This window comes from Lottia gigantea, assembly GCF_000327385.1.
Source record: "Lottia gigantea unplaced genomic scaffold LOTGIsca_13, whole genome shotgun sequence".
NCBI classification, from domain to species: domain Eukaryota; kingdom Metazoa; phylum Mollusca; class Gastropoda; family Lottiidae; genus Lottia; species Lottia gigantea.
In genome coordinates, this window is record NW_008707425.1 from 758,741 (window position 1) to 830,829 (window position 72,089).

Consider the following 72,089-nt stretch of genomic DNA (forward strand, 5'->3'; position numbering starts at 1 on the left):
CAAACCCATGAGAAACAACAACAAAGCAATGCTAATAAACCCATAGACACACAATAACAAGGCATTACATACATGAGACTCAATAATAAACTCAAATAAACCAATAGACACAACAGCAAAAAATTCTTAATAAGTAATTTTATGAAAGATATTTAAACAAAGGTCTTTTTGTTAGGCATCGGTCCCAAGAGATCGGTGATGGCTCTCACAAGTTCTTAATCTCAGATATGCTATAGTGATTTTGAAAAGGCGTATGATTTATCGGATGGGTAAACGAAAATATTAGCATAAATTGACACTAAGTTTATTAAAAATTAATAATTATCCGCGTTTGAGTACAGTGGCGTTTCTAATAATATTTGAAAAAAGACGGAGAAGGGGCAACAAAATTTTCCGGGAGGCATGATCCTTCCTGTCACCCGTAATAAACGCCACTGAATATTATAATGACGACTTCACTTGACACTCCAACTCACTATGGAAGAGACATAAAATTGAAAATGAAAGTGAAGTTTATAGTTTGTTAGGATTATACCATGCGATTTTTGTGCAGTTCTGGTCTTTCATATTTTCAAGACCAAAATCAACCCACGAAAATGGCAAACTGTGGCCTTTTACGTAGCGAATAAAAAAAGATAAATGTGACAGTTCAAAATCGATGTTCTATTATGGATGCTCCGAATTCCTCTAAGTCTAAAAACTCTTACTTATAAATATTATTAATACGCCACTATCATAGTACATGTATTAAAAGAATGTTATTTGTTCAAGGGGTTCCTTGTCTTTTAATGCGTAACAACACTAAAGACACGATTAGAATAGGAATAGGGAGTTGTGATTTAAATACGGGGACAAAATGTTTTGTGTTGCTAGTTTTGGAATGAAATTAAAGGTTTACGTTTTAGTTCCATACCCCGGTTGACTTATGAACGCTGACATCGTCGGCAATGAGGGCAATTATGTCAAGACAGCGACCTTGATTTCCAAATGTCAAGGTATCGTCAAAGGTTTTTGGTGGTTAATTTAGGCCTTGAATATGTAAACTGACCGTAGACGATTAAGAGGGTAAGTGGTCATCGCTGAAGCCTTAGACGCGAGTCTCTGTGTTACTGTTAGGGCCGCGGGTGCCGATCTTGGTGGTTGTAGCAAATATTCGGTATACATGCTTAACATATTGACGGTAAACTGTGAACAAATTACTGATAAACCTTGCTGAACAAGGTACCAAGGTGCAACTCAAACGGCCTACATAGATAATTCCTCTAGCGCTTTGCAACATATCACGGTGATGAATGGGAGCCATAGTTTGCCGGAACCATGCCAATATTGCCACGTGATAATAACTATTATCTCCCAAAGCTATAATATTATGGACTATATTCTGATTCTTATCACTGCAAATTGCCTGAAGAAGAGTTTCGCCCAAGAAAACACAATGAAATAACCAAACATTACGGGGACAGAATCAGCTGCCGAGGATTGCCGAATGGGTACGATTAACTATTTTCACGTCCACAGTTTGTAGTACAAAAGGCCATAGGTTAATGTCTCACTCAAAGAACTTTCAACATTAAATGGACATGTAAAATATCGTGTTCAACTACTAGCTCTGTGCGAGACCCCATGGCTTTATATTATCAACGGCCATATACCACCATCATGATCTGCGAAAATTCTTGATGTTTCTTTAGTGTTTATGAATAATAAAACACAACACAAAGCAACCTAACCAGAACGGAATGGCATTCCATCTGTATAAAATTTGTAATAATTAAAAACTTTATGTAACTTGATCGATAAAATGAAAACAGCCCTGTTATCTTTAATATAATAGCTTGTCTATACGAGTAGTTAATGTTCAAATAGTTGCCTGTGACGTTAGTTACCGGTAGCGGACGTTAACTTGGCATCTACCAACCAACCAGTGTTACAGACAGCCTGTGATACTAGTTAACTGGAATCAGACGTTAACTTGTCATCTACCAACTAACGGAAGTTTTTTGACAGGTTACCAAACATGTGGCAGTATTTTTTATTTCTAGGTAAGACATTTGGTATTTATTGAATACTTGTAGTTGTAGATTCATTTTAGACTTTTACTTATTCGTTGTGAACTATGAATTTCATAGTGTTAAAAGGTGATATGTCATAGAGCGAGAAAGGGTTGTTTAACTCTCCAAATGCCAAATTGATTGAATTTATCATACATGTCAAAACGACCAAGCATTTCCAGCAGAATCCAAACATAGAAGATTTCAGACACTAATAATGACATTGGTTCAGTACATTCAAGATTGGTACTGCATTACCAACAAATGCTAAAACACATTCACAGAGACACGGACAAACGGCACTTTAGTTTAAAATATGATTAAAGATTAAATGAAGCGATTGGTTGCCGTATTTTTACAGTGGCCAATATTCGTTGCGAGGAATTCGTCATTTGTGACTGTAAAGGCCATGGTTGATCATTTTCGGAGGTTGATTTGACCTTGAATATATGTTATCAGTCTTCAGAAGTTCTGGACGATAATCGTATAATTCCTTCAACTTAATTCAATACCAAATTAAGAATTTCACTTTTCTATCAATACTTTATACTCTGGGTACTCGGGTACTCGAAAGTTGTCTGTCTTGTTGATAAGGTCCAATAGGTAATACGGCAAGTAATTTTGATACGCTGACATGGGGGAGGGTGCATACATTGACGTCACCCATGTCGATCCGTCCGTCCGACCGTTTAGAATTGCTCGTAAAGTCACCGTAAACACTCTAGGGTGCACAATTCCTGATGGTTTTTGACGAAACTTGGTGTGAGTGTTTGTTATCAACCAGAAAAATCGAAAAATATTTATTTTGAGTTATTGCCCTCGTTCTTGAAAATGCGTTTAATATTTAGCTCGTAAACACTCTAGAAGGCACAATTCTTGACGGATTTTGTCGAAAGATTTGGTGTGAGTGTTTGTAGGTAATTACTCAAGGATAAACCCTATTGAAAATCAGAAGAATCCAAGAATATTTAGCATGGGTTATTGCCCTTATTCTTGAAAACGCGTTCAATTTAACTCACAAACACTCCAGAAGACACAATTCGTTACAGATTTTGACGACACTGTGAGTGTTTATCACCCAAGGCTGAAACCTATTAAAAATCAGAAAAATCGAAAAATATTTAATATATATTGGATTTGTTTTTGAAAACGCGTTAATATTAGCCCGTAAACACTATTGTAGGAACAATTCTTGACAGACTTGGTGTGAGTTGATCACCCAAGGATGAACCTCATTGAACATAGGAGAATTTAAAGATATTCAGTATGAGTTATTGCCCTTGTGTTTGAAAACGCTACCCTGTGAACCCTGAGTTTAAATGAATTATAATGTCATATACCCTGAACTCCAAGTAATAAAAGTAAAAGTGTATGACCTTAAAGTTGTATGACGTCGCTTAGGAACGGTCAGTATACCGGCTGCTCGGGTACATATTGCGTTAATGTTTTGCAGGTAAACCGGTCCATAGGGTTGAAAGGGTTAAATTTTTAGCTCGTAAACACTAAAAAGCATGATTCTTGTCTGATTTCTACAAAACTTGGTAATGTTATTTAGTATCAATTCATACTGGTGATTGTTACTGTACTATCAAATATTTTAATTCAAAATCAGCTGCCAGTGGGCGTATATTACCTTTCTAGGCAGTCTATCTTTAGAATATTGATAAAAACTAGGATGCAAATGGCAAAAATACAAAATACTATAACTGATGATTGGCGATCGCAATTGATACAAAATGTGATTCTTTTCTTCAATTTTCAGTTATTGGTTGTAAGATGACTGATGCAATGAATAAACCAAAATATTTGTGGCCATTGAGCGGATTGTCGAACGATTTAGAGGTCATGACCGATCAAAATAATAGTTCACTATCTGACTGTTTTCCCACTGGACCAGGACATCCGGATTTGAACTATACCTCATTATATTTTGATGGAACTCAATATCTTGATGTCAGGATACCGTCCGACCCAAATATTACAGACTCAGATATAGCTTTTACCCTCTTCTTCAAAACAGAAACTAATAAGGGTGTATTATTTCATTATGAAGCAGATTACCAAACCACTGTCCAAGGTATATTGACTATGCACGCAGAAGTAATAGCGGGGAATGTAACGGCAACTATGAAAGTAACCGAAAATTGTTCGTTGACGTCCATTTGCGGTTCCCCGAACTCTGTATTAAACGTTACACTAAACTCATGGACGATGGTAGTGTTAGTATATAATTTCAATGACAGCAGGTTATCGCTCTATGTGAACAACAAGACACAAATAATTTCCATAAACCACTTAAAGAGTTGTTCTTTAATTACCCCTGGAAGACTCACATTTGGTGGGAGTAAATACATAGGATCAATGACAGGCGCTGCCTTGTATAATTCAGACTCGGGATTTGATGAACAGGATCTTCTCAAAAATGCTTTAAAGAGTAACTGGTCATGGAATCCACCAGGTTAGTTATAGTTATTAGAAAAAACACTCAGTAAGTAATAGTATTGTATTTAAGGAATTATCATTGTTTTGTATTTACAATCATTGGAGTAATTGTAACCATTATTGCCACTGTATAATCATAACCATCAATGTATAATCATTATCATTAGAAATGTATAATCATTATCATCAATGTATAATCATAACAAATGTGCAATCATTGTTATCAATGTATACTCATTGCCATCAACATAATCATTGTAATCAATGTAAAATCATGGAATCGATGTTAAAATCATTACAAATGAATTTAATTTTCTTTACTCCAGATCCACCATGCTTTTTATCATCACATGTTTGGACAATGGATAACAAAGGATTTACAAAGGATATGAAAACCTTCAAAAAAAATGAGCACAAATGCCTACGATTTGGAGACGAGCATCCAAATTTACCAAATAATGCCATACTCATGGATGGTTCGTCTTTATCTGTATTGCGCCTAGAGATTAATGGTGAGGAGTTGGATTCCAACTTTACTTTGGTTATAAATATCTATGTACAGAAACCAACTTCAGGTTCTCTTCTAAATATTACCGATAGATATGAGCAGAAACTCTTTGATTTAAGCATAGGCGAAAATTTTATAGTTCTGCGGGCATTTCTTATAAACGGTACTGAATGTGGATTCATTTCGACAGCAAATATGTTTAATACCAGTACATGGTACTTGGTTGGAATAAGGAGAGATATTTCCAATGGTACGATGGCAATTGTTATCAATAATGACATCATTAACAGTGCATTCGATTCGTGTGGCATGTTTAATCAAAGTGGAATGTCATTTGTGGAGATTGGCAGTTGGGACACAAATACTCCTGGATACAGAGGTTTTATCAGATGTTTGGTCATGTTCAGTATTGTTGATTCTAATATCATCTTCTCTAACCACGATACCTGTCTCAACGAAGCTGATAATGTCTCATCGGGTGAGTATTTCATCGACATTTTTATGACGTGCATCAGAACCACAGTTAAGAATATTAATTGTTTAATAAATGTTTAATTTACGAGCACCCTGCGTCGGACTTTATCTCTGAAAAGTGCTCTGTTCATCTAAAATATAGTATTACTATCAGATAACTATTTAGACGACTATATCTAGGTAACTCTGTAGGAAATATTGCCGTTAATAATATGAATAAAAACCTTAATGCAATATTCGTACGAAGTGATGTCAATTAAGTCGGAGCTTATTAACAGTATAAAACATCCTATCATACTGATCTGGACCATCGACATCCAATTGAAATGTAACAACAGGGCCTGTTACCGAAATGATTGTGGTATTGTACTTCATTATTACCTCAATGCGGGTTGTTACCATACCACGGTCCTTGTCTTGGGCTTCTTTCCACATTTAACACGTTAAGGGATGTCGTGGATGTTTCAATTAAAGGAGCTGTGAGCTACTACCACATATACAATAAGAATGGGGAATTTCTTTTTGTCCGAAACACAGTAACAATCTGATAATTAGTGGGACACGATAGCTTGGTGTTCGAAAGGATTGTGGTCCTATTTCCCATACCGTATCCATTGAATTCATGGATCTATATAAATAGCAAAGATCAGTGATAAAATCTAATTACTTTCTTCACATTACAGATTTAAAGAACAAATGCACCATGCAATTGCCAAGAAGAAGAAAGTACGATTTATTAAAATCGGACATGATCATCTCAAGCAGTTTGGCACCATTGGCTGTTTATGATTCTACACCTCAAGTAAAATGTGCTTATTATTGTTTCCGACACCGGTATTGCCGATCTTTCACTTTTTTTAACAATAGATGTTCGATGTACGATCTAGTGACATTGGCTGGTTTAGCAGAGGCTCCTGGAGCCACTTATTACGCAATCTAATTAAAGTTAGATTATAATTTAATTTCTTAATTATTTTATTTTTTTTTTTGTCTCTATTATAATCTAACGAGATTGATACCATGGTCGCGTACTGGTAACACTACAAGCTAATTATAGCAGCCAATCACGCGAAACACTCCCGCCAATCAAAATCACTTTTACAAGCGAGTAGTCTCGTACCTCATTTGTCATATCTCTGTACTTTCGGTTATGCTATCTCATAATTCATATAACCTTGGTTTAAATCCTTTTAGATTGTAGTGGAAACCGAAAACAAAAAATAACAAACAATCAGTAACATTAACAGGTACTATACTGCTTGTCATTAGATCAGAAGAAAACCCAGAATTCAGGCCCTTTGTCCCAATTTCTCTATTAAGTTTCACCCCTAGACCTGTACATTTTTGTTTTACTTGTTATAATTTTTCACATCATTGTTAGTGTTATTTATCACCTAAATATATTTTTTTTGCATTTTTCATCATAACTTTCATCTTACTTTATATATCCCCAAACCCAGTTGTTATTTGCATAATTTGATCCCCACATTTTCACGCTAGCATATACAGTTTCCTCCTGTTACATCCGCTGTACATTCCCTTCTAACCCCAAGTTATTTTCATTATGCTCCCCAACTACAACAACCACTGGCAAGAAGCCAGACATAGAAACACTAATCGTCAACCAAACCAACATCACGTACCCTACAATGGCCGTGTCTTCCATCGCCCTCTACCACCTACCAATTGCCGACCACCAACCAACCCATCCAGCTATATCCCACCCCATCGCCGACCTACCTACAACACCTACCAATCAAGAGGTAACCACCGACCTGACCAACAACAGAAACGAATACCAGCCCACCGACGCTTTGCCTTCTTTGCCATAGTAGATATTGGTATAGAGAAATTAGTGACAACTGGCTTTCAGCTTTATAACATTCAAGTATCTTACATATTAAAAACTTGGTATAACCTATCAGTTTCATTACAAAAGTTTTGTGACTTTACCAAGCTGAATTGGTGGCATCAACTTTTTGCAATCGTGTTTCATTATGCCAAGAGACAGAATTCACAACGTTTTGACAATTTTTGATATCCTATTGACATCACGATCTGAACACAATCTGCACCCACTATCTCGTGAATTGTGAATGTTGTATATATACAGTCCTACATCTTGTCCAATTGTATTTGAGTGTAACTTGTACAAACCAACACATTTGAGATTTGAAAAAAAAAATTTCAGATGATTCTTACATTATAATTCATAATCATATCCAAAATATTTCTGTACACATTTATAATTGTTAATAAAATGACAAAAAAGCACGATAGCTACATGCTGATATAAAACAATGGAAGAAAGAGCAGATATATGCTCGATCCTAAAAATTCAAAGAAAATATGTTCTGGAGTTAAAGTCCAATATTTATAGTCAATGAATTTTTTTTTAAAAAATTGACTGTATAAAGAAGAGAAAAAGGTGGCTGTACTAAAACTGATAATTCACAAATATTGAAATGTAAACAGCTTAGCATGGGGAGGACTCATATTCCTCATATTCCGACACTTACTCTTATACAGTTAGCAATTTCACAAACTTACTTATTTTTAAGAACGATCGCCGGAGACAATTTTGTAAGGTAGGTAAGCAGAAAAAATGAAGATATTACTGACACTGGCATGTTGATCCTGAAATGCCAGCCAAACAATTTGTAGTATTCCTACAAATACATGATGATTATGGGGGAATTTTCTTATGATAAATACCGATATTGTCTTCAAAGCTATGTTTTACCAATATTTACAAGCATACCTTCAAACGCATTAGATTTTCTGGCTTCTATATCATTATCGCTAAGCTGTTTGCTTTTTTCTATTCCAATAGGTCATCCTTGTATGTGAAAACACAGTGCAAAATACACCTCGAATTCATCGACTTAGTCTGGCCACCCATTCACAAAAAGTTTACCGAAAACACTAGAATAATCCTTCGTTACAAAATACTTCGCTGATAGCTCCAATCCATGCTTTAAGTTGTCTTTTCCCGAGAGGAAATCGGAAAAAAACTTGATACTACCACCTTTTTGAAACTGATATATTTGTTGCCTAACTTCACTTTAAGAGATATATATATTGCATGATCTTGGCCAGCGATAATATAACAAAGATGGTTCTGGATGAGTTTATTTGATGCTCTGGTGTCATTGATAAGAGACTAACTTTATGAAATAATTGTGGGTTATAAGTACTTTAATATGTAATATTATTCATGGTCAAACGTTGATATAAGAAGTTTTAACCCTTTGACCTGAAAGATAGGTAAAATGTAGAATGCATTTTAGCAGACACATAATGATTGTGAACAGACGTCTGTTGCCGTTAAAGGCCTATTATTTCTTTAATTATGGAGGTAATGTGATATTTACTTATATATTTACAATGACTTAATCCATAGCTGAATCTTAATAGGGTAATTGTCAGACAAATTCTGAGACTTTCAGGGATTGAAACTTACAAATTGTTATATTTACACCTTACAGACTACTAGTACCATTTTAAGTCATTATTTTATGATCGGCAAAATTCGATTAGTGCTGCGAAAGTAAGAGATCAGTAACTCAGGAAAGAGTAAGCAATTATTTTAATTTCATCGTCATTGTACACCATCTTACACTTATTCTGAATTTCAGCTGCCGGTTCCCTTCTTCCCTTGATTATGGTTCATTTAAAGTATCTTGGAATGACAACTCTTGAAGCCGGATTTATAAATGGTGTAACACAAATCTGTAGTTTCCTATTCAGGCCTTTTGTGGGGGCATTAGCAGATAAATATAGTAGATATAAAACGTTATTGTTACTAACCCTTCTTCTTTTCGGCTGTGGATATTTTTCATTTATGTTCATACCTGCGAGAAGTCAGTCAAAACATAATCACCACGTATCTGCGTGTGATGTAAATTTGTCACAAAAATTTAATTCCACAAACTATGAATTGAATAAAACTACAAAAGTGATTCTTCAAAAGAATATCACCAACTGTGACTATACATTGATCAACGTCAACAATGGAACCACCCCTGATCTAGTTACTTCGTGGACCGTTGATTGGACTGCTGGGATTACTTTTTGTATGTTCTTTATTGCTAAAGTTTCGTATTCCTGCCACCAGACAATTTTAGACACCATAACATACTTTATAATTCATCCTAAGCGACATTTATACAGTAAGCAACGACTATGGGGCACTGTTGGAACTCTTATTTCAGTGAGTAGTATTGTATACGTAGTGGATATTTACTATAATGGTATATTTTATGTGTTTCTTGGATTTACTCTTCTGACATTCCTAGTAGGACTTCCTATTGAGGTAAATGTGGCCAATGAATCAAATGTTCGATTCTATTCAACTCTTAAAAATCAAATGTGCAGTGTACATCTTATGTTTTTCTACTTAAAAATCCTTTACTTCGGGATGTGTCTTGGATCGATGATGAATTTTTTGTTCTGGTATTTGAAAGATATTGGAATTCATGAATCTTTCTTGGCCATAATAATTCTTATAAATTGTGTCTCGTCAGTCTGTGTTCATCAGTTTACACCAAAGCTATTAAAACTATGCGGACCCGACGTATGCATTAACTTCGGCCTCGGAGCCTATGTTTTACGTTTTGTCGGCCATTCGTTTATAAACTCAAAGTGGTATATTATACCATTAGAACTGTTGCATGGAGTGACTTATTCATTACTGTGGTCATCTATCTCTTCTAAAGTGAATTTAATATCACCAACTGGAAGTCATGGTACCTTTCAAGGTATTACTGGGGCTATTTACAACGATTTGGGTAAGCTTATTATTGAACTTGTCCTGATCTTTTCGATTGATGAAACACTGAAATTACCGGAATACTTGATACTCGAAGCTCCATACCAAAATTCGGAATAAATACAAAGCAGCCTACGTTCAGGGTTTGTTTTTATATCACTGGTAAAAAACTTATTTACGGAAATAGAAAGTAACTGTTTTTGCATTCTTGCTGAACAAAGCCCAATAACATAGAAATTGTTCTGGATAGTAGGACGGAAGAAAGGGTTGGATGTTCTTCTATGACTATTTTATCCTGACATTGCAAAATACAGACGATGTAGGTGGATTCAAATTACATTTTCAGATCAAGGCTGTCGATCGTCCTCGATGGTTGTTACATTCTGTCACGTCATCATTAGGCGAGTAAACGGGATAGCCCGAGAGGACAGAAATCATAAAGGAACTGGAGTACCAACTTTAAAAAAAACTTAATTTTTGTAGGTCGCGGATTTGGTGCTATATTAACTGGAAGTCTATTCCAGATATATGATGCCAGATGGGTATGGAGGTCATATTCTGCATCCTGTTTAATTTTACTGATAATATTCAATATAACTGATCGAGTTTGGCCTATGCAAGAAAGTTATAGTACGAAAGGTATGCCTATTTTAAACATATTTGAAGTAATTCAACCTACCCAACATAATATTTTCACCACTACAACCGTCACAATCAACATAAAATAGCTAGTACGCTCCTTTAATCTTACATGATAGAAGAATACCCACGGAACGACGATATTGAAATCAAACGATAGGAACTTCCTTGTTAATAATCTTCAATTGTGTCACAGACACAGAAAATTTACATGGATTTCGTCGAATATAAATCCAATGTTTCACTGATTTCTAGATTACATATTAGATTTTCAACTTCTTAATGAAGTATCAGGTCGGTTTAAGCCTGTTTATGTGGGAGACAACGAATTCGTCCTTTAACTGGCTTTTGTGCATACAAAATATAGATTATGAAGGAGGGCAACCGTCGTTCACTGTATGATCAAAATCTTGATAATTTTAAGTGTTTGGCACCCGTTCTTCAACTGTTCTGTGGCACTGACATCCTGATATAAAAACAACTATCATTGTTAGCTATCAAATCCTATATGAATTGCACAGTTATTTCAGTTTACTCTTCATAGACCAAGCTGAATTTTTAATGAAATCTCGAACTTTTATTTCAGAGGAAGTGGTGAAAGATTCGGAGGCAACAGAAAATATGCTTGAAAGACCTACAGTCGTCAAACATGGAGAATTAACAACCAACAGCGAAACTTTGTAATCTGTAAATAATTTTTAGCATTGTTCGTGATTAAATCAGATGGAGAAAATCTTTTGGTACCGACAAAATCACTAAGCTAGACGCTTCCGATAATACGACAAACCATGAATTGAATTGTCAAGTCAATTGTCCGCGAAAGCAAAACGGAGACGAACTTCCTGTCTATTACTTAGAAGTATATTGCAATACAGATATCTATGGTAGTGGTAACGTATCAAAATAAAACAAATTCTACCTATATAATAATTACTTTAATAATTACTTTATTCGCACACTCAGTGCACATACAAAACAAATTATACAAAAAAACAAATTATACAAAAATTCAATTTAAACTATTAAACATGCAATGATACACATAAAAAATTCATAATTTCATCAATATCTTCAATATCGCAACTATTTTGCGAGAATAACAAAGATTCTTTGTACAATAAAAAATATTTAATAGTACTTGCCGTCATTTTATCATTGGTATTGGTGTATATATTAAAATCCATTTCATCAACCATGCCTGATAATTGTCCACATGATAATTTACAAATATTATATTTACAAATGTTGTACCTATGGCATATATAATTCAAACTATCGCAGATAGGAGATTGACTGCCATGTCAGGCTAATTTTGAACAAATATTAGTGCATACATTTTTGCTAGTTATTATTCCATGTGTAAATTTTAAAAAACGTTTATGTAATTGGGCTTCAATTGAAAAGTCATTACAGATTAGATTTAAAAAAACACAATGGGTTCGATTGGGAAGTTGCCATATCCTAACAGCTTTGCGCCAAGAGCAGAAAAATTGTTGAATATTTTTGCTGGAATAATCCCACAGCTGACACTCGTAGAGTGGCATACAATATGTCTTAAAGAGTTTATATTCTATTAATGAATGTACAAATTTAAAATTCCTAAGTGTAATATTTACTTGTGTATTAAAATTATTTAAACACTGTTCCATCATCTCTTTCTTAAAATCGTTGGAGAGTGGATTTCCTTGGTGACATTCTGATTGAACCTGTTCTATAATATGTACACCGACTCAACGTCCAATAAATTTTTCAGTAGAATTACAAATTAAGTAGAAGGCCAAATCTAATCAAGAGAGAGATTACATTGTTGGCATGAATGAGTAGATTGTGTGTAGGTTGTTCATGAAATGTGAAAAAAATCTGTAACTCTTTCTGTAGGGGATTGTTAGGAAGAAGTGGCGATGAAGCCCCAAAATTGTTAAATCTATAATCTTTCTTCTACATTAAATGACAAACAGGGTAATTATTTACTTAACCAATTTCCAGATGCCATTATTTATGATATTTGACCGATTTCACGACATAAATAGTAATAAATATCGGACCAGACAGTAAGTTGCATAGCTGAAGTCTTACTGGTCTAGTAAATATACCTTTGAGACGATCATACTTTAACAGTAAAACTGCTTTATTTAGTTACTATCAGTTGTGGGATGTGTTATTACAAATGAAGAACAATCTCTAAACTTGATAAAATGCATCGTCACACGTCACACAAGAGCATGAATACAAATTATATTTACCCTACAGATAACATTTTAACTGACAAAAATCATTACCAAGTAGAATCTAGGGCACACTAACTAATGCATGTCGAATTTCCGTTTTAGACATTATAAACACATATCACCTATGTAAAATGCAATATGAACTATTTTGTTGGATGGTGTCCAGACTCCGTCATAGTTACAGCGCACTTTATACATGCTTTACAAGACATGATTCGCTTGAACAAGAGTCCACTACTATTAGTAAAACATGACAATTGGCTATTAGAAGTCACTTTAGTGTACATGGATATCATTATTTTAAGGTGTAAAGCTACAAGAACTTATTCCATAATTGATCTAAATTCCATGTAAAAGTTAACTATACCGATGTAACCACAATACTGCTTTGTTTAATGGAATGGAATGACTTAAAAATGATGATAATATTGATCGCTAATGTCAGCCATACTCCACGAGTTTAATGCTGATTTTGAGAAATGACAGTGATGAACAACCATGTAACGGTAAGGTGATGGTTCTAACACCTCTATGAAGTATCGGGACTATGTTGCAATTATCATCAGAAATACTCTAGACCTTCACGACGTGTTTACCTTGTGTCTCTCAACCAGGTCCATGGTCCACTGATGTAAACGCAATGAAATGAATTGGAAATGATTATCATATTGATCACATTATAAAATATGCCGAGCAAATGTTAAATGGAAAGTGAACAAGATTAAGTGATCTTTCATGAGTATTACTACCCAGTTATATATGGGACAGATAATCTGGGAAAATTCAATGCCAAAAGATTTTGCCCGGGACCAACTGGTAGAAAGGATCTTTGTGCATCTAAGTTACCTTTGCCAAAAATGGTTGTTTCCTTCTTTTCCAGCTGGTTAGAGTCAAAGGAGAATACGTAATAAACGTTCAATAGTGTTTATCCAGTGAACTAGTTCTAATACAGATGTTATTTATGACTTACATACCTCCGTAATAATTCATATAAAATCACTTGAATCTTTCGTATATTTATTATTGCTAGATCAAAGTATTATAGTTAACAGAGTATATATTAGTGGTTCGAATTAGTTATATATAGGAAAACAATTCAACAAAATTATTTAGCAAAAATAAACTGAAGTAAATGAGAGTTTTACCTTTTTAGCAGGGTTACAAGTTTCTCGAAGCAAATTTTGGCAATAATCTAAAACATAAAGTTGCAGTAACAACATCCCTCTGACACCCACAAGCCCCCCTCCCCACACAATGAAGTCGTGAAAGTTTTAATCTGTCAAGTCACTCATAATTTTTAATAAGTGTGTTTTAAGAATACACCATTAGCAATACTTTTCAAAGGGATTTCTTTTACCTTGTCTTGAAGAACGAAAATATCATCGTCGAAAAAGTTATATATTGTTAGTAATGTAATAACATTGTGTTTAGTTATTAATTCCTCAATGCTTTATTTTCAGTTATACATTTTAACTAGGCCTAATGAATCTACAGAAATCTCATTTAACAAAAAAGTATATATAGTCTATATTACAGAAAATGTTGACTTTTGGAGAATATTGACCCAGTAAAGACAAACACAAAAGTGTAACTATATCACATTTGGATGGTAAGTTTCATCAGACTTTTATAAATTCTATTTTCAGGTTAGATTCCGCCTTGAAAATCATGACGCCCTGATCTATGTTCGCTTTGGGTCCGTTTGCTATACAATAGTTTTTGACAAAAGGTTTAAATATGTGTTTAACTGTAAAACTTAATCACTTAAAAATCTAAAAAAAGAACTGTCTGCACTTATGGGAATCGAATTTTTTTGTCTTGTTACCATTACCATTATGAGAAACTTGACAAGAACAAGTAAATTGTTAACAAGAAATCTTTGAATACATTTCTCGTTATATAACATACTTGGTACATCATGGGTAATGAAATTTAAAATGAAGTAATCGATTGTTTTAGTCAAATTAACATTTACTGTTTTTATGATGAGTAATCTAATCATGGTTATGCACGATAAGGAACAACAATGAGTGGTTAGAAATTTCTTAAATTCATTGTTTAGATATAATTATATTGTAACATAATCAAATTTTAATCCGTTATGTGACCAGAGAAAACTGTATCAATCATGTATGATTGTCGACATATCAGATTTTTTTTAGAAATATATAGTTCAGAAGTGAAACACTTTGAATAAACTTTTTGGAAACCGACTTTAAATACTGGGGGCCTTTGCATTAGAAACATATCACAATAATAAATACAGTTGAATTCCTTCTACGATTTATTTTTACCAATCGTACTTAAGTCTCAGAAATGGGAATTTTTTAAGTAAGCCAATCAGTAATAGGGTTCACAGCTCATCGTCGAAATTTAAGCCTTCAAACCCATATGTCCAGAATTATCCGCTTTTGAATGTTAAAATGATAAGATACTCTGTGATATATACAAAAGAAATTTTTATAAATAGTGTTACATTTCTAATACTTGTGAATACTATTTACATATATTCAAGACCCAAATCAACCCCCCAAAATGGCGCAACTGTCCCTTTAATTTGAGCATCTAAATTTTCTGACTTACTGACAAAAAATCGCTGTCCCGTTAAAAAATAAGACAAATGATACAATATCTGAAGTCGAATTGGTAAATCAAGTCAGTACACTTCAATCATAAGAGTGTTGTACATCACTTTGAAAGTAATAAATTTCACTGACATAACACCAAAAGAGGCACTTTTATTTGAAGTAATTTATTGATATTGTAAATAATATTAAAACAGTACCCTATATAAAAGAGTACCAAGAGTTTTCAATTAAGGAGAGAATAAAGATACTTCACAGTAAGATGCTTGCAAGGTGTGTTACAATCTTCGCTGTCGTTGGATTCGCATTCGGTAAGTATGGTTCTCGATATTTGTGTTAACAACCCAAGGATATCACCGACACTTAACGCAGTTTAAAACACAGTTCGAAAAACTTTGAGATAAGACGCGAGCAATATTTATTTAGAGCTTATTTGAGGTCAAAAGAGATCCATTATTCCAGCTGACCAAGCAGTTGACCCTTTTCCATGTTGACGGCACTTTTAAGCAGTATGAAACTCAATTTGAAAAGGAAATGATTAAGAGAGACGGAATCGTGGTGAATAATTTTATTGTTAATTATTGTTTTGGTCGGAAGAGGTCTTCCTGGTCTGAAGAGAACTATTATTCCAGCTGACCTTTCTAGAAAATACGGGAACAGCATCTCCCAAGAGACCAGTTGATACACGCTACATTCTGTTCCCTTCGAATAAATGTTGATGTTCTAATACTTTATTTTAATTTGTAGGATCTACCTCTTGTGTTGGCCGATGCAACGATCCAGTCGACCAGTCTCTGCCATGTCAATGTAATTCTGCTTGTACAAATTTTGGAGATTGCTGTTCCGATTATGACGCTGTATGCCGTAAGTATTCTACTAGTTTACGAAAAGGGATCCAAGTTTAACTGGAAAATTGGTCAATTTGGACACATCTCAACAATTGCAAGTATTGGGTGTTCTATTTTGGAAAATGTAGCATCTTAATCTCCATGCTCTTTAAATTCAACGCAAATCATACAATCACCACGTTAAAATATTGTTCAATCATTGATTATTTATATTTTAGTTGGACAATCAGATAGTTCCTGTGCTGGACGATGTGGAAGTAATTTAGATAGTAGTAAACCATGTCAATGTAACTCACAATGTAAACAGTTCAATGATTGCTGTAACGATTACGATTCTCTATGTGGTGGTGGTAAGAAATTTACTTTACAAAATGGATTGTTCTCGACGGTCTCATTAGGTGAAAGAAGGTAGCATTTTGTCAGTCTAATTAAAATTTCCTGATCATTTTTTTTATTAGCTTTAATTTTAATATATAGGGACTTCAGTTTTGGTGTAAAACGGGCCTTTTGAACATTTTACATAACCCTGCTTAACCAATCAATTTCTGCCCTCACCAGCGCTGGTATTTTGTAGGAGAGTAAAGGAATTTGATTGGTTAAATAGGGGTAATTTAATTTTGATTAGAGTGGCATTTTTAAACCATCGTGGATTACGAACAGTTTCGCTCTTCTATTGCATCTTGGCGTCACATCAGAACCAAATTGTTGAAGTTGTTTAAGTATTTTTTTTTTACATTTTCTTGGGAATTCTTCGTCATATCACTGCTTTACAACTCGTTTGGTATCTTACCTGCTAACCCGAGTGTCTGGAGCTTTTGAATAAGATCATGTTATCTCTGCAGGTACGGGATCTGGAGATCTAACGACTTTAATGGAAGATTTGTGGGCCAGTGACGTCAATAGATACCCTGAAAGTGAATACACCCTCAATATCCAAACCAAAGTGACGGACTCTAACAGAGTAGATCAAGCAAGCCAAAGGTATATTCTTATTTAACTCAGGCTTGTCAAATGATTTTTGACTTTTTTAGGTTTTACTTTAAATGACCGTTTGAAAAGGCCAATCCTGACAAATTACCCTAAATGCACACGATATGACATAAAAATGAAAGATCAAATTAAAGAAAGAATGAAAGCTCCATTGACAAGTCGAGCTGATTAAAGATTCTTTTCATGACAGTTACTTTTGGAACTGTTGATCAACTTTCCAATACTATACATGTGTACCTAGGACTTCAAGTGTTAGAGCAAGGCATTTCAAACTTTTTGGGGGGTAATAAGGCGCTGAATTGTAGATATTTTTTGGGCAATTATAATTGAAGTCGTTCTATTCAGTTAGTCTATATATTCTCCGACATAAAAAGGTTTCAAGATAAACCTAAGAGAAAATCACAAAATTGTAAGAATTTATTGGCAGAACGGGGGTATTACAATCGATCAAGGATAAAGAAAGGGGTAATATGAAGAAAAAAAGGATGAAAACCCCTGCGTTACTGCTAAGTAGGGGAATGCACTGCAGGGAATTATTGGAAAATATTTTTTTTAAATTATTTTCTTTACAGATTATTTCAAAGTGTTAATGAAGCTATGTTTGCTCTGCCAACTTACGCCACGTTTATTACATTACTGGACAACTATAATATTAATGTAGGACAGCAAGACAGTATCCTCCAAACAGAATGGCAAGAGATAAACGCTTTCTTGGATGCCATACTGGAAACATCAGTGATGCAAAAAGCTTACAACTTTTTACATACAAATGGCAAGTATTCACTTTGGAATTCTGGTGAAATTGACTGTGTGTCAGTTGTGACTAAATTGTTTCGGAAATGGTCGTTTATTGCTATTCTTATGAATGGGGGGGAGGGTATGGAAACAGGAATTGTAATGGTATCAGCATGTTCAATTTCAGTTGGTGTTCAATTTATTTATTAGGTTATGTTCCTCATAACGATGCTCAATGGAGAGAAACACTAACAGAAATGTGGTTCAATCTGTATCCAAGATCCAGCAAAAACCAACATATTCTAGATAGTTCTGGTTTTGAGCATATTTTGGTTGGAGAATTGAAGTCATCGTCTGTTGGCGGTTTCCACAACTGGATTCAGTTCTATCTTGAAGAGAAACCAGGTCGATTAGATTATACAGGTTGGGTATCACAAGGAGAGGTCAGTAAATTATATTTTCAATATTTCCATTTTGTTTCAAAAAGCTGTCAATACCTACACAGGTTTACGATAGTCATTCGTGGATACAATCACATTCAAATTGGAAAACAACAATTTGGTATTTCAACAAATACGCCAATAGTTATAAATAATAGGTTCTGAGTTAAACGGTTGGAGTTTTTCAAATTTTGTGATTTTGATTTGGTCTATTCTCGTGAATCTGGGCAACTGAAAATTAGGATTTAAATTAGTGCTTCTCGACCTTTAGGATCCAATTTCCCCTCGAGAAATATTTTCCGCCATTCACCCGTAGCGCTCTAAAACTAAAAACTGTACTATGCTAATCCTCAATTCACTCCTCATTCAAAAGTTCAACCTCAGAATTTTGAATTTAACCCTGCGGGTGCATATGGACTCTGTTTGAGAATCACTGATTGAAATAATCATACATACATACTTATATAAAATAATAAAAAAAATTGAATCTATTTTTCAGCCGAGAACATTCGGTAGTCAGTTTAGATGGAATGCTATATGGAAAGGCCTTGGTTCGTTCTTCGTTGGTGTATCACCAGAATTCGACATAGCTGTATATTCTGTTTGTGCACTGGTACATACAGGAAAGAGATGTTCATTTACATTAAACGGTTCAGCTGTTTCAATTCAGACGTATGATATAGGACACAAGGCAGGCTTACAACTTGCAACTGCTTACCCTATTGCTTAAAATCTTGATATTTTTTTTACCTCAAATACCAAAATGACTGTCAATGATTGTTATTATTATGTCATTAAATGGATACTAGTAGTTTTTTACTTATTTATAAATATATTTTATTACCGTGAAATCCAAAATGGCATCTGTCCTCCATTACAGAATAATGTTTTTTGTAAAATGACCTCCAATAAATTAATTTATGATTTGGGATTAGGCAATTTTTTCTCTTAAAATCATCCTTGTAGTGTGATTTACTTAACTAATATTTTCTTCATCACATATATTTTGCTAGCTAGTGCGAAACATCTGCCTCTATTTCCAGTCTCTGGTATCTATTTTGAAAGTTGTCTGGTGGTGGACTCCAGTCGATAACTGTCAAAATAGCCATTAGAGGCTGGAGTAGAGCTTCTTCAGATAAATATATCTGCTCTGTACCAATTTCTGATAGATATTTTGACAGTGATCCTCTGGAGTACATTAGATTTTTTATGACAATAAAACCCTTTCCCTCAGAAAATTCCTTGGGATACAGGTTTCAAATATCATCTTTATATTAACCATGTTTTATCTCATAGAAGTATAGAAAAACAAATATATTTCTTGATGTAATATCATTTATTAATGACACTATTATTAACTTCATTCCATTTTTAACTTTTTAAAATTCATAAAAAATTGTGATCAGTCAGATCTGAGCAATAAGTATATATACACATACTGGTTACATTGGGCTATATATTATCATTATCATTCTAGTCAAGTCATTAGCATAATTAATTAACTTGAAACATTATCTACAGATTACTCTTAGCTTTAAAACAACTTAAGTCAATACTAAATTAAATGTGACAATTAATAATAATCAAGACAATATATATATATATATATATATAGTATGTATCCATTGCCATTCTTTCTATGTTTAGTTCTAGATATAGTTTTAACAAAGATATGGTTTATCCACTATAGGTAGGGCAATATATAATAACAAGAGAATAATAGTTAAAGGATTGTAAAGAGGTTTTCTAAACTTTTTATGTGTATCAGGGACACCTATAGCATCAATTTGCACCATTCAAATTTTCAATCAGATGTCTCTGGTTACTGCAATTCCACTAAAACTAAGTGTTTGGTGATTGAGAAGTCCTCATTTTATACGTCATAAAACACTTAGTTTTAGTTGAATTGCAGGAACCACACATGTCTGATTCAAAATTGGAATGGTGCAAATTGATGCTATCAGTGTCAACAATACAAATGAAAAATTTAGAAAACCTCTTTAAAATCCCTTTAAGGTTTCAAAGAAGGAATGCAATCAAATCAAAATAACAAATATAAAACAAACATATACATGTAATTTAAATGCAGACTAATTTTGCAATTTTAACCAAGGTGCCATTTTCTAATTATCATAATATGATATAAAACAAAATATCTACAAATACATTTCAATCCGATATGAATTCCTTCAAAATTGATGACCTTGAGACAGCAAGAATATTCCGGTACATTTAGTTGAAATAAAAAGTTCACATTAGTGAAGTCTTTACTAAATCCATTTTATATATAGGCCACTTCATAATCATTTTCACAATGCCAAGCTACTACGAACTTAAACCTTGACTGCAATAGACACCTTTCATGTGTATCAAAGAAGTTGAATGCAGTGATTTGGTTGGATTGTATGCTAGCAAATAGAGCCAATCAGAGGCCTCAATAAGCAAGAAGCCTAATGTTGACAGTTTGTCTAGGGATCTGATTGGCTGAATTCGCTTGTGTACCATCAAATCAAATCGCAACATTCCGTGATATAAGAAAAATGGCTAATAAAGTCAAGATAGTTTGTAATGCCTTGACATTATGAAGACGCTGATAATAAGATTCTAGCTCAATATGAGACAATGACCAATATGAAACTCTTATACAATACCTTACCTAGTTAAATAGTAAATACTGTTATACCCATATAACAAAACACCTGATAAATTAAGATGTGAGACAATATAAAGTATAATCTATTTAATAATACTGTTAGACACCATCCTTTTATAAATTAATAGTACCCTTAAATAAAAATATATATTGTCTTTCTGAAATCTAAAAAATCTCTTGATATGACAATATTGAATTGATATGAGATTTCATATTTCCAAATAAACAGATAATCACCAGACATTTACTTTCATCAGTTGAATATAAACTACTACAAATAACTCAAATTCATCTTATAGAAATAATAAAACTTTTATTATTATTAATGATTTTGACACATTGACCATGTGCACTAAAAACTGGTAAAAACTTGGTTAAAGCTACCCTCAACACCAAGAATAGAAAAACACATGATTTAAGGGACAGGTAGCCATTTTTTGAACCAATTGTACCTTAGTCTCAGGAACGGTATTATTTTTAGCTCAGCCAATCAGTAATAGTGTTCACAACTCACCGTTGAAATTTGACCTTCACATGTTAGTCCAGAATTATCCAAATTTGAATATTAAAATGATGACTCGTCAATTTAAGATACTCTGTGATATATAGAAAAGACATACATAGAAATAGTGAGTAAAGGAATTTTGTGATTTTCTAACATTTCTAGTGCTTGTGAAGACTAATATTTACATAATATTCAACACCCAAATCAACCCCCCAAAATGGTGCACCTGTCCCTTTAAAGTTTAAACAAGATTAGATTCAGAAATAAGTTATTAGACAATAATTTTAATTTAATCTGAATTTCTCAGATTTATTATCAATTACTTACTTACAATGTTAAATTATTAGGTTTTATAAATCTCAACCAACCCTTTCTACAGACCAGCCACACAATAATTTTCATTCTGTAAAATCAATACAGATAGCTAATATTACAAAATTCATTACTGATTACATGAACATTTTGAGAGTTATGCCCCTTATATTTTGTGACCTTGTCAATTAAAGATGAAGTCTAGACAACAAGAAATGAAACATTATTATCAGTCCATGTTAGTTGAAGTTCATGATAGGACAGGGAGTGATTTAAACCATGTAGCTTTAACCATCACTAAGCTACTTCTTAAACTGTTATTTTTCAAAACAAATTATCCTTTTTTTGAAATTTCAAAAATTTAAGATATATTGCAACTATCAATTTTCAATTTGACACCAAATAATGGGTTCCGCAAAATAACCTTCCATATACTTTTTGAGTGGCACAAATAATATTCTTTCATTCACATCAACTTCAGGATTAGAGATCAACGTATTGAGAATATAATAGTTTGGTTGTTTCCGTTCAAATGACGCTATTTTTAGTATCAGATCTACAACAACAAAGTATGTCATCCAGTTTATGAATCTATAATCTGCATTATTTATAATTATAGAGTACATTGACTGTGTCAAAATCACTACTATATTACAGTAACCAAACATAATCAATCTACAGACAGAGTTGTCTGCCCTTGCCAATTTACCAGACAAGATGTCAGCCTTTAATGTTTAACACACGGAAACTAACGAACATTGGTTGAGCCAATGATCTTCTTGGAGTTGAGTCAAGATATTTTTGTAAATCTCGTTATCAAAAAAAAAAGAACATATTTGGTTTGTACAGAGCTTATTACCACTTAATTTACCCAAAAACAAAATTGCTTATGTTTTGAATTGGACTTGGGTGTGTTTAAATATCAACCCAAAACATTTAATCATGTTAAATATGATTTAGTAATATCAATACTCAATTGTCTACAGTAGGCATTGGTTGAAATTGATTTTGCTCAGTAACTTTTTGACTTAAAGAATGTACAAAAGCTACAAAAAGATTTTGAAAATTATTGGCATGAGAACGTAATTGATGTTTAGTAGGTAAAGCAGATCTTATAGTTTGATATTTTCTCAATAGAATATTCAAAGCCTCTTCTCGTTGATTGAGATCTACTAGAAAGAGATATGACATACCAACTAAAATACATACAATACCTAGTCTTAATAAGGCTATCACAGTTTCAACAAAATAATAACATATATTAGTAAACCAATTAAATATAGCACAACATATGGCATATGGTATAAGTAAAATTGTCCATACGGCATAAAATATAGCATAAAATAAACTATAGACTATTTCAAAAACAGCTATGAGCAATTCACTCAAAATATTCCATAAACATAATAAAGGACGGATAAAAATAAACAAAATGGTTGAGATTAAACTTGTAAAAAAATTGACTACAATATCTAAAATTGGTAAAATTAGGCCATGTAGAAACCCCGTGGAACTTTGAGAATCTTGAATAATTAGTGAAGATAGCAAAAAAACACCAAACAATATCATACATTTCTGTGATATCTGTAATTCTCTCCACAGAACTCGAATTCTTTCTAAAAAATTAAATAGAGAAAAATACAAAACATAGTCAACAATTTAAAGGGACAGTTTTGAATCCATTTCACCAATCGTACCTTAGTTTCAGATAAGGGAATTGTTTTTAGCTAAGTTAATCAGTAATAGTGTTCACATCTCACTGTAGAAATTTGAGCCTTCAAATCCATGTGTGTGAATAATTATCCACGTTTGAAAGTTAAAAAGTTTAAAAGAGACTCTGCCATATATAGAAATAGAAAGTAAAATTCCTAGTTTGAAGAATTTGTAAAGGAATTATGTGATTTTCATACATTTCTAATACTTCTGAAGACTATTTCCATATATTCAAGACTCAAATCAACCCCCAAAAATGGTGAACTTGTCTCATCAAAGGATACTGTATGCAAGCATATGACTAAAGTTAGTCGATCACAACTATATTAAGGGATCCAGATCACAAAAAAATTCACCTAGAACAAGTTTGATATCATTGTTTACCATTAATGTCAATTGATGACAAGATCTAGTCACTAGTCACTCAAAATTTTCTCAAGATTCAAAAAGGTTTTCTGATATGTGTGTATAAACTTTTAGACTATAATTGCACCAATAAAATGACTAACATAAGTCAATCTATTTCTCAAAGACTTGATCAGATTATCTTGAATGATTGGCACCTACACAAGTTTATTCATGGATTTAATTTTTCTATTAAAATGATGCAAAATAAGAACTGTATGAAATACCTGTAAAATGTTGTATATCTTCTAGAAATGTGTGAGAAGGTTCATCATCATCATCATTATTATCATCATGAAATATTTCATCATCTACATTTAACCTCTGTCTCCATTCTATAAACAATAGTAAATATTAACTTGTATATTATATGGTACTATTGACCTATACCTTGATTCCAATAGCCAAGAGGGTTTTAATAAAATATAAATTATTAAGTCTTACCTTTAAAACGATTAATATTAAAATATAGATTATCAAATTGTTGACGAAACCATTGAAATTTTTCACTTGAAAAACTTGTTAAGGAAGACTGTGATTGTGTTAAAACTAAATCTGAAAAATATAGCACCAGAATTGAATCATAGAGTAGTTATATTTCAATAGCCAATATATTTGTTATCTGCAAGATGATGTACGTGTAGTTTTAAAATAATTTCATTATTAGTTAAACCAACTCAATCTTTAACACAATTCAGAATCAAAATTCAGATTGTAAAGAGGTTTTCTAAACTTTTTTATGTGTATAGCTCACGCTGATAGCATCAATTTGCACCAGTTCCCCTTTAGTGATGTCATTAAACGTGTTAGTTTTAGTGGAATTGCAAGAACCACAGATGTCGGAATGAAAATTGGAATGGTGCAAATTGATGCTATCAGTGTCCCCGATACAAATAAAAAGTTTAGAAAACCTCTTTACAATCTAAAAATTTTGATTCTGACCACCAATAACAATAGAGTTGATAATTAGTTCTTGTGAATTGATTAGCTGAATTGTATGGAATCAAAATAAGGCCCCGAAATCATCACAATTAGACAAAATCGTCAGTCATATTTTATTCACCATGTCATCTTGGAGTTTTTTTTCAACTTGTTGAAAACCCTTATACAAGTAATTATATAATAAAACATGGTGCTTACTACTTGAAATTTATTTTTATCATATCTTTCTCAAACACTAAGTTTAAGGGTCCTAAAGAGAAGGTGTCCTTTACTGATTTTAAATCAACAATCAAGCTTTTATCATGCATGGAATATGTAGTATTAGACTATTAGTGCCATTTTGCATCATCAATTAAATGCATTTCTTCTTTTAAAAGTTCCTTTATTGAACAGTTAGCTGAATATATTCAAGTATGTTTTGTATAATATATATATAATATACATAAAATGATATAGAACTAAATATTCAGCACATTGATATATTTGCATAGCAGTTGAAAAAAATCATTCATATTTTTTTAACTAGTTGCAAAAGTCAGTCATAATCTACTGGAGTTACAAATTTCATTTGTGACTCACTTTGGGGTCTAATCAAAATACTTATTGTGAAATTACTATCAGTATAGCAAAGCAGAATTGAGATGATTTCTTTACATACAGCATAAACTAATAGTCACTAAGTTAGTCACATCAAAAAAACAAAAAACAAACAGAGATATTTTTGATGAATTTCATTTCATTTTCAGTGCTTTCACAAAAAAAATGAAACCATCCAGCTAACATCAAGTTAAATACTGAAACAGTATCAAATGATCTGGGGCCGACTGGGGTGCTACAATAGTGTTGATGTTCTTTCTGCCAAGAATATCCCACATTTCCTTACTTGATCCATTTCCAAATGCATCTTTAAATTTTTTTTTATCCAAAAATTGGAACAGTTTTAGTTGGCTGAAGTTGTAAGATTTTTAAGTATTTACTAATGAGTATGTATTAAATGTTAATATCCACTATAAAAGTGGTTGTTAGGATAGTGGTTCTTTCATATCAAATTCAAAGTCCAAAGGTAAGAAAATATCAGTACTTACTGTCAGTGTCACCTAAATAAACTCTTTGTAACTGTTTAATAGAACATCTACATTGAGGACAAACATTAGAGTTAAAATGTGTATGTCTCCAGTTAGATATACATTCATAACAAAACATATGTCCACATGGTATACATGTTGTTGGCCTGTTGAAGTTTTCTAAACACACTGGACAGTTTGCCATTTTCACAATACTAATATAAGCTTTTAATATAATACTCTGCCTGCAATGAAGAATACTCAATTTCTGAAATATTTTCTCGCTTTTCTCATTTACACAACTCCTCTTGGTCTAAAGAAAATATTTACAGATAAAAAATTGTTTGTCACTGTGATTTTAGTGTTTAATCCACAACTCCTTGCATCATAGAAATACATGTGGAAATCCATTGTGCAGTATGCTTACTCCAAATATAGGAAAAGTCATTTAATTCAATCTTAATTATACATGAAACAAAAAATGGTTTCACAATGTTAAAATTGCTAAAACAGTGACAAAAGGAGACATAAATTGGTGACCGGTACAATTCTTGTTATAATTAAGCTTTGAAGAAAAAAAATATAGGCTAGATATAGAAGTATTGAAGTAATTTTGAAGGAATTATAAAATTTGTGTACGTTTCTAGTTCCTCTGAAGACTATTTATAATATTCAAGACCCAAAATGCTGTCTCTGTCTCTTGATATAAAATTTAGTACCGGTAGTTTGAGTAGAGGTATATACAGTACAGAAAGTTGTTATTACTCACTTCAATTGGTGAATATCATCTCATCATCTTGTACGGTAACTATGACTTAATATTGCTACTTGAATACCAGTACTAGATTTGTTTTCTGTTCTGAAAAAAATAAGAAATTAAAACATTGGCATCACAATGAGATATAAGATTTGAACAACATAAAGAAGCGAGGAGCACATATAACAAAACACAAGACAATATTATGGAATATAACACACTTCTTTAATAAGGTTGGGTGACGACACATGTATATTGTGTTGAAACGTTATTTGCCCAACCTTATTAAAGAAGTGTGTTATATTCCATTATAATATTGTCTTGTGTTTTGTTACATCACATTGAGATATTAACCTATATCACTATAATTAAAGAAATATATATCATCTATTACCAGTTATCTGTGGTTATAAATATAAACTAAAAAAGATCATGACATATGACAAGAACAGCTCAAACAAATAAAAGCTTATCTATTCTAAAAGAAAAGAATAATTCAGGACATAACAAATCCTTTCAATATTTGTAGTAGGTCTATTAGGTGTTCCAGAATATTGTTTCCGCAGCACTTTTAGAACAAAAATATAACTTAAAATTCAGCAAATTCGACAGTATGTAGTTATCAGCTAACAGTGATGAAACAGAAATTCTCTGAAAATCTGTGGTTCATTAAAATTTAAACACAGCAAAATTTCTAAGTGAATATTTCCTTGTTAGTGTTGTCCTATTTTAGGATCTTCAATCATTTAACAAACCAGGCTGACTAATCACACAAAATAACAAAATAAGTGAGAAAAAAAAACAACTAAAATTAGACCTGGAATTAGATATATTTTGTATTTTGATTAGCCGAGTCCTTGATATTAATCCTTATCACAATATTGAGTTATAGTGTCTTCAATTTCTATTTTCAATGCAGAAAAATCTACGGCAGGTCTACTATATTACTAATAAATGTATGACTACATTGATCTTTGAATTGAATTTTTTCTCTCATTTCATATTCACAATAAAATTTTCAACTGTATACCATTTGTCTTAGAATGCCTTGGACCATAGAAATATAAGATTCAATGATTTTACATTTGAAAAAGAGACACTTCTTTCCCAGAAAATTCATGTGAAAATGACCTTTTCGCAATTTCGGACCAAAAATTCCCCTCTGTAAAATCATTTTTATAAGTAATGTTTTTTTTGGTGCTGAACATTTTCATCAACCCAAAGACAATCTAAGACTCTCAGTAGTATTTTGTAATTGATATTTCAATTCATATGAAAAAGATTGTCAAACTTTTATTCAGAAAACAGTGTAGTTAAAGTACAGAACAGTAGACTAAAAGAAAAGAGTAGAACAGTGGTTGGGGAATTAATAACATTTAAAGATATTTCAGAATGATAAACTTACTGTTAGAAACAAATACACACAATTGCACTTGTTGTAGTTTTTAAACAGTTAATAATATATCAAGAAACTCGAAATAATACAGGCCCAGAAGATGTCAACAAATCTTAATAATATAAGAACGTAGCTACCGTTATTCGTAATAAACTAATGACAGGAAGTCACCGTTAGTCTGGATAATCAAGTCGCATACGACCTTCAACTTATATTCTATAGCCAATTCTAGAAGTATAGTCCGAAGCACTCTAGTTGCATTTACCCAAAACACCACGACATAGTGTTGAAATTTTTCTAAATGCACAACTTTTCACCATTTAAGCTGTCGTGAGTGAAGATGCGAGTGGTACCCCCTTCACGATTTTTTCTTACGATTGCTTACGGAAAGCCAACTCGTAGTCAACCCAAAACATCATAATACGAGGAGTAAATAGCCTACGGATGCTTGTGGTTGATTACGATGACTCGCCAGAAAAATCGTTTATGTGAAGGGAGTATAATAGTGATATTTCTACATATCTACGTAAATAGTGAATATTCACCAGACCTAAAGAGTGAGTAGATAATTAGACTCAATAGTTGAATTAAAAATTAAAAACACAACCGATGACGAAAATTTGCGTCTTGCTTTTGACAACAACAAAAAATACCCAGAGACTTAATGTGAAATTATATAGGCTAACAAGCGTGATGATTTTCCAATCGTCAATTTTTATTATTATGTGTAGCAACATTCCGCATTTGCCAACATATATTATGTGTCGCAATTGATTAGGGACGCTTGAGCTTGTGCTTTCCACCCTGATTTCTTTGCTATACACATCCAGAGACATAAATTGAGATATATTATGGCTCAGACTTGATCGAAGCTACAACTACAGGCAGTGGCGTGTTGGCTTCAAATTTGCTGGAAGTGCAAATATCGTTTTGGCGCCCCAAAACAACTGCGCCTTTTGCACGATCCGATATTAATGAAATATTTAAATACATGTTAGGCAATAATGAAAAAGATATTCTAATTTAATTTACCAAATTTAAAGGGCGTAATGTAAAAAATAACATAGATTGTCAAAAACATCAATTGCTTACAATATAGTAGTCTGAAACATCTTCCTCTATATTCTGGCCTCTGAAGTAAGAAAACACATACCGTGTTAAAAGGAGATTTTCCATACCTCCGAATATGCGTTTTTTGTAACATAATATTAAATTAACTTTACAATAACATAAAATGGTGTATCACTGAACTACAAAAATATACATCTTTCTAAATATATCTGGGTTTTGCAGATCCGAGGTATCTTAATAGGTCTAAAAAACCCGCACCTGCGAAGATGCGGAAAGTTTCTATTTTACAGGTCCTATTTTTTCTGTCTCTACATCTGTCCAAATAGCTACCAGAGCAGATGTTTCGGACTAACAATGCAGCTGATAACTGCTTAGTAAACTTCTTGGTTGGGTTTCTTTGCTTTCTTTACTATACAAATAAGTGTAAATGATGTCACAAAACGCTAATCGTGACTGGTGCAAGAACCAGAGAGTCTGGTTGGAAATGGAATAGTTTAAATCTATATCAGTTTTACCGCCACACATAAAATGTTTAGAAATACTCTTAACATCCCTTTAAGGTCACCATTACACATGAAAATTTATAAAACATTTTTACAATTCCTTTAAGGTCTCGTACATTTTTGAATTTTAATCATCGAAACCTAACGGGTTATTATAATAATTGGTGGTGTAGTTGTATTATAACATAACGGGGAAGTAAATTGATAATAACCATTACTAACACATTACGGATTACTTCAAATTGAACAGAACGGTATAGTAACGGGTCAAAATGCCGTTTAAATTTTTTATAAATTTGTTCCAAAGGAAACCAAAAAAGGGTATGTTATCTAACCGGTTATCAAAATATTCTCGATTTATTCTCAAATCATCTGATTTTTATGTAATCATTTTTCTCAAGCAATTTAATGGGTCAATTCGAATCCTACTTTCTATATTTAGCCTCTCATAGTTAATGTTAATAATAGGCATTTTCTTGGTGGTAAAAAAGTAGGCCTAAATAGTTATTTTGTTTTTGTAAACTTTTCTTTCAAGTAGCCCAACTACTTTTATTTCTCGACAGTTCATTATAAGGTCTAGTCGTTCGGATTGAAGAAAAACCGAGGCTCCGTGTGCTACAAGAGCCCTCGAACGTTGGAAATCGATAAAGGAGCAGGTTAATGCCGCTGTACTGTCAAAATGGTCCGATGCTTTGGCAGAAACGTAGAAAGTAAAACTTCAGTCGTTTCATTTCGCTCATTATTAGAGCTTTAAACTTTGTATACGCCCATTCTATTTTCCTTCTGAACGCGACAAATATAGCCAAATAGCTGTATATAATATATATCTTTATGGAACAAATATGACTGGTTAAAGTTTTATGCAACGTTTAGACCATTGTATCCCATATGTTCCATAAAATATTAACCAGTTATTGTTGTTCAATAAAGCTGTGTGACTATATCCTATACTTACAATAATTGCTAAATATAACCTACTATTTTGGTCGGATTTTGACGAAACTGAAAAATAAAATTCGCTATTCTTCAAACAGTCAAATAAGCCTATGAGCGTGACAGAGTCTAAATTTTTTAGTATGAAGAAATATGGTTTGAGTTTGTATTTTTGTCAGATCTCCAATGAATTTGACAATGCCATAGATAAAGGCTTAATTTCAAATTTTAATGAATCTTCATGTTCTTGGATTCACGATTGTCCAATTCACAGTCTTTTGATAAATCATTTTCCTTGACTTAACCAAAATATATGACAATATATCGCTTTATGAACACATTAGACTGAAGCTTTGGATGAACATTTGCACCCTATTGCAAGGGCTATGTTTTTCAATAAGGTTAAATTAAATTCTCACAGAATGGCCTTATCCACACAGTAATTCATTTATTATAACATCACAATTGGTTTTCGTACATGAATAAACTGGAGCTTTGTATTGAACTTTTAGGCTTATTCGTCTTTTCATAAGGTCATTAGGTTTTGCCGATCGCTAGTATTGAAAATGACGTAGACAAATTAATAGGGCAGGGTTTTAAAATATTCTTAGACATCATGACAAGTATTAAGGAAATAAATTGTTCAAATTGAATACATGTAATGTAGTATGAAAGAGACACTCATAAATGCGTTAAATTCTCACAAATCGCCATATCCACACTTTGATTAATTAATTAAAAAAAATAGATGAATTAATTTGATTAAACTCTACATATTATATGTAATATACCATAACTAAGTAAATATTCAAATTTTTGCCGACATTATTTTGTGATGTACTTTGTTTATCTATTGACCGCTTGTCAATATTGACATCATCCGGAAGTTAAACTATTTGGTGTCTGCAGGCGAAATTTAGTAACTAATATAGAGTTAATGTAAATTTAGGTCAATCGTATATCTATCTATCATAACACTAGGAAGTAGTTTTCACACAACTTTGAAAAAGATATCATAGTTTGTCGATACACTAGTGCAGAGAACATTATTTTGATATTATGGTCATTCAGTGTGATTCTTAATAGGAGATAAACTAAGTAATACTAGGTGGATAGTGTTTTAAAGATAATGCCCAGAGCAAAAATGGGGAATTTATTAAGTTGCTTTTCTTCTAAAAAGGGTGAGATATTCAATTATTTTCAAAATTTAATAGAGTGTATTCATGATTTCATTAAACGTCTCATATTACATTTTCTATTTATAAAGAGTTTAAATGTAGGACGACGAAAAGATATGTATTATATAGATTTTTTCTAAAAAAAAAAGGGTTTTTGTTAATTTGTCAACAATTATAAGGTGTCTTTTTTGCGGAAATTTTGTATTCTTGTTCAAGCCACTGAGCTTCGAAAACACTAGTAAAATATAACATGTGACTATAATCTATTGAGGTAGGCTACGGTATGTCTATGTAAATATCAAAATGTTTAGAATTTTGAACTTGTTAATAGCTCCTTGATACAGTTTGACTGTTTTTTCAAGTAAATGAAAAGCAACAGCAATGATTTTTTAGCTTTTTAATGAAATTATTACCGATCATTATCGTCATATTTTAAACTATCATGATGTCATTATTTCCATACTGTATCATTGAGTGATGTATACTATAATTATATTATTTCCTTATTTTACATTGTATTATTGAATAATGTATATTTATTGTATGTATGACGTATGTATAATGTATGTATGATGTATGTATAATGTATGTATAATGTATGTATAATGTATGTATAACGTATGTATGATGTATGTATAATGTATGTATATTGTATGTATGATGTATGTGTAATGTATGTATATTGTATGTATGATGTATGTATAATGTATGTATATTGTATGTATGATGTATGTATAATGTATGTATATTGTAAGTATGATCTATGTATAATGTATGTACTATAATGTAAGTATGATGTATGTATAATGTATATTTATTGTATGTATGACGTATGTATAATGTATGTATAATGTATGTATATTGTATATTTATTGTATGTATGACGTATGTATAATGTATGTATAATGTATGTATATTGTATATTTATTGTATGTATGACGTATGTATAATGTATGTATAATGTATGTATATTGTATGTATATTGTATATTTATTGTATGTATGATGTATGTATATTGTATGTATGATGTATGTATAATGTATGTATATTGTAAGTATGATCTATGTATAATGTATGTACTATAATGTAAGTATGATGTATGTATAATGTATATTTATTGTATGTATGACGTATGTATAATGTATGTATAATGTATGTATATTGTATATTTATTGTATGTATGACGTATGTATAATGTATGTATAATGTATGTATATTGTATGTATATTGTATATTTATTGTATGTATGATGTATGTATAATGTATGTATAATGTATATTTATTGTATGTATGATGTATGTATAATGTATGTATGATGTATGTATAATGTATGTATGATGTATGTATAATGAATGTATATTGTATGCTTACCTCTATGGTACGTAGATACAATAAAAAATATCTTATCTCTTATCAAAATCGCCTAAAAAGGTTAAGAGACGACACCATGAGAAGATTACTTCTTACAATCAATTTATATTTAAATTCCAGATTCAGGTCCATTATACACATTTTGTCTTAAAATACACTTTGAAAAATTAATTTTATTTTCCTCGAGTTATTTTTAAATGACATTTGTGTCGGAATTAATGCTTAAGTCGTAATAAAATGATAAATGTTTTCGTTAAATATTTAGATCGATTCGGCAGTAATCAATACTACTGGGCAATGAGACTCGTTGCTCGTTAGTCGCCTTTTTACAACACAACACGCAATACGTCGCTTGTACTTTCTTTAATTACATTTGGCAGCAGGGAGATGGTACATAAAATTCCATTTCATTTCGAAAGGGACAGATTCTATGAAACTACGTATGGTTCTTACATGGAAATAACACACACAAACGTAGTTCACAACCATTTTGAATCTCTACCTCGACTTAATTCAAATTTTTTTTATAAAAAATAGAATATTTCATCAATGTCTTCGAATCACATTTAAAAGTTTAGAAATGACTTTAGCTGTAAATCGAAGTGTGTGTTAGTTCCATGTAAGAACTATATATAGTTTAGTTGAGGGGAAGATAAGGTTAAAACGAAAATGTTTTTCTTTTTATTACATTTTCTTTTTTCAATTTTTTCGACAATTCAGAAGATTCAAAAGGTCAGAAAGTCCAGAAGAAACCAAGACAATATGATGAAGTTGATATAGTAAATGAACCTGAAAAGAGACAGGAAGAAAAGAAATCAACCAAAGAGGTATGTCTACGAGGGCTGGCTGAAAAGTTCTACGCCTAAATGTGAAAGATCCGATGGTTTTCATTAATTTCGATACATACACCCCTTTCAGGTTAACAAAGTATCCATGCAAATCAAAAAGATTCTGCAGCCATCCTAAAAAAAAGGCAGAAATGACATCATTATTACTAGAAAGAAACCATCGGCTAGTTCTTTTTCATTATATGAAACAGGTGGGAGTCTGAGAAGCCAGAAACCGGGGAATTGACACGTTTCTGATCTGCTGCCAAGACCTTGGCACACAGAGAGTAGATTCATAAGATGATCTGGAACAAAGACAATAACAACACTGTAGTTGCAGTTCTTAAGTGTATAATTGATTTAATGGGCGTTTTACAAACGTTTGTTTTAATCCGATTGAGATATCCCACAAGGTATAAGAGCTTTTCAGCCAACCCTCGTATGAGTTATGAAGCAAACGATGAACATAGAAAATTATATTAAAGCTTACTGACCTTTGTATATGTATCTGTGATGCATTATTTTAAACACTCGGATTTCCTGTCCGACTGTCCTGTGAAAGGTTGAACCGGAAAACTTAATCACGTTATCTGACGTCAATATCGCAAAGATCCTTGTAGAAAAAAAATGTAGGTCTAAGTTTACCGTTCCTCGTAAAACAATTAAAAATACATGTAGCCTACTTACAATGACAATCCAGCTGATTTTAACTTTTTTTTTGGCTGAATCCATTCGATAAAAAAAGAATTTATTTTGAAAAAATTATGGAATAGGCACACTTCTTGACTACTTAAAAGATTTATTATATAGTTAACAGGAACTTTGATATTCTTTGATAATTTGGTTTGTATTAGCATTTAAAGTGATATTAAGTCTTAAAATGAACATACAATGTTAAATAAATGAAATGAAATGAAATGCACCAAACGGGCTATATAGCTCCGGAACACGGTATAAGCATCATGTCATAAAAACAAAACTAAAACAATATACAATATATAACAAAAAACATTATCAAAGAAGAAAACAAGATGATACAATTTGAAATAAAGTTCTCAAGAATGGTCAATATGAGTATATATTCTTCAGTAAACTTACCTGGTGTCATAAAGTTACAACAGAATCCCTGTAAAATCCGGAAAATTGGAAAATTCATAAAACTAAAGTAATTATTGAAATCTTCATAATAGTTAATTGCATTTTTATAAGTTTTTTTTTTTTTTTGGATTTATCAGGATTATATAAGTATCCTGTTATGTTATTTATGACACCAGGTATATCTACTGATGAATATATGCCCTTATTCGTAAATTTTAAAAGAAATTCGTAAATTTTATGTTCATTCTATAGTATTCAACATAGTATTCCTAAAATCAAAAATATAACGTTTCAACAATTTGTACGACGTGTCGTCACTTATGAAAGAAGTGTGCTTTTTCCATAATATTGTCTTGTGTTTGTGAAATTTGTACTCCTCTCTTAATGTCGTTTAAGTCTTATATATACGATGGAGCTCAAATAGCATATGGAGTTTGCACAGGCATCGCTCATATGTTTGAAGATAATACAGTTGTAATTAATTGTTTTTTCAGGAACCAGCATTAAATTATGTAGAAGTAGATATCAAGCCTTCTGATGGTGCTACAACGAAAATTGTTGGAAGTGAGCAAACAAAGACACAATACTCTACTATAGATATTGAAGCTACAGAGAAGCGGAAACTTTCCACACAAAATACAGAAGAAACATAAACCTAGATGTGTTCTTAGTGTATATGTATATATATTTCTGTACTCTATATATTTTAAACCTGCTTGCAGATTATTACTGGACATCGTTTGATCTACAGTATGTATTTATCGAAAGAAATCTTTCTACTACCGGTATTTTATATACATTTGAAAAATTCAGATTGTTAGCTATACAATCTCCTATTGTTTAATATTGGTCACAAAGAGTCACAAACATCTAATTGTTATTGACCTAGATCAGACCACGATGTTAGTTTTTCTGTAGAACTTCTGCGCTCCCCAAAATCTTCCATTATAGTATAACGTCAAATTATGCTATTGTCTCTTAAATGAAGCCTGAAATTGGAAACCCAGAAAACACAATTTACTATTAAAGGGATTGTAAAAATATTTTCTAAATTTTCAATCATACTTCTGTGGTTCCTGCAATTAATGGAATCACTAATCGCGAAATATGTTTGTATCACAAAAAGCTTTCGTGATGAGGGACGTCATCAAAAACTTATTTTTAGTTGAATTGCACGAACCACAGGGGTGTGAAGATTGGAATGGTGTAAATTGATAACTCAAAATTGACAAATACTTGGATAAGATTTCATTCTAGCATCTTTACTGCATTCAGCTGTCAGAGTTTTTAAAATAATGTTCAAAGGCTGTTTGTCCCCTAGTCGCCTATTGCATGATTTTTTCAGTAAATCTTACATTTATAGTTTAAGCCACGCCCCTTTATCAATAATTTTGAACAAATTGTAAAACATGAAGAAAAAAATGTTAATCATTCACTAACCATCTCACTGAATTAATGTACATTTTTCGTTATGTATTGCATTTTTATAAGATTCTCGTACAATGTATAAACGTCTATGTTATAGTCAAATGTTTAATATTCATAAATATATTTCTAAATATGTCTAAATTTTACTCACTCCCATCCACTTCCTGGAATCACGCCGAGAATATGAAACTAGGGGTTTTTCTCTGCATATTAACTTCAATGTTTCCATCATAAATATCGCAATATGAAATGGGAGGACAAAAAATGTTTTGACTTATTGGTGGTTCAGTTAAATAGTTTAGAAATGGCAAAACCTGAAACGTGTTTTTACTCTGAGTTTCAGGCTGTGCGATCTCCTGACAACTGACCTATTTCAGCCTGCATTCCTACCGAAGAAGTCAGGAATTGGAGACTACTTTGCATATAAATAGCCTTAATTCACGATGGTAGAGAGTAATTTGTGAACCTTCTAATTTTTTCTGAACAAGTTATTTAGTTGTGGCTGAATATTTCCTATTCGCATGAGGATAAATTTACATTTCTGTTTACTATATAAAGTGCTTGTGTACTGTAACGGTCTTAAAAATAAAGAACCAGCGTTTAAACCTAACCAATTTAACAATACTCACCTATGATTTTGGGCTGAAACTAAAGTTATTAAAGATGGGTTCCCTTATTTTCATATATATAAAAAGGAAAATGCTAATACTTATATGAATAGAAAGTAGAACTGTTCTAATGACTGGGAAAAATACCAGTTTGTGTCACACGTCCATAATTAATTCATAATTAGCTAAATTAGAAGAGAATTAGCAGCAGAATTCCAATGAGTAACCGATCAAGAAAGGTCAAAAAGTTTTTTTATGTATACATACTGAACATACACAGACATTTATGATTGGTTAAAACACTTAATTATATGCAATAAGAACATAATGATATGATTAAGAATACATGATAATTCATCAGAAACACCAATTAATCAAAATGTATGCTTAATTTGACACTATAAAATAAGGAAACCACAACAAACGTGGGTTTACATAATGAACTATAATATCTATACATCTGACTATCCTGTCAAACAATCAACTTCCTAACCTAACTGAACATCTAACCTAGTGATAAAACACTTATCTCGTTATTACAACATTATATTTCCTTGTTATCATTGTCGTGGATGTCTGTCGTAGAAGTGGTAATAGAGGATGCATTTACCATTAGTTATACACAGTCAAATGCAACCTCTATCACAAGTTCTAGACAGCTGTTTACAATCTAGACATCCAAATCTTCATCTGCTTCATACAAACAAAATATTAGTTCATCATCATCAATAGTTAACATAAACTCCATGTGTTAAAGGGACAGGTAGGCCGTTTTTTTTAACCAATCAACTTTAGTCTTAGAAACTGCAATTTTTTAGTCAATCAGAAATAGTGTTTACAGCTCACCGTCGAAATTTGAATCTTAAAATCCATGTGTATCCAGAATTATCTGCGTTTGAATGTTAAAATGACGACTCGTAATTTAAGAAAAGACATACAGAAATAATATTTTTGAAGGAGTTATGTGATTTACGTACATCTCTGATACTTTAAAAGACTGTTTACATAATTATATTCAAGATTAAAATCAACCCGTCTGTTCTTTTTAAGGATTCACTGATAAGTATGCACAACTCTTAGCAATAAAATGGATGGTAAATGAGAATCGGCAAACCGAACATAGTCCTAAATAAACACAATACTAAACCACGTTGTGATGCAAATACGCTAAGACACACCCGGCAACAACCTATATGCTTGTTCCTTCCCTTCGAAATATATTAATAACCACTGTAGTTACATGACAATTGAACGATTGGCGTATAAGATGCATTTAGAAAATTCAGATATAAATTCTGAATGCACATCATCCGCAATCTACATCGTCACTCATATATATATAACAACATCAATGGTGGCTCCTTGCTCTTGAACTATAATGCAATTCAGAATGAAAAATTTTGGCAAAATATAAGGGGTGAAACTCCTTTGATCTTTGTTAAATTTGAGTAGATCTAAAGATTAAGCGTTTTACAAAAATTACTTGAAAATGAATGAATTTTCAATTGTCCAGATTGTACAAGGACTCTGTTGTAACTTTATGACACCAGGTAATTTCACTGATGAATATATACTCATATTGACCATTCTTGAGAAATTTATTGTTCATTCTAAGACGTATCACTTTAGTTTAAGAACGTTAACTCCTCTGTCTGTTTTTCTAAAAATATTATACGATCAATTTACGTTTAAATTTTAATTTTGAAAATGACTAACGCCTACCTCTCAAACTTTACAAATGCATACACGTAGCTAATTTTACTTCTGTCCTCTTTGTCGGCCCTCTTCTTGAATCGTCATCCTGTATTGTATTCAATCTTTGAAGTTCATAATTAAATGTTACTTTTCAGTCGACCCATTATTATCAATCTGATCATTATTAATCGTTGAAATACATTTATATTGTATCTGTATTGACCTCCGTTCAGTTCAATGTATGTTAGAAATGTAACTATATCAGGTAAAAATACTTGAAATAAGGTGTTCGATACATAAATTAAAATTATCTGACATCATGTGAGTAAGCTATAGGGTCCAGTTTGTAATTCAATATGATGCTAGTATAGCATATAACTCCCCTTTGTAATATACATCTTATATCATCGTTTTAATTCTCTTTTTAGATATTAATCAAGCTTAGTTATCGATGAATAATGTATCTAATATTGTGCTGTGTGATCATCATTCCCGGAAAAAATTAATCGCCATCGCTCACGCTGTTATCAACCTTTCCTGAACTATTTTGAAACTCAATATCCAATACGCCCATATTAAAACGCGGACGTATTATAATTGTCGTGTTTGAACACAATGTGCTTAACATGAGAATCTATATAGCTTAAAATATCTTACTATATCTTTTATTAAGTATATTTCCAGACTCTTTTAAAGGAATACTACCTCTTAGGATGATCGAAAAATTGAAATTTGAAAACTTGGTTAAATTGAGTCTTTGTTCATCAGTGAACTAACTTACCCGGTGTCAAAGCTATACCGATACGACAGAAAGAATCCTATATAGTCTAATAAAAATCCATAATGTACAAATACAATACATGAAGTCAAAATACCGCATATCTTTACATCCATTCTACAAATACTATACAATATACATACACATAATGTATTGATATACAAAAAAATATATATATTTACAAATTCATTTGAAATTTCAGTCATGAACTTTAATTAAAAAAAAAACAACAGACTGAACAGGATCTAGACCACATTACAGATCATAAATGCTTGTGAATCATTTGGTTAAAGACCTTTAGATGTATTTCGTGCATCTGTTTGCATGGACCAGTGCAAAAAAATGGTCATTAAACTGATGAACACAAACACACTTACAGGGTTGTCACTAACGTGTCTAAGGACCATTGTCACTGTAGGAAAGACGGAGACGGCAGTCAATAATTTGGATTTTACGATTCCCTGGGATCTACAAGTCAAATGGCTGGGTATCATCAGAGTTTTTTGACGGATGAAATTGAAGAAAAAAGATTTTGTAATTCAGGTAAACTATTCAATGTTTTAATGGTTGAAGGGATAAATGAATTATAAAAAATGTTCGTTGTATAGTCTAGGATGGGTTCTCTTATTTTCATTTATGAAGATGAAAATGATAATTCTTATATGAATAGAAAGTAGAAGTGTTCTAATGACTTGGAAAAATACCAGTTTGTCTCACATGTCCATAATTAATTCATAATTAGCTAAATTAGAAGAGAATTACCAGCAGAATTCCAATCAGTGACCGATCATGAAAGGTCAAAGTTTTTTTTTGTTTATCCAGACTGTACATACATGGACATGTATGATTGGTTAAAACTCTTAATTATATGCAATAAGAACATAATGATATGATTAAGAATACATGATAATTCATTAGAAACACTCATTAATCAAATAGTTTGCTAAATTTGACACTGAAACATAAGGAAACCATCTTTAAAATATTGTTTAAAATTTCTACCATTCTGATAATGAGGCAAACGTCTGTGGGTTTTGCAAATCCAATTATCATTCATGTTTTTCCCTTTAGCTTTAGCGATAATGACGTCATATGCGGTAAAGTATTTAATTATTTCAATAATTACAGGAACAATAGATGCGTTTTCTACATTAAAAGACTTCTAAAGTGTTACCTTTACTCGTATTTGATGGCAACCCCGGTAATTGATTTTCGATGGATATGTTGAAATGCTCATTTTGAAACAATTTTGAAGATCTCTTAGTGTTTTAGGTTTAAGGTTTAATTGCATTTGGTATTGTGTTTTTTTACATATAGGTGTTTGGGGTGATCTTGTTCGAGAAAAACGAATTTTCGGACTAATTTGATTGGAACGAACACAACTTGACTGGATAACGTCGTCTGTAGTCTACTAAATTTGTACAGTGCATTTTCCAGACTTTCTCAGACTTCAAGCTTGCAGCCCGGTGTCAATCTGGAATATTCAAGGTATCAGGATCAGACGCAAAAGGAATTAACGTCAGAAATTAGTTTTGTATATTCGGAGGGAACAGTTTCACCATGGCATTTAACAAATTAAGTATAGACAAACTTGATTTAAAGGGAAAACGAGTACTTATGAGGTAAGATCACAATCCGACCTTGACCTTACCGGTGTCCTAGTGTCCTTTAGACAACAAGCTACGAAAAGACTTTCATTATAGTCATGTATAGTAGCTTATTCAGTAAAAACGCTTTGCTAATGAATACGACCAATAATAAATTTATTTATTTAAGACTCATTTGAGTTAAAAGATACAAGTCGTTTCGTTTTCTTTACTTGCGTTAAGGGACAGACCGTCATCAACACTGCGCATGCGTTATCACACACTCTGTAAACAGGACTCACTCCACTAATTCATTTGCCATCTCTTCCCATGTTAAAACACGAAATTCAACCTTCTATAACTTTTTCCAGAAATCTCGTTGAAAGCTTTCCAATATGTCCAAAGAAAGCCTGACCAATTCTCAATGTCTCCTAAAAAATTCATTATATGATGACCATGAAAATTTTGAGCTACTAAAATTGAAAGTAGACTACTACCGGTTATACTCATCCACTAGAGTTTGGCACTTCACAAAACGACTATTTTTAGAATTAGCCTTCCGCCTTTAAGTCTCTCATCAGCTCACCAAATCTGAACAGACATCAAATTCCAAATCTAGACCAAATTTTACCCAAAAATAGGCAGGCAAAAACCCCAAAAGGGAGAGGGAAAGAAGATTTCTAAAAATAGCCTGGACTACATTCCTTACAATCATTTGCATAAAATGTTTTAGTGGAGTGAGTCCACATGTCATCCGGAAGAACAGTAAAAGAATCAAAAATCCAATTTCAATTTTCATCTGAGAGAGTGTACAGGAAACTTGTCATCTATCTATTAACAAACCAACCTACCTACAGCACATAAGACATGAAAGATGTATGAATTTTGAGAGGGTACAGGATGTAACATCTGACTACTGAGACTGAGAAGGAGATAAATGCACAGAACGGATGATGAGCCAAATCCAGCTGGGCCTGTCAGTGATCACAGTTATGCGCATACAAGGAAGAGAAACTTGGATGATAAAGAGGTGAGTTTATAATATTAACCATGACTTGCTTGAGTCACAACAAGTTCTGCCCTGGACCAATAATAATAGGCCTATCGGCAATGATTTTCCAATGGAGCAAGAGGGTGTCAAGACTCAACTGTGTTTGGAAAAGAAGTCATAGAGGCATTTAGTGTGAAACATCTCTTTTTCAGCCTCAGATGTTTATTTTGACAATATGTTTGTAGTTCAGTCATATCAACCATTTATGTCAATCTCTTGTTCCAACAAATATTTTTTTAAACATCGGCCACCAGAGACAACCGTGCCAACCAAAAGTTCATATTGTCGTATAAAGTGTTTTGAATGATACAATTTTCTATTGAGTTTGATCTAACATTTGTCAACATTTATTTTTAACTAAGGAAGGGGTGAGAAGGTTAATTCCACTGTAAAAGGCTTAAATATTCGAATTGGTTTTAAATAATACTTTCTTTCATTCTGTACAGGTTCCATCCTTCTCATTGATAGAAACATGTACAACAGACACATCGTACCAGACAAAGAGCTGTAAGAAAATGAAAGAGGAAGACTGTCAAGTAAGATATACAGTCAAGTAGCCTAATTCCGTGCTAACCTATTTGTATATGTATTAATGTATACTTTGACAAATACAAAATGGCGGATTTCAGTTATTACCAAACGTCACCATTTTTATCGGCCAAATTTCCTTATAATCCCAAGCGGTAATCGGAAGTGTCGTCTGCTAGAATGAAGTCACATGATCAACTAGCGGATTCTGTGTCAGCAGAAAATTTCTATGGAACACAAAGTTGGACATATTCTTATGTTTCAGTGACTTTTAGCAATAAATCACGCTACATATCTTATTTTGTCAGTCACTACTTTTTTTTAAAATGGTGGTTCTTTGAAGGACTTGTTACTAGTTATAATGAATTGATATTAAAGATAAATACTAAGAGAAGTTAATTATACCACCCGGTATCCATACAACATGTTTTATTTATAGATCAAACATTGTACATGAAAATAGGTGACGTCTTTGCCGAGTTGGTTGCTCATGAAATATGGGTCAAAGTGAAGGATTAATAAAGAAAATCGAAACAAACCTATTTTAATTATTTTGTAGTATATCCAAGGAAACATCTGAGACATAAAAAAAAAAAAATTCGTTTTTTGTAACTTTGACGAAATTCGGTGTTCAATCCTTATATCCACGAAAATAGGTTACACCACTGTATAAACCATGACTTGGTCTGGACACAAACATTAATAATCATGATTTGCCAACAGTGTATGTGACAAGAAAAACTTTCCTTGGGGAATAGTTTATCTTTGGGGATCTTTTGTTGCAGTTTCTAGCCTAACTAGTGCAGCTTTTCTTCTTTGTAGACTGCTGGAAGCACTACATTGTTGAAATCAAAGACATACATCTGCCCGTACTGCCAACTAAAGCTTGCTAGTCGTCAGTCATTATTCAAGCACAAGCAACGGAAACATGAAAAAGAGAAGGAATTTGCATCATCCAAAATTCAGTGTCTTAAATGCAAGGAAAAATGGTAAGTCAACTGATAGACTTCATCACAAATGTCAAGCTATAAAGAATTGTATCTAATACCTTGATTGCAATAGACACCTTTCTTGAATGACAGTTAGTTATTGCAGCAATTTCATTGGATCGTATGCTAGCAAATACAGCCAATTGTAGTCCTGAATCACATGCACAATCCAATTGTTCATAGCCTTCCTGTTCAGCGCTCTGATTAACTGTTTTTCACTAATCTACAATCCTATAAATAGTTGCATTTACAACCTTCTATGATACCTTTTTTTATACGCCCACACATAAGTTTCAGCGTATATTGTATATATAAACAGTCCGCTTTAAAACATCGTAAAATATATATTATAGGAGGTTCAATGTTCCTTTTTTCTGTAGATGAAAATATTTCTGAGTATTCAAATTAATATAAGAGGTTTAAATTTTCAAAGAATAAAAACCACGTTTAGGGGTAAAAATAGTTTTTTGTGTTTTTCTCAAAAAAAATAATTTTGTGTCATATATTGTTTACGAGATTTCAAGCAGTCACCCACGATATATTAATAAACAAAATCATTTTCATAACCACAGTTTCGTTTTTTAGTAATAACAACATTATGCACACTTTATTGTAATGCATTTCATTGAATTTCAGCTGTGAATCTTTAAAGGACCTCTTGATGCATCAAAATGAAGAGCACCAGGGAACATATGAGATCCATCATGCAGAATTTGACTGTAAAGAAGATTTTATTAGTGGAAAGTAGACACCGAGAACAAGTACAGGACGTGGTTCGTTAAAAAAAATGGGGACACTAGATCTCAAGATCACGTTACCTCCCACTTTTATTGTAACAGGTCAGGACAGCACAAAACTAAGGCCAAAGGAAAGAGGGCCTTGAAATCTCAGGGAAGTTCTAAGATTGGTGGGTATTGTTCTTCCTTCCTGACAAAAACATTTATCAACAGGGAAAATAAATGCAGAGTATTCATTAGAACATTCTCACAGGACAGATATAGCCCATTTAAAGATATCAGTAGATATAAAGACTCCAAAGCTTTTTATTGAGGAGAATAAATATTACTGATATAGCAAATGATGTCAGTGATTCACTTTCTTTTGCGGCTGACAAAAGCACATGTTCACAATCTCCATGTGATACACAGAGTGACCTCACTGAGCTAAAGAAAGCAGTTATTAGACAAGTTAGCTGAAATTATACAGGATGTGGAGTCTGCCCAGGATGTAAAAACTGTACGAGGCATTGTGATACTTCTAGACTCTGCTCTTGCTGTGGAAGTGGATTAGAGGCTATTTGTGAAGGACATTTTCTAACTAAATAAAAATTTCACAACATCGAAAAAAACTGAAAAAAAACCTGCTTGCCTTCAGTTCAAAAGTGATGAGGCAATCTACCAAAGACAATCTCAAGTTACAAAAGAGTATCACTCCATATGTTTGTGGATTTTTCCTGCAGTGGTGCGTTGCCATTAGGACAAGTGGAGTATAAACAGAGTGTTTTACTGTTTATTGTGGGTTCAGGATCTCTGAGATCAGAAGTGTTCAACAGATGACAGAAATTCTAAATCTGTAGTTTATTTCACTGCAACACATACTGTAATGTTACAGATGAAATTTTCAGCTCAGAAGTATTTTGATTAACAATGTATTTAATGATTAAAAGTAATGGCTTAAGTTTTTTTTTAAGTGGGGGTATTGATGATAAAATTAATTATTAATTTCCAGTCACATGTAATCTAATTACATAACATCAAATCATCAATAACCTTTCTCCATCTTTAGGAGCCTAACCCCCAAAACTAACACTGGAATTAATGAAATAGCACTAAAAACCCCCGAACACTTTGGCTGAGCTCTTCAGTGCAGCACCACCACTGACAACCAAAGTGGTATCGTTTACATTCTGGATTACAATGCGCAGAGACTGGTTGATGGTTTCTCCCTAATAGAAAGTGTTAATACAATAATAGTATATGTAAAGGGAAGTGATAAGGTCATGAACAAGAATTTGATAAGGACTAAGACCAGTAATTATTTTGCCATCTGTTTCCATGTTAAATCACGAAATTCAACCTTCTATAACTTTTTCCTGAAATCTCGTTTAAAACTTTCCAATATGTCACATGAAAGTCTGGCCAATACTTAGTTTCTGGACAAAAATTCAATATGATGACCATGAAAATATTGAACTACCAAACTGAAAGTAGACCACTACATTTTATCAACATCCGCTTGACTGTCACTGCATACAAAACAACTTTTTTTAAAATTATTCTTCCGCATGTAAACTCTCATCATCTCGTAAAATCTGAAAGAAAATGCAATTTCAGATATCAAATTCTAAATCTAAACCAAAAATTAGTCTGAAATAGGCATGCAAAACCCCAAAAGGGCGGCAGAAGAGGATTTCTAAAAAATAGCACGGACTACATTTGTATACAATCATTTACATAAAAAGTTTTAGTGGTCTGAGTCAATAATACTCACACAATTAAATGTATGTGTAACTTTGGATGGATACTATTTACTATAGGCTTTCTGACCTGATTCTAGGAGCCGCGGTGGCTCAGTCAGTTAGGCGCTTGCTCGCTAACCTGAAGGTCCAGGGTTCAATCCCGGCATAGGTCGAGATAATACCTTCGGATTTTTCAGCCTGGTTTCCCCCTGTCAGTGATGCAGGTAAAAGGGGCTGACATGGAAAAAGCGTCTAGTCGTTCGGATGGGACAATAAACCGAGGCCCCGTATGCTATAGGCTGTTCACGTTAAAGATCCCTCGACAGTTGGAAATTGAAAAAGAGCAGGCTAATGCCGCTGTCCTGGCAAAATTTCCCTCATGGCACCCTGCATGGCGTTGCCCGTCTTCATTAGCCCACAAGGTGCAGAAGAGTAGGACCTAAAACTCCATTCATTTCATTTCTGACCTGATTCTATTTAAAGTTACTTTCATGACAGACAGAAATACCCGTAGCCCAGATTAATTTATTTCTCTGGAATATTTAGCCAAATGTGTTGTATAGAAATAACACGGCCATATAATATACATCTTCACGATATCAAGCTATTACGCACTTCATATTGGATTGAAGACTGGCTAAAACAGCCAATCAGAGCCCTTGATAGAAAAAATAGAAGCATTATGGCTTTGTGTTCAGACTCTCTGTCGAGGACTCTGATTGGCTGTATCCAATGCAATCACATTTCTTCATTTTCCAGCTTCTATGATTAGAGCAGTAGCAATGATTCTTGATTTTGTGATTCAAATTAGTGCTATAATAATCACAATTAATTTCTTAGGAACAAAAAAATAAAGTTTTTAACATAACAATCATTGAACCATTGCAGTCCTAATCATTATTGCCAAAAAATATCTATAGAAGTCTTTTTTTATATATTTTGTGTTTTGTTTATTATAGGGTAGATTTTAATGTTCCATTAAAAGATGGCAATATTACCAATAATCAGAGGTGAGATTGTTTCTTTTATTTCATAATAAAACCTGATTCCATCCTGTCTTTTTTATAAAACATTTTCATTATCAAAAACGTCGTAACTTATACCTGAAAAAATTTCTAAAGTATGCCATTTATATCTATGTATCTACTTACTCAAACTGAATTTGATTTAAAATAAATAAAGCCTTGATAATGGCTTGATATTATCAGTTGAAACCTTTAGAATACGTAGGAGATATATTTCTCTACAATTAGGCGTTTATTTTACTTAAATCCATACAGTAGTTGTTTAAACAGCTTCCAAAAAGAAAGCAAACTTTAAAAGGTTACGTAAACTTTAAAATAGTTTTAAGAAATTAATGGCTGGATTTTTTAAGTTGAGAGACATATTTTCCTTGATTTTGAGAAAAAAGCTGAATGTCCCTTTGATATTGATAGTTTATTTACTGTTCATACTATAGATGGAAAGTAGAATTTTTTTTGTACAAGTTTTTAAAAAGTTATAGTTGTGTAGGTCTAAATATTTACTCCCAAAGATGAGGAAGAAGATTTTAGATTTCGGAGAAGGGAGGGTTTGATTCTCCCAAATGTACAGGCCTAGGGTGGAGCAAACACTCTATTTAGAAATTAGGATTAAGAGTCTTGATATTGGGTTTTCTTCTGATTGACATTCTTTTTGTTGAATTGTTGTGAAACAGAACACCAGATTTTAATAATTCTCTAGATTAGCATAATGTCAACTGACAATAAAGCTCTATCAATGACGACATCATTTGCTATAATTGAGCTCTTTATTTAGACATCTGCATCACTTTAATAGTAATCTTTTGTAGATTTTGATAAGGGAGGGTTTGATTCTCTCAAATGTACAGGCCTAGGGTAGAACAGATTCTTTATTTAGAAATTGGGATTAAAGCTGCTGATTCTGGGTTTTCTTCTGTTCTGATCTGAAATTAGAAAAAATAAAAATTCGCCTAAAGGGCGAGAAGTATAGTACCTGTTATGTACTGAAAGATGTACAGATGATCAAAATATTTTGAGTTTTTTTTTCATATTGTAGAATTGAAGCAGCTATACCAACAATTAAATATGCTTTAGACAATGGTGCTAAGTCTGTAGTATTAATGAGCCATCTTGGACGTCCTGATGGTCGTCCTAATGCTAAATTCACATTAAAACCAGTATCTGTTGTACTTGAGAAACTTCTAAAAAGGTAAAACTGTTCTCATGAGCCTTAGATAGATATTTTTGATGTATCACTTCTAAATTCATTGGAAGACCGTGGGGAGGAATTATTGCCAAGAGGGGAAATGGGGAAGAATCGTCAAACTGGGAAGGAAATGGAAGGCAATGTGATCTTGAAATCTTTACTGAAATTGACCCCAGTCATTCACCCCATTCTTTCACCCCAGTCATTCATCCCATTCTTTCACCCCAGTCTTTCACTCCAGTTATTCACCCGTCATTCACCCCAGTCATTCACTCCAGTCATGCACCCCAGTCTTTCACCCCAGTCATTCACCCCTGTCATTCATCACAGTCTTCACCCCAGTCATTCACCCCAATCATTCACCCCAGTCTTTCACTCCAGTAATTCACCCCAGTCATTCACTCCAGTCATGCACCCCAGTCTTTCACCCCAGTCATTCACCCCTGTCATTCACCCCATTCTTTCACCCCATTCTTTCACCCCAGTCATGGACCCCAGTCATTCATCCCAGTCTTTCACCCCAGTCTTTCACCCCTGTCTATCACTCCAGTCATTCACCCCAGTCATTCAATCCAGTCATGCACCCCAGTCTTTCACCCCAGCCATTCACCCCAGTCATTCATCACAGTCTTTCACCCCAGTCTTTCACTCCAGTCATTCACCCCAGTCATTCACTCCAGTCATGCACCCCAGTCATTCACCCCAGTCATTCACTCCAGTCATTCACCCCAGTCATGCACCCCAGTCTTTCACCCCAGTCATGCACCCAGTCTTTCACCCCAGTCATGCACCCCAGTTTTTCACCCCAGTCATGCACCCCAGACTTTCACCCCAGTCAATCACTCCAGTCATTCACTCCAGTCATTCACCCCAGTCATTCACTCCAGTTATTCACATCGCTCAATCACTCCAGTCATTCACCCCAGTCTTTCACCCCAGTCATTCACCCCAGTCATTCACTCAGTCTTTCACCCCATTCTTTCACCCCAGCCATTCACTCCAGTCATTCACTCCAGTCATTCACCCCAGTCTTTCACCCTCTCATGCACCCCAGTCATTCACTCCAGTTATTCACCCCAGTCATTCACCCCTGTCATTCATCCCAGTCATTCACTCCAGTCATTCACCCCAGTCTTTCTAACAAGTCTTTCACCCAAGTCTTTCACCCAAGTCTTTCACCCAAGTCTTTCACCCCAGTCTTTCACCCCAGTCTTTCACCCTAGTCTTTCACCCTAGTCTTTCACCCCAGTCAATCTCCGCAGTCATTCACCCCAGTCATTCACTCCAGTCATACAGAAAATTGTGAACGAAAATTTGGCTTGATAAAATTGAACTATCTCGATATATGGAGTATGATTTTATATCCGTTCATGGTTAATTTTTTTAATACATTTTCGAATGAAATATGTTTAAAAAATGACTGATTTATTTTGGGGAGGAATAAATTTGGAAGAACTTATTCAATGATCTCACTGAGGTTGAGAAGCACTGGGCTAATAGATAGAGGTATTCAAAGTAAGATTAAGATCTGACATTCCTTTGAAGTGCCTGGACCACCCAAACTAACAGGCTTAATTGAGATTATTGTGAATCCAAGAATTTTGTTATTGCTTTGACAACAATCGTTGAAATTATTCAAGAAGGCGTTATATTCAATCCTTTTTATACGCCCACTTCTCTCTATGTGGACGTATATTGTCGGGACCCTGTCTGTCCCACCGGCCTTCCATCCGTCCATAAACATTTGCTTGTAAACGCTCTAAAAACTAGATTTTTTTATGGAATTAAATGAAATTCGGTATGAGTATACATATTCATAAAACGAAGATCAAGTTCAAATTTGAGCTATTTTCGACCATTAGAAGCAGAGTTATATCTTGAATATGCTATTACTCTCTTAGTTTTCAACTGATTTTGATGAAACTTAAAATGGATGTTATTGGACATAGAATGCAAATCGAAAGCTTTGAGAAAGTTTAGTTTACTTCTGATTTAATTTAAGGCTTTTTCAAGATTTAGGCCTCTTACGTCAGTTTTGAGGAGTTATCGCCCTTCAACCTCTATACAGTAAGTGCTTCTATCAACATCAATTGCTCGTACACACTCTAAAAACTAGAGTGTTTGAAGGAATTAAATGAAATTCGGTATGTGCATACATATTCATGAAACGAAGGTCCGTCTGCCCGCCCATCCGTCCGTCAACATTTGCTTGTAAACGCTCTAAAAACTAGATTTATTGATGGAATCAAATGAAATTCGGTATGTGTATATAGAAACGAAGATCCAGTTCGAATTTGAGCTATTTTCGACCGTTAGAAGCAGAGTTATTGCCGTTGCCCCAAAATCTTGCATATTTACCATTTGCATGCTGTGGTGGGCGTATATGGCTGTGGTCCACTATCTTTTCATTACAAATTCTTACTTTTTCATTTCATTTTACAACATGTTATGATGAAGTTCTATTTGAAAGAGCTGATCCATTTAATTTATTTTAGGCCAGTTATGTTCTTAAAAGATTGTGTTGGAGCTGAAGTTGAAGGAGCATGTGCTAACCCAGAACCAGGAACTGTTATTTTACTGGAAAATCTACGTTTTCATCTTGAAGAGGAAGGAAAAGGCCTTGATATGCAGGGAAAAAAGGTTTGAAATATTTCAACAGTGATTTACTTCATAACCTGCTTGAAGATTCAGGTTTACAATTCCTTTGACCAATCGTACCTTAGTTTCAGAAACAGAATATTTCAGCTAATCAGTCTAAGTGTTCACAGCTCACTGTCAAAATTTGAGCTTTCAACTCATAGAAAATACATTATATGTATGTTTTTATATGTTTTGAAGATATGCTTTCTAAGAGAAAGGGAAATTTCTAGTTTAGGATAAGCTGATATATTCGTGTAGTTCTAGTACTTCTGAAGAATATATACATATATTCAAGACTCAAATCATCCCTTGGTTATGACAAACCATTGCCTTTTAGAGACTGTTTGCTAGTGTGGTATAGAAATGATTACATGATGCAAACCTAGCCAAAGAACCAGCTGGTAGAAAGGATCCTTAACTGTGAACGTTTAGTTGTTATCTTTGTAAAATATAGTTGTTCCTTTTCTTTAGGACTTAAGTTCTCTTGTATATAATACAACATAGGTAGAATCATTCTTTATCAGGTACTTTCTAACTATACATTGTATTTTTTTAGGACACATTCTAATGGAACAATACTCCACACCCTTGACTATATTATAACCTTTGTGTTGATTTGATTTGTATTCTTTTTTTAAGGCGAAAGCATCACTAGAAAATGTTACCAAATTCAGAAACTCTCTATCGAAGTTAGGTGATGTTTATGTTAATGATGCTTTTGGTACAGCACACAGAGCACATAGGTATTTGTTTCTATTTGTGTCTTATATAAATCTCAAAGAATTTTTATCAAGATCTTGATTTGGTCTTTCATATTTTCAAGGCTACACAAGGAACAATTTTTAACAGAAGAATGACTTTGAAAAAAGTGAAAATATTCGGTTAACTTCTCTAAGTACCATGTAATCTATAAAGCCCAATTATTATATATTATATATATAGTGTATGTGCCCCTGACTGTTGATGACATTGTCACCCTAGTAAATATAATTAAAGAGATTGTAAAGAGGTTTTCTAAAAAAAAAAAACAATTATTTAAGGCCAGACCTATTTATTTTCTTGTTTTATGGATTTTCTCTGGTAAAATCTGTAAAGGCAAGAGATGAAAAAAAAATAATTTGTGTAAAATAACTTTACTTAAGCCAGAATTACCTTGGATTTTACGATTTACTCAGTGTTGATTTGACCCAAAATAATATATTAATAATGGAAGTATCTGATGAAAAATAAAAATTCATCATCATTTTTGTTTTCCAGCAGAGCTTTTTTTTTCTGATTTCTAGAAATATCAAGTGTGAGGATCCGTAAAACAAGAAAAAAAATTGATCTGGCCTTAGGGACACTAATAGCATCTATTTGCACTATTCCAATTTTCAATCAGACGTCTGAGGTCCCTGCAATTCCACTAAAATTTTGCATTTTATGACGTCACTTATCAGAGATTTTACATGATAACGCATATATTTTGCAATTAGTGACGTCTTTAAATGATTGAAAATTGGAATGGTGCAAATTACTGCTATTAATGTTCAAGATACACATACAAATATAGAAAATATATCTTTATTTTTCACAGTTCAATGGTTGGTTGTGAACTAGAACAAAGGGCTTCAGGATTTTTACTCAAGAAAGAACTGGAATATTTTGCCAAGGCTTTAGATAATCCAAACAGACCTTTCTTGGCTATTTTAGGAGGGTAAGAATATTTATAGTATATTAGCTGGATTAATTTTAATTTATATATGTAAATAGTCTTCTGAAGTACTAGAAATGTACAAAAATCGCATAAGTCCTTTAAAACTACTTCAAACTAGGAATTTTACTCACTATTTCTACAGATGTCTTTTCTATATATGGAAGTGTCTCAAGACAAGACAACATTTTAACTTTCAATCACAGATAATTCTGGACACACATGGATTTGAAAATTTCAACATTGAGCTGTAAACACTATTACTGATTAACTCAGCTTAAAAATTCCAGTTTTTGGGACTAAGGCACGTTTGGTAAAAAATAGTGTTTGGTAAAAAATAATGACCCCCCAATTGTTGATGTTTGTAGAGCTAAAGTGGCTGATAAAATACAGTTAATAGAGAATTTATTAGATAAGGTCAATGAAATGATTATTGCTGGTGGAATGGCTTTTACTTTCTTGAAAGTTCTGGAGGATATGGAAGTAAGTATACAATTAAATGATATCTATCAGTTTTTGATGCATGAAATAATTGTACCTTTGTTAAGTATACTCCAATAATCATAACAAAAAATAAACTTTAAGAAAACAAGTTATATGGATATTCTTCTTCTAGTTTTATTACATCAAGTAAAAATTTTACTTCCTGCTTCTATATGTCTTACAAAGATTTTATTAAACTTTGTCTATGAAGTTTCCTTTTTGATATGTCACTAAGTTGAGAATGTCAACATTTCACCTTGTTGATTGGGAAGATGAAGATCAAAAAATATAGATAAAAAAAAAATATCACCCCTTTCTTCAATCTTCATTAGATTTAACCATAAGGGCCTTAAAGTAAAACTTAAAAAAGTAGCATTTGTCAACCTTCCATAGAATTAAAAAAAATTGTTAAGATTCATACATCAGCTTGTAGCTTTTCAAAGCTTCCTGAAACAATAGTGATTACCAGTTGCAATAAGAATAATGTTCATAACACAACTTGTGCAACTGAGTTTTGAGTTGCCTTTGATACTCAGAAACTCTTTCATTATTCACAACTGATAATGGTTTAGTTATGGTGTGAGAGCTTCTTAAAGTGATTGTAAAGAGGTTTTCTAAATTTTGTATGTGTTTCAGGGACACTGATACCATCAATTTGCACCAAGTCTGTGTTTTATCAAATCCACTAAAACTAAGTGTTTCATCTCATCACTAATTGCAAGGGGCCTTATGTTATAAATATATATATATATTTTGCGATAAGTGACCTCATATAAAACTTCTTATTGAGTGGAATTGCAGGAACCACAGATGTCTGATTTGAAAGTGGAATGGAGCAAATTGATGCTATAAGTGTTCCTGATACACATAAAGAATTCAGAAAACCTTGTTACAATCCCTTTAAAAATGAGTTTTAATGAGTATAAATTGTTATCTCCCTTCATTCATCATTGTGACTGTTTTGTTTAATTTCAGATTGGTACATCACTGTTTGATTCTGATGGAGCTAAGATAGTCAAAAAGTTGATGGAAATAGCTGAAAAGAACAAAGTAACAATTCATCTACCTGTAGATTTTATAACAGGAGATAAGTTTAGTGAAGATGCTACAGTTGATACTGCTACACTTATCTCTGGTATTTCAGCTGGTGAAATGGTAACAAATATTTATGATTTTATTACAAATAGAGATAAAATATAGATTTAAAGGATTGAATAAGATGTTATAAATTTTTAAATGTGTATAGTGAACAGTGATAGCATAAATTTGCATCATTTAATTTTCATTCAGATGTCTGTGGTTCCTGCTTTTAATGATGTCACTAATCGGTAGGGGCCTGAACTAGTGTTGAAGTCTATTTCGCGATTCGTGACATCATCAAACACTTAGTATTAGTGCAATTGCAGAAAGCACTAAGGAACTGATTAAAAATTGGAATGGTGTTAATCACTGCTATCAGTGTCCCTGATTCACATATGTAAAATTTAAAAAAATCTCTTAACAATCCCTTTAAAATATGATTTCAACAGTTTTTTTATGGTTCTTTCTTGAACAGATATCACATCAACTTCATTATCGCATGCATGAATGTTTTTGAAATTTTGAAATATGAAATATAGAACTGATTTCTGTATATCAATTCTAAATATTCCATTTGATGAAACAAAGGCTTTTTTTCAAGGTTTATAATAGAATACAAATTACTACTAATAATTACAGTGGAACCTAAACAGTCAGGCCATTGGACCACTGTAAAATGACGGTTTGGAGGGCTTGCCAGTTAACCTGTAGGAGTGGCAATATAACAGAGTTACATCCCTTTATAACTTAATCCATTATCTGTAGTTGTCGATCTGTATAATGTTAACTGGACACCGTGTGATGTTTAATTAATTATTTTATTATAATTAACAATTAATTCCCTTTGCATGACACGTTGAAGTTTGCTAGGGCATTCCAAGATTTTGATTTAAACTTTATAGAAAATTTGAGATTAGGATATGACTGAATGTTCAAATGCCAGTTAGGGATTAATCGTTTCATTTGTTACTTTGGTCACGGCACATGTGATATTTATGTTTAATGTCGTCAACGGATTAACGTCAATTAATACATGAACTAATTAAGATGCCAGTTTAGAGAGACTAATTAACTATAGATTAACTACTTTAGGACTTGATGCCAGATTGCGTTAAAGAGGGGTGCCGGTTTACCAGGGTTTATCTCCTCTATATTATATAGTGATTCGGCCAGGATTTTTCAAATGTACCGGTTTACAGTGAAAACCAGTTTACAGAGGAAACCGGTTTAAAGAGGATGCGGTTTATAGAGGATGTGATTTATAGAGGATGCAGTTTAGAGGGGTTTCACTGTATTACTAATTTTATTCAGCAAAGCTAGCTAACTCGTTGACTTTAACAAATATAGTACTATTTAATTTAAGGGTCTTGATATTGGCCTAAAGACAAGAGCTCAGTTTAGTGAAGTTATAGGTAGAGCTAAAACTATCGTATGGAATGGGTAAGATTTAAAATGATCATTATATCCAATTAGTCCTTTCATCAGCTGGTAAAACTTCAGTTGAGCTACTTTTCAGATGAAAACATTCTCTAAAAGTAAAGATCATTTGATTTAACTTAGATTGCCCTTTCCCAGCTGTTCCTCATGCCTGAATGAGTCTTAGTTAGTACAGCTACTGTTGAGGTCCAAAATAGTTGAAATTTTCCAACTTCATTTTTTGTACATATATTTTTTCTCTGAAGTAGTGAATTCTGTGTAATTATGGTAGATTTCCTAATTAGGTGTTGACTCTAAATCAATGTTACCAAGGCCTTGTGTGCTACAGACTGTGCACGTTACAGACACCTCGACAGTTGGAAATCGAAAAAGAGCAGGCTAATGCCGCAGTCCTGGCAAAATTTTCCTCATTGCACCCTGCATGGCGTTGTCTGTCTTCCTTAGCCCACATGGCGCAGAAAAGTAGGACGTAAAACTCCATTCATTTCATTTCACTAAATGAATGATGTTATTTTACAATCGGTTAAAAATGCTGGAATCAAGTCAGATATGTTGGACAAATATTGAGTAAGATATTCGTCAAAATATGTTAAACTTATACCATTCTTGCAATGAATTATCTTAGACCACCTGGTGTGTTTGAATTTCCCAATTTCTCTGATGGTACAAAAGAAATGATGAAAGCTGTAGTTGCTGCAACTCAGGATGGTGCTACAACTATCATTGGTAAGGAAACTTTTCTGCCTGCTTTTTCAGTTTTTTACACAGATGGCTAATAATTGCTGATATAACTATTTGCATTTGACCGACATTTGACAAGTAATGGCTAGGGTCATATGAGCGGCTTTGCCGGTCATGTCTGACAAATGAACCAACAGTGATTGTTGTTCCATAAAGCTGTGACTATATATTGTACTCACAATTTCTTAATGCCATTTAAAGACTTTATTCAAATGACAATGAATGAAACAAAATGCTGGAATTATGTTCATTTCGTTGGTTTGACATCCCACTTCCTACTGGCTCAGTAACATAATATATAATGTTTGTTAGAAACATTCCAGTGCTGTTGTCATTTATTCTGAATCCAAACAACAAACTTCGAAGAAATCTCCTTAGAGTCTAACGCACTGTCCAATCTTTCTCTTTCACACTCCAAGAGTTATTTTACCAAAAATCTCTCAGAATTCATTATCTCAGCCTCCTTGTTGTCTTTTACGACTTCAAAACATGTCCCTTAGAAGTAGGTCACCAAAAGTTCTCTTATTGTACACTGCATGACTTTTAAAACTGTCACTGGCTTTTACAAAAGATGTGTCATAGTTTTTTTTATAATAACCATATATTTTTCAGGTGGTGGTGACACAGCTACTTGTGCTGCAAAATATAACACAGAGTCTAAAGTTAGTCATGTAAGCACTGGTGGAGGAGCCAGCTTAGAGTTATTAGAAGGTATAGTAATATTAGTATATCTCAAAATAAAAGAGCCATACACCGATAAAACAAAATAAATGTGATGTACCTGGTTAATGGGCAAATTCTGATCATAACTATTAGTTTTGGTTTTGTTTTTATACTCCTACATGGAAATTTGGTCCCCTCCATCTACATTTCTTGCATGCATGATAAGGGCTACAGTTTTTATCTGATCTTGATGAAACTTGGTATGCATGTATGTGATCTCAAAGGATAATTTAATATTTCTGGGTTATTGCTATTGATTTAAAAAGATTTTGTGAAAAAACTCAGCATAACTGACCCTAAATTGATGAGATATTCAAATGCATAATGAAGATCTTCAATATGAGAAATTACGTATTTTTATTAAGATCTTTAATATATATTTGTTCAATAAAGATTTAGTTATCATCACTGACAGCTGCCAGTGGGCATGTTATCTTGCCTGGCAAGCTATCTTTTTATACTTTGGGAAAATTCAATATTACACTGTACTTGTTACTTCAACAAATACTTGCACTGAATTCATTTTTCTTTTCGAATATTATCATGAAATCTTATATGCAGTGCTTTGCAAATAATATATCTAATAGGTATGCTTATTGATATAGTGGTAAATCAAGATCCAGAGTTCTTAGAAACATTTCACATTGGCTAGAATCTGTGTTATTTTGTGTTTTTGTTGTTTTTCAGGTAAAACTCTACCAGGTGTAGCAGCTCTGTCTAATGCAGCCTGAATATTAGCATCTCATCTCTAATTCCCTTTCATACATGGTTTTCTCCCTTTATACATGTACAATGAATGAAACAAAATATTGGGATATAATAATTTCCTTTGTTTGGCATCCTTTTACCCACTGAATAAAGCAATTCATTGCTAATGCTATTCTTCTTTCAATCTTTTATACAAAAAGTATTTGATAAACCTTATTCTACACCACCTTTCTTTTTTTATTGGATCCTTCAGAACATAATCAGTCTGGAAAATTCTTGTTCATGTTTCTGCTAAGCTAAGGAACATAACTTAAAGGACAGGAAGCTGTTCACAATTGTTTTAGTGTCTTTATACTTGATAAAGACACAAAATACTGTAAATATATCTGATAATTTTCAGTAAAGTTCAATCCAATTCTTTACCTTAAGATTGTTGTTACTTTAAATCCTGTTTGTCAAGGTGGTTTTGTTTTCAACCAATGAAACCATTATCTTAATTAGGTTTTAAAGGGACAGATGTGCCACTTTGGGGGATTGATTTTAGTCTTAAATATAAGTAAATAGTCTTCAGAAGTACTAGAAATGTATGAAAATTGTAGGAATTTTACTCACTATTTCTATATATGTCTTTTCTATATATCACAGTCACGAGTCGTCATTTTAACATTCAACAGCACATGGATTTGAAAGCTCAAATTTCTGTTGTGAAGTGTGAACACTATTACTGATTAGCTTAGCTAAAAAAATTCCAGTTTCTGAGACTAAAGTATGATTGGTCAAAAAAATGGCATCTGTCCCTTTAAGAACAAATTATTTGATTGTCTGAACAAATAAAACACATTGTAATGGAATGTTTGAGATTTAAATTTTTAATAAAACGAAACTTTGTGGTTGATATTTAAAATGATTTTTGATAATATTGAAAAGACAAAAACTGATGGGTTTCAATTTTTTATTTTGTTTTAAAATGATATTCACATTTCATATACTTTTGTAGTTGGGAATTTTTGATTGGGCACAAAAATTGAATTCCACAAACAATAACAATTTCACAATATCTTAAGTAGTATATCAGGAAATATAAATTAGCATTAAATACACTAGTTTATTAAGTGTAGTTTGTTCAATATTTCTTAAACAATTTATCGTCATTTATATGTGAAGTTTTTATAACAATTTTAATGAATGTCTATGACGATCTACCTAAAACCAATAGAATTGTAAACCACAATAAGTATTATGCTATATATATATGGATTGCCTTAAGCACTAGAAAATATATATGACAAATTTCTCTATTCATGTATGTCTACTATTTCTACTGTACCGTTGTCTGTGGCTCATTGAAATTACAATAAGACTATCATCTGGCAAATAAAACATTAAAGCAAGAAAACCATTTGTCAAATCCTAGGATGAGAAAAATTGCTATTTTCCTCTGAAAGCCTTGAGCTACTTTCTATTGTCTTTCCTCCTCTAAAGATCTCGTGTACATTACTAACCTGTGGTAGTGTTAGATTTGACAGTGTTTTAGGTAGATAAAATAACTAACAACTTCTTGTGTGGAAGTCTAAGTTTTGTTTGTTGAGACTTGTATATTGTACAGTTTAACTGACCAAAATATTAAATATGGTGTCTTCTCTTGAGGTTTTTCTTTCGCCGAGCCCCCAACAAAAAAACCACGTTTTTTGATAAAATAAGGAATTGTGGGATAAGGAAACTCATAGAGGCTGTCATATTTCTCTACTATAGGTTTCGATATCCCACAATTCCTTATCAAGAACGGGCGTTACATGACCCGTTTGATTGGTTAAAAATTACATCATTGGGACTGGTCTTTGTTAGAAAACTATTTAGATCACAACGTAGATAAAAGATATCAGAAAAAGATACAAAATTGTAATCTAATTTTAATTATATTGGTCGACTGATGAATTCTGATCAATTTGATTCAATCAGTCAGATACTCGAGTAATTTATCATTAATTCACTATCCACTTGGTTCATGAATCAATTATTAGATGGGGTTTCTATCGTACACGACCAAGGGATGTTAATACGAATTGATCGTGTCCATCTAGCACACACATTTTAACCTGCACAAGTTGTCAAATACGTTCTACAAACTATACACAGTGAACTCTGATAGCTTCCTTGTGGTAGTAAATATGATACCAAAATATGGCCCAAAGTTTGATATGAAGGTAGAGAAGGTTTGTCGAAAGCTAGAGCCCTCCACTTTTACCTTATATTTATAACAATCACATATTAGAAAATTCAGACACACACAAACACCTTGGTGTAATTTTAAGTTAAGATTGTTCTTTGGACGGCCCATATCGACTACATCCAAAATGATAGACTGTCTGAGAAGCACACTATACAGAATATCTCGAAAAACATTAGAAACCTTGAACACACAATTCATAATTCCTATTAATTATTATGCATTGGAATAATTGTAGCCTTCACGATTGTGTCAAGTTAGAAATACATTAAGACGCCTTAAGATCACTCATTGGAATAGTACGCGGAACCCCACACTCTATCTTGTATAAAGAATCAGGTTTAACCTCTTTAAGTGACTGTCGTACTTTACATAAGTCATTACTGTTTTATAAAATGATCAATATGATGAGAGCTAAGTACTCTGTTACCACCACATTACATACTGTCTCAATCATTACATATAATAATAATAATAATTTATTTATTAAAGTGTCACACAGCATAGAACATATAAATATACAAATATAACAAGATAAAAGTAATGCTGCCCAGCCAGGTTGGCTTATGAGACACTGGTCTAATTCAATTCCAATGAGTAAAAATCATATCAACAAAACATAAATATCTGATATATTAATATATAAATATATAAACATATGAATATATTTTGTTAAAACTAATTTAAAAGAAACTTGTACAAGTTAAACTAGGGTAAAATATTGGGACCGAGACTGCAGAAAAAAATAAGACATAAATGGATCAGATAATGATAAAACGCTTTCGTCTATTAAAGGCGTTTCGGAGGAATGCTGAGGAATGAAAAATAATATTTTTGTTACACATTAAAAAATTTAGCTGTTCTACATCTGTTAAGTATTTAAAATCTGGGTTTTAAACGTTGGCTCTAGCAAAAAGGTCATACCTAAGGTCAACATAAAATGTTAAAATAAAATGCTGTTCATCTTCAACCTTTCTAAGTTGACACATAGTGCACAGTCTCTCGTTCAGGGGGGTGGATGGATTGCCGAATCTACCAGTTTCAATTGCTAAGGGGAGACTACCACATCGAAATTCCGCCATAACCTTACGGGTACATTTATGCACAGAATTGGTGACATAAGGTTCTGTATAAATAAAATATTTAAAGTGTCTATAGGTACGATCCTAAAGTTGCCTTTTCCAGTCACATTGGTCATTGACCCACAATATTTTCCATAACGAGTTAATATTGACACAATTGTTATCATTAATTACATTAAGATAATTACCAAGTTTCAAAACTCTACCATCCCAAGAGGACCTCCTCCTCAGTGACCAGTTATGTCCAGATTTGGATAGGGGATTCGGACTATGCTGTATTCTATTCCAGAGCCTAAAAACTTCTACTTTGAGAATAGCGTCACTGCAAAGCCATCCCATATCACCCCTTGTTGCTAGATTTGAAGTGCGCTTAGGTACACCCAAGGTACATCTTGATCGAATAAGATGTTTCACAATATAAAGCTGAAATGCTATCAATGAAACTTCCATGAATACCAATAGATTGAAGTTCATATTTTAAGCAGTCGCGATTCACGGTGTCGAATGCTTTTTTCATGTCATATCATATCCTTTACGTTATTCAAATCATTTTCAAACCTCACCTGGAATACAGTTTCTTACAATACCTCTTTCTTACCCTACCATTCGACTTACCACATCAAATAGTAATAGTGAAACTATGAACTACTACTGTCTCGACAACTGATATTCTCAAATTCCCAAATCACAACAGAAGTCCTTGACGCTCACAAACACTTCATGCACATATCTGACAATCCTTCCTGCTCATGTGGACATCCTTTTGAAAACTCCGAACATTATCTTCTCTACTGTCGCTTACTTGAACTCCCATTTCACCAACGATTATTTTATTCCAATCGGCCCAATCTGTACTAGACTGTCACTATGATTTTTTTATCGGCCCGATTGTTGCCTTGAATCGCACCAAGTAGTCCTCTTTTTTAACCCGATTGAGTCCCCACCACTGGATTATTGCGAAGGGACGAATCACAGATCGATTTTAGGTACACGACAAAGAACCGGTAGAGACCCGCTTCTCAACGCAAGTGAGAGTTTTTCGACCAAGAGTGGCCAAATGTAGACGTAGGTATAAGAAACCGAAATTACAAGATCTTCGGACGGTTTGCTTATGATGCCATTTTTCCAAGGAATGTTTAGGCCCCGACAATACCGACCATTTTATGTCGATCGGCCGCATATTTCGAGAGAAAAAATTCGGGAACCTGCGACCACTCTCGAGCACTACCTTATACCTTTGGTATCCGATCAAAGCCGAGGGCCGGTGTCGTCTTAGTCATCCGATGGAGGGTCGTGCGTATTTTGGCATATAAGAAGCACCCTGATCTTCAGACGACCGCCTCGCCCATTAGTGCCCGATCACCCCCCGCAGGTAGCCGACCTCCGTGATGGTTTGTGCCAAAATATCCTGTGGCTTCCTGTGTCAACTAACGCCTACATTCGGCCACTCTCGCGCAAAGAATGGCAGATATCGACAGTCAAGCGACTGAATGCGTCCTCTCTCGAGCCGGGATCGTCAATTTTCGCCCCCCCCCCCCCCCTCAACCGAACAATGCGCGAAGATTTGTTACTAGCTCACGGGCCTCCATCGGGTCTTTGGGTTATACTTTCGGATACATAGGCGCACATTTACGTACCAGAAACTAGTCAGTAGTGTGAGGAACGTCCGTGATTCCCCTACCCATGCCATGGTCCAATGGTCGGTATTCAATCGGGTAAAAAGGGGCGATTTAGGAGGATTAGAGGCTAAATATTTTAATCATCGGAGATAATCTGGTCCAGATCGAGCCGACAGCAAAAACCAGTAGCCGATCACTTTTATGAGAACTGAATCCATCTTCCCCCGAATGTATGGGGAAATGCTCGATAATTCTCGCAGTTTCACGACTTTTTTTGCAAAAAATGAGGTCGATCGACCAAAAAATAGATCGGGTACTTTCGGTACCCAAAAAATCCTTGGTGAAATGGGAGTAAACTGGCATTACATTATTTTGGAATAATTGGATTCAATGGATTTATCTTGACAGCTAGTCATTGAATGTGTCTGAGAGTTGTCTATGGACGGTCGTGTCGACAATATACTGAAGGCATGTCAACGGGCAATTATTCAGACGATACACAAAAGTAGCTTGGAAACAATCAATTTCATAACACGTAAAATTGTTTTTCTTCTTTTGGCTGATTTCTTTGAAACGCATACTGGACAATAATATATACACATTTTTTTAGTCGAGGGTCTTTTGTCCTAGGTGATGGCGGCTTTTGTCCTGGTGCAAAATTGCAGAGGGGCTTTTGTCCGTGGGGACTTTTGTCCGTCCACCTAAATCGTTTCCACATCCTTTGATATCGATCGATATTATATAGTATTAAGGTGCATTTATACAGAGCGCGAACGCGAACGCGAACGCGGTTTTTCGTCATGGAATGGTTTCATCATTTTAGAGAGGGACCATTCAAATAGAATGCGAACGCGAACAAATATTTGTTCGCGCGGTCGACCGCCGAGATTGCCCCAAGAGCGAATTTTTCAGAAAGTCGCGGCGGATTTCTTGCTATCAACCAATCAGCTTGTACCACCTCCCTTGCATCATTTCCTAAAATAGAAACTTGTGCACATGGCTTTTCCAATTTGCTTGTAGGGTACAAACAATGGATAAAACGGAAGTTTTGATTTTAGAAGTTGATAAGAATCCAGTTTTGTTTGACAAAGCTGAAAAAACTTACAAAGAGACAGTAAAAAAGAAAGATATTTGGAAGGGAATCGGAGAGATGATTCCAAAATGACCATATGACCAAATTTTAACAACAAAAGAGGCGATCCGCATTGAAAGCCGTCGACGGTTTTCCGCGTTCGTGTTCGCGCTCTATTTGAATGACTAAACTGATGAAAAGTCGCGTTCGCGGTCGCGGTCGCGCCGGTCGCATTCGCGTTCGCGCTCTGTATAAACCCACCTTAATTCATGTTTACTGTCCCTCTTTGACTGTTATTTGCGCTTGTTTACACTAGTTTTCGCTTGTTTATACCTATTTACGCTTGATTACACTTGCTTTTGCTTGTTTGCGCTTTTTGTAGGACCGTTAACCCTTTATGCAGCCTGATGTTGATCAAGATTTAAGTATGTCGCCTTTCAGGTTTTTCGATGCACAAATTAGGTTCAGAACGCCCCCCCCCCCCCCTTTTCTGCTTGTAAAATGAGCATCATGATTGTTATACGTACCTTTTTGATAAGAAGAATTTCTCTCTTATATAAAGCAGTCTATAACAGCTGACGGTTATCTCACTTTTTCCACACACAGACAAAATGACTCGAGGGAAAGAAAAGAGCCAATTTCTGTGAAAAACAATCAATCAATTTCCACAACTTTTCTTAAAATCTGTCTCAAAAGCCAAACCAAAGTGTTTAATCTATGAATCATATTCAAAGCAATTTGTTTTTGGTTCCTTATAAATATCAATAATTTGACTAGCCTCGAACGTTTAAAAACGTCAAACTGACTGACAGGGTTAGGTGAAATACACATTGCTGGCTTCATCAAATGAACGAAATATCCAAATGGGGTAGTAATAATAATAGGTTTCTTTAGTTCATAAATTTGGACAAAGCGTTATTCGGTGGAAAAAAGAACCAAACACTCAGGATATGTAGCTAAGATCAAGACATTTACATTTTTTGATGCCTTCAACGTGGCCCCACCTCCATAAATTATTTTAGGCAGCCATCATATAGATTTCAAAGTGGCGGCCGAGCAAAATTTCACTCAAGCTCTTTACTCCCCCTTTTATACATGTACACCTAGATTGACAATATTGGTGTCAAAATGCACGTTTTTAAGGTCAAAAAATTCGATCATGACACTTTCATTGATAATTCATTAATAAACATAACTCAGGTCTTATACATAATACACGTAGGATAATACACATTGGTGTCAGTAGAATATAATAATGTTCCATGGAGTTCAGGACTTCGATTATGGCACTTTCATCATTGTCAGAAGTCAGATGATTTGTTCGGATCTTCTTGGATTTCAAAATGAGATCCATGTTTTGAGGGAGTAAAGTCTTTAGGGTGGTAAGGTAAAGTCGTCTGATGACTGAGTATGTGACATTTTGATCTAGGGAAGGCCTAATAGGGTTTTGTGGTAAATGAATTTAGAGTGATAAGGGTGAGATCTTATGCCTCTAAGGTGGTAAGTGATTAGAGTCGTGTGACTGACAATGGTTAATTGTCTAATGACTCTCGAGTTGTAGGGTTATAGGAGCTTATATCTATAATAAGGGGGTGGGGGGATGGGGGGGGGGGGGAGATAAAGGTAAGTTGTGAAAGAACTAAACATTATATGGCGGTCAATCCAAGATGGCTGCCAAAAATTATCTGACAATATGATGAACACCACAGGCGAATTTCTAATCAACAAAAACACATTTTGATACCCAAATGATGATGTTTAGTCATATATTAGCTGAGATATGGTCATATTGTAATATGGCGACCATTTTAGAAATCCAAGTTTGCTGACAATATATCAACACCACAAGCGAATTCCTTACCACCAAAAACAGATATTTTGATGCCCTAATGATGATGCTTACAGCTTTGTCATACATAACCTGGGATATGGTCACTTACATATTTCAATGTAGCGGCCATCTTGAAAAATACAAAAGATGGCTGCCAAAATAAAAATTAATTCTGGAGCCATTGAAAATCTTAAATACTAAACCATTATCATTTAAATGTCTTCAAAAGGCTAGAGTATATCATAAGTAAGTTTTAGTTATACAAAGCAGATGGAGTTACGTTTATTAATTATTAAACTTTGATAATTCCAAGGGGGATAAATTCCCACCCCCCCCCCCCCCTCCCCCCTCCATTAAGTAAGTTTGCCCACTAATTGTAGCTGTAGTCTCGAGAGACTGGCCCAGCCACTTGGTGAATTACAAGAAGCAAAGGCGATAACACATACAAAAACTGGAGAACATCATTGAATATCATCATCAATAACTGTGTTTCGGATTAGCTGAAACGAAATGACAGCTTCTACCTATTGACACGAGTGACTTTGAAGTATATTGCCATTGTGTACCGAAACTAATCTCGGATCCAGAGGAAAAGAAACTTAATTCAAAACATAACCACTATTCTATTCGGAGAGTTAGATTCCAGGGAATTAATGTTTTATTCTGATTCTTATTTAAGAAGTGTGAAGTAAAGATCCTATCTTAAAGAAAGAAAATATTGCAATTAAGAGTAATTGCGCTTGTCAAACAGAAATCGTAACTACTTAATGTGCAGTAAATTTAAGATGTAGTGCTAAAAAAAATTTTTAAAAAGATGGAAAAGTAAATAATAGCAGTAGTATGTCATTCTGACTGAAATATTTCCATTGATTTCATCTCGGATTTCCTTAAATAGTGATAATATTTATCATCGCAACTGTCGTTTCATGGTCTCATAACAAGTCTCGAATTCAATCGATAATTTTGAAAAATCTAATAGCTACAGTTCCAAATTACACCATTAATACAATTATTACAAAAAAAAAACATTACCCAAAGAAGGAATAGATCTACCAATAGTTTCAAGATAACAACTTATGTTCCTGAATTCAATCCAGCTGATCATTTCACAAGTAATCTGTTTCAGAGATAACTGGACCAACTGGAATAGTAATGGAAATTCACTTGTCTTCCATACTGATGACATAATGTCTTCTCCTTTGTACGTACAACCGTTCACTTGCTTGCTTCAGAATCTTCAGCGTTTCAAACAGATTCTTTTTTTATTATGAAATTTGGTTAAGTGTTCATATCAATCTTTTCGATTTTGTGTGTTTTCTGATTTTGTGTGTTTTCTGATTTTGTGTGTTTTCTGATTTTGTGTGCTTTCTGATTTGGTGTGCTTTCTTAATTTGTGTGTTTTCTGATTTTGTATGTTTTCTGATGTTGTGTGTTTTCTGATTTGGTGTGTTTTCTGATGTGTGTTTTTTTCTGATGCGTGTTTTCTGATTTTGTATGATTTCTGATTTTGTGTGTTTTCTTATGTTGTGTGTTTTCTGATGTTGTGTGTTTTCTGATTTGGTGAGTTTTCTTATGCTGTGTGTTTTTTTCTGATTTTGTGTGCTTTCTGATGTTGTGTGCTTTCTGATGTTGTGTGTGTTTTCTGATTTTGTGTGTTTTTTCTGATTTTGTGTGCTTTCTGATGTTGTGTGCTTTCTGATGTTGTGTGTGTTTCTGATTTTGTGTGTGTTTTTTTCTGATTTTTTTTATTTTGTATGCTGTCTGATGTTGTGTGTTTTCTGATGTGTGTTTTCTGATGTTGTGTGCTTTCTGATGTTGTGTGTGTTTCTGATGTGTGTTTTCTGATTTTTTTTTTTCTGATGTTGTGTGCTTTTTCGTTTGTGTGTTTTCTGATGTGTGTGTTTTCTGATGTTGTGTGTGTTTCTGATGTGTTTTTTCTGATTTTGTGTGTTTTATGATTTTGTGTGTTTTCGGATGTTGTGTTCTTTCTGATGTTGAAAACAGATATCGAAGAAGGGAGTATTATACTTCTCTCAAATGTACCAAGTACTTCTGTTGTAATCGCTCATTGGAAATCGAATTAATCTAAAACAAACTTTACTGCATTTGAAATGAAATTAGATTCCATGGTATTGAGGTTGATTCGATTGAAGATGAAACAAAGATGAAGATCACATCCTGTCATTAAACTTTACAATATATGACTACAATTTCAACATGTGCAATACATCAAGTATTCCAATTGCATGAAAATTAACCAATATTTCTTGGAATTGAATTTGTTGGAACAAAAGAATTCCTCCTCAAGTAAGATGAGTTTCTATTTCAACAAGTTTTCTATTACGTTTATGGATGTTTCCCGATTCAGAAGAACATTTATTTCAGTGAATTAAATCTTGTAGCTGTAGTATAAAGTAGTAAGTGGTATAGAGAGCCACTAATAATAAACATCTTGAACCAATAGTCCTAGTATTACAGTTCATTTTACAAGTTTCAAAGTAGATAGACTTTGCATTCTGTTTAAACACCAAACTGGCTTTCAAGACGATGGAAATGAGAAGAAACGCGTATTTAACAGAAACTCAATATAAGGATATGTTGTAATAGTAAACTGATTTGTAGATGCAATGACAACTTTTCAGTGAGGCAAATCTGATTAAATTTATTATATAACTGCTCATAGAAAAAACAATATGAAAGATAGCTTGCCAGGCAGGCTAATATACGCCCATTGGAAGCATTGACTTTGAATTAAATATTTGGCAGTACAGTTACAATCAACAGTATGAAATATTCAACCCTCAGTTTTACACTCCTTTTGAACTTTTTGGGCCGATACTGAATACTATTACAAAGTTTTGTCAAAATCCGACAAGAATCGTTCCTTTAAGTGTTTACAAGGACAAGGACAAAAACTCTTATTGAATATTTTTCAATTTTCTCTGATTTTCAATAGGGTTCATCCTAAGGTGATTACAAATAGTCACACCAAGTTTCGTCAAAATTTGTCAAATTGTGCCTTCAAGAGTGTTTGCAAGCTAAAAATTGAACGTTTTGAACAGGGGTAATAACTCATACTAAATATTTGTCCATTCTTCTAATGTAAGATATGTTGTATCCTTGGGTGATTACAAACACTTACACCAGGATTCGGCAAAATCCGTAAAGAATTGTGCCTTCAGAGTGTTTACAAGCAATTGTGGACGGACGGACTTGGGTGAAGCCATTATACGCCCCTACACTCCCCCCCCCCCCCTCCTACACACACACACATTTCACGTGGGCGCTTAAAAAGGCTTCAATAATACATTTAAGTCTATAACAGAAAGTCGTCAAACAGAAAAACACAACGAAATTGACTTTGTTGAAATGGAAATTGTAAAATAATTAAAACACCAGATACTTGAAATTGAATTCATTGCAGAAAAAAGTTGACAATACAGTAGAAGTACTGCCTGCAATATTAAACAGAACAAAATGTGAACATGACTAAGCGGCAATTGTTCCGATATATAGGTACTCCGTCCGTGACGCAAAACTAGGTTAAAGATTCGGACAATCTCAGATATCACGCCCCCTCTCGAACGTAAACCTGGCCCCGCCACTGTACTCCATTATTATGAAAGTTTTAATTCACCCAATCATACCATTGAAGATCTTCTTTGCCATAGAAAAGGTTTCTGTTTTTACATCAACCAAACCAAAATCTATGCGATTTCAAAGAGAGAGATTCTGGATAGAACGATCGAGAAATAAAAATCTGAGTAATGTTCTTGTCCATGGTAGATAAGATCCCCTTTCGTTAACTCCCTGGAGTAATTACATTATATTTTTTGAATTATTTATTTATTTTGTAAATATCTACATGTGACCTAGGCCAGTGCTTTCAATAAGAGAGTATCTCTTAAGCCCCGTCTACACGATCATCTTGTTCAAAAAATCATCATACATTTGTTTGACTATGTCCACGCTTGTCAAACACGATTCAACATTTGTATGATGATGATTTACCGTATATGGAGAGATTTGAAATTATTCAACATTGATGCTCAAAGCAGTCTGCTTAGTGGTGCTGTTGCATCAGTTAATATTTTGACAATTCCTTGAAAAGTTTTCCAATGGGTCAGGGACTGGATCCAAAGAAAAGTCAGCATGGGACTTTCCGGAGAGCTACAACTGGTATACCAGGCCAGATTCCGACATTATTTTACGTTTTGATGTATATCCCTTTATGGATAATTAGCAAATATGGTCAGGGCCATAACAAGGTTCATTTTTTATGCGGCTAAAATTCGGTTGTCTTTCAGTAGAAGGTTTTTGGTAAACTGTAACTATCTTTACCATAGACCACAGCCATTATTTAGCAGATATAATAATTAACCTATATTTCTAATTTTTATACAATTTTTTTCCTGTCAAATTCGGCTCAATGCATTTATTTCATTTGCCTTGATGAAGTTATGGCCCTGGTGGTACAATTAATTATTTCTCGTAAAGTCTCACTTTCGAGATTATGTGAATAGTACTGCGCAGCCGTGACAAATCATTGAACTGCTCTAAGCCGTTGTGACAGGACGTGGTTTTGTCACTGGTTAAGTTTTATCAGGTTTACTTGTTGACGTGGTCGATGAGTTTATATCTGTGTTAGCAAAACATTCGTTTAGATAGAAACACTTTGTTTTGTCTCTAGACGAGAGTATTTAGACGCCATATTGTTTACATTGGTTACGATGGCGAGTGCTCAGTTGTTGGATATTGGTATGAAAAAAACTAATAATAATCCTTCTGTTGGAGCGAATAATCAAAAAGGGAAGAAGAAACATGAGGTTCCTTCATCTCCAAGTGGTTCGGGTTCGAAAGGTTCTGATTTGCAGTTACCAGGTTCGAATATATCAAAAGGCAAAACGAGTGTTGTCGATGTAAATAACAATACCGCCTGTTCGAGTCAATCGGGATCGAAAGCACTTTCCATTAAAAACGTACCTTCAGATTCTGTAGACATTTTAAGTGTTTTGAAGGCAATTCAGGCAAATCAAAATACACAGAATGCTAAATTTGAGTCTCTAGCAAGTAAAGTTGATGAAATGTATTATTGTGATGATGGTAACACTGGCTATAATAAAGATGATGATCTTTTAGCTGCAGAATATGAAGATGACCCAAATAATTATGAGGGTTTAGACGATACACTTCTTGAGCCAGACTATAAGAGACCTCGTCTTGATGTTGATTCTGAGATACCCCCTTCTAGTGAGACACGTGTGTCCAGGTTTTCTCAAGCTGGCAAAAAGTTACGTGTGAAGGATAAATGTGATGTTCCAGTTAATGATGAATTAGCTTCATTGGTTGATGGATGGTTCCGTGAGGGAATCGAAGAAGATCGTTATTTTGAATTGATCAAGACCATAGCTCGACCAGAAAATTGTACTTCTCTAGTGAATATAAAAACCAATCAACTTGTTTGGGAATTTTTGGCAGCTTCGACTAAAATAGCTGACAAGAAAATACAGAATGCACAAACGTCACTTGTTAAAGGTGCTATTATCTTGACCAAGTTAACTGATGTCTTGGGATATGCTCCTAACGAAGGTTCAGATGAAAATTTGGAGAAAGCTTTGGAAGCTTTAGCTTTACTTGGCCATACAAATAAACAATTATGTTTTATAAGACGAGAAAACATGAAACCAGACATAAAGGGTGAATATTCTCATCTTTGCAGCCAAACGCTCAAGTACACTGATCATCTATTTGGTGATGATGTGTCAAAAACTGTTAAGGACATCTCAGACTGTTCTAGGATCAGCAATAAAATTTCTCAAGGTCGAGGATTCAGTAACAATCGTGCAAGATCAGCACGTGGTAGAGGTTTTCGTGGAAGATTTAGTAGAGGCCATTTCCGTGGTAGAGGTTTTGGTGCAAGTAGCTCAAATTATGGTGCTTCAAAAAACTTCCAGAAGAGAGGGCAAGGTCACCCCTCACCGAGCC

General features: G+C 33.4%; 7 protein-coding genes across 7 annotated transcripts in view; 6 read left to right on the forward strand and 1 right to left on the reverse strand.

The window, feature by feature from the left end:
• Positions 1-2,017: 2,017 nt before the first annotated feature.
• LOTGIDRAFT_157114 (hypothetical protein) lies at positions 2,018-6,415 on the forward strand (the record flags this gene model as incomplete). Its single annotated transcript, XM_009048889.1, has 4 exons — positions 2,018-2,042; positions 3,814-4,509; positions 4,820-5,479; positions 6,159-6,415. 4 exons carry the CDS (start codon positions 2,018-2,020, stop codon positions 6,413-6,415), a joined length of 1,638 nt encoding a protein of 545 aa, XP_009047137.1.
• A 1,541-nt stretch (positions 6,416-7,956) lies between these two features.
• LOTGIDRAFT_157115 (hypothetical protein) lies at positions 7,957-11,569 on the forward strand (the record flags this gene model as incomplete). Its single annotated transcript, XM_009048890.1, has 5 exons — positions 7,957-8,063; positions 9,226-9,338; positions 10,002-10,265; positions 10,730-10,885; positions 11,472-11,569. 5 exons carry the CDS (start codon positions 7,957-7,959, stop codon positions 11,567-11,569), a joined length of 738 nt encoding a protein of 245 aa, XP_009047138.1.
• Positions 11,570-15,943: 4,374 nt separating this feature from the next.
• On the forward strand, positions 15,944-19,525 carry LOTGIDRAFT_230532 (hypothetical protein). The gene is made up of 7 exons (XM_009048891.1): positions 15,944-16,009; positions 16,446-16,562; positions 16,765-16,896; positions 17,389-17,527; positions 18,109-18,308; positions 18,482-18,714; positions 19,211-19,525. Exons 1-7 carry the CDS (start codon positions 15,961-15,963, stop codon positions 19,439-19,441), a joined length of 1,101 nt encoding a protein of 366 aa, XP_009047139.1. The 5' UTR covers positions 15,944-15,960; the 3' UTR covers positions 19,442-19,525.
• Positions 19,526-23,153: 3,628 nt separating this feature from the next.
• Positions 23,154-26,510, reverse strand: LOTGIDRAFT_157117 (hypothetical protein; the record flags this gene model as incomplete). Its single annotated transcript, XM_009048892.1, has 4 exons — positions 23,154-23,797; positions 24,527-24,634; positions 24,744-24,854; positions 26,327-26,510. 4 exons carry the CDS (start codon positions 26,508-26,510, stop codon positions 23,154-23,156), a joined length of 1,047 nt encoding a protein of 348 aa, XP_009047140.1.
• Positions 26,511-31,961: 5,451 nt separating this feature from the next.
• LOTGIDRAFT_230533 (hypothetical protein) lies at positions 31,962-36,999 on the forward strand. Its single transcript, XM_009048893.1, has 3 exons — positions 31,962-32,146; positions 34,235-34,341; positions 35,934-36,999. The coding sequence occupies exons 1-3, from the start codon at positions 32,095-32,097 to the stop codon at positions 36,090-36,092; spliced, it is 318 nt and encodes a 105-aa protein (XP_009047141.1). The 5' UTR covers positions 31,962-32,094; the 3' UTR covers positions 36,093-36,999.
• A 4,357-nt stretch (positions 37,000-41,356) lies between these two features.
• On the forward strand, positions 41,357-59,914 carry LOTGIDRAFT_212640 (hypothetical protein). The gene is made up of 12 exons (XM_009048894.1): positions 41,357-41,570; positions 47,520-47,570; positions 48,619-48,771; positions 51,264-51,408; positions 52,048-52,151; positions 52,985-53,104; positions 53,470-53,584; positions 54,560-54,739; positions 56,028-56,104; positions 56,727-56,827; positions 57,455-57,553; positions 58,253-59,914. Exons 1-12 carry the CDS (start codon positions 41,509-41,511, stop codon positions 58,294-58,296), a joined length of 1,251 nt encoding a protein of 416 aa, XP_009047142.1. The 5' UTR covers positions 41,357-41,508; the 3' UTR covers positions 58,297-59,914.
• Positions 59,915-70,834: 10,920 nt separating this feature from the next.
• LOTGIDRAFT_157121 (hypothetical protein) overlaps positions 70,835-72,089 on the forward strand; it is a gene marked incomplete at both ends in the record, with an annotated part of 1,269 nt that continues 14 nt past the window's right edge. Inside the window, one exon of the mRNA XM_009048895.1 lies at positions 70,835-72,089. This exon is cut by the window's right edge and continues 14 nt beyond it. Within this exon, the coding sequence (XP_009047143.1) occupies positions 70,835-72,089 (1,255 nt within the window).

What these genes read in the sequence shown, in the direction of transcription:
- LOTGIDRAFT_230533 (XM_009048893.1), top strand. Translation starts at nt 32,095, where the DNA reads ATGCCCAGAGCAAAAATGGGGAATTTATTAAGTTGCTTTTCTTCTAAA. An exon ending in TTGCTTTTCTTCTAAAAAGG is followed by an intron (nt 32,147 to 34,234) that starts GTGAGATATTCA and finishes TCGACAATTCAG; the next exon opens with AAGATTCAAAAGGTCAGAAA. An exon ending in AAAAGAAATCAACCAAAGAG is followed by an intron (nt 34,342 to 35,933) that starts GTATGTCTACGA and finishes TTGTTTTTTCAG; the next exon opens with GAACCAGCATTAAATTATGT.
- LOTGIDRAFT_212640 (XM_009048894.1), top strand. Translation starts at nt 41,509, where the DNA reads ATGGCATTTAACAAATTAAGTATAGACAAACTTGATTTAAAGGGAAAA. An exon ending in TTCTTGGCTATTTTAGGAGG is followed by an intron (nt 53,105 to 53,469) that starts GTAAGAATATTT and finishes TGATGTTTGTAG; the next exon opens with AGCTAAAGTGGCTGATAAAA. An exon ending in CAGCTTAGAGTTATTAGAAG is followed by an intron (nt 57,554 to 58,252) that starts GTATAGTAATAT and finishes GTTGTTTTTCAG; the next exon opens with GTAAAACTCTACCAGGTGTA.
- LOTGIDRAFT_230532 (XM_009048891.1), top strand. Translation starts at nt 15,961, where the DNA reads ATGCTTGCAAGGTGTGTTACAATCTTCGCTGTCGTTGGATTCGCATTC. An exon ending in CGATTATGACGCTGTATGCC is followed by an intron (nt 16,563 to 16,764) that starts GTAAGTATTCTA and finishes TTTATATTTTAG; the next exon opens with TTGGACAATCAGATAGTTCC. An exon ending in GTAGATCAAGCAAGCCAAAG is followed by an intron (nt 17,528 to 18,108) that starts GTATATTCTTAT and finishes TTTTCTTTACAG; the next exon opens with ATTATTTCAAAGTGTTAATG.